The following is a 69,874-nucleotide window of genomic DNA, read 5'->3' as shown; positions in this document are numbered from 1 at the left end:
AGCGGATAGCAGATTGACTGACACAGGAGCGGATAGCAGATTGGCTGAGCAGAGGAGCGGATAGCAGATTGGTTGGCGGAGAGGAGCGGATAGAAGATTGGCTGACTGAGAGGAGCGGATAGCAAATTGGCTGACGTAGAGGAGCGGATAGCAGGGTGGCTGACACAGAAGCGGATAGCAGATTGGCTGCTGGAGAGGAGCGGATAGCAGGGTGTTGGGAGACAGGATCGGATAGCAGGGTGGTTGGCAGAGAGGAGCGTATAGCAGGGTGGCTGGCGGAGAGGAGCGGATAGCAGGGTGCCTGGCGGAGTGGAGCGGATAGCAGGGTGGCTGGCGTAGAGGAGCGGATAGCAGATTGGCTGACACAGGAGCGGATAGCAGATTGGCTGCAGGAGAGGAGCGGATAGCAGGGTGGCTGGCGGAGGGGAGCGGATAGCAGATTGGCTGACACAGGGGCGGATAGCAGATTGGCTGGAGGAGAGGAGCGGATAGCAGTGTGGCTGGCGGAGGGGAGCGGATAGCAGGGTGGCTGGTAGAGAGGAGCGGATTGCAGATTGGCTGACACAGCAGCGGATAGCAGGGTGGCTGGCAAAGAGGAGCGGATAGCAGATTGACTGACACAGGAGCGGATAGCAGATTGGCTGGCGGAGACGAGACGATAGAAGATTGGCTGGCGGAGAGGAGCGGATAGCAGGGTGGTTGGCGGAGAGGAGCGGATAGCAGGGTGGCTGGCGGAGAGGAGCGGATTGCAGGGTGTCTGGCGGAGAGGAGCAGATTGCAGATTGGCTGGCAAAGAGGAGCGGAAAGCAGATTGGCTGACACAGGAGCAGATAGAAGATTGGCTGGCGGAGAGGAGCGGATAGCAGATTGGTTGGCAGAGAGGAGCGGATAGCAGGGTGGCTGGCGGAGAGGGGTGGATAGCAGGGTGGCTGGCGGTGGAGGAGAGGATAGCAGATTGGATGGCAAAGAGGAGCGGATAGCAGATTGGGTGACACAGGAGCGGATAGCAGATTGGCTGACACAGAAGAGGATAGCAGATTGGCTGGCGGAGAGGAGCGGATAGCAGGGTGGCTGGCGGAGAGGAGTGGATAGCAGATTGGATGGCAAAGAGGAGCGGATAGCAGATTGGGTGACACAGGAGCGGATAGTAGATTGGCTGACACAGGAGGGGATAGCAGATTGCCTGACGGAGAGGAGCGGATAGCAGGGTGGCTGGCGTAGAGGTGCGGATAGCAGGGTGGTTGGCGGAGAGGAGCGGATAGCAGATTGGCTGGCGGAGAGGAGCGGATAGCAGATTGGCTGACACAGGAGCGGATAGCAGATTGGCTGACGAAGAGGAGCGGCTAGCAGGGTGGTTGGCGGAGAGGAGCGGATAGCAGTGTGGCTGGCGGAGAGGAGCGGATTGCAGGGTGGCTGGCTGAGAGGAGCGGATAGCAGATTGCCTGACTGAGAGGAGCGGATAGCAAATTGGCTGGCGGAGAGGAGCGGATAGCAGGGTGTCTGTCACAGTAGCGGATAGCAGATTGGCTGGCGGAGACGAGCGGATAGAAGATTGGCTGGCGGAGAGGAGCGGATAGCAGGGTGGTTGGCGGAGAGGAGCGGATAGCAGGGTGGCTGGCGGAGAGGAGCGGATTACAGGGTGTCTGGCGGACAGGAGCAGATTGCAGATTGGCTGGCAAAGAGGAGCAGAAAGCAGATTGGCTGACACAGGAGCAGATAGAAGACTGGCTGGCGGAGAGCAGCGGATAGCAGATTGGTTGGTAGAGAGGAGCGGATAGCAGGGTGGCTGGCGGAGAGGAGCGGTTAGCAGATTGGATGGCAAAGAGGAGCGGATAGCAGATTTGCTGGCGGAGAGGAGCTGATAGCAGGGTGGCTGGCGCAGAGGTGCGGATAGCAGGGTGGGTGGCGGAGAGGAGCGGATAGCAAATTTGCTGGCGGAGAGGAGCTGATAGCAGGGTGGCTGGCGGAGAGGAGCGGATAGCAGATTGGCTGACATAGGAGCAGATACCAGATTGGCTGGCGGAGAGGAGCGGATAGCAGGGTGGCTGGGAAAGAGGAGCGGATAGCACGGTGGCTGGCAAAGAGGAGCGGATAGCAGACTAGCTTGCAAAGAGGAGCGGATAGCAGATTGGCTGGCGGAGAGGAGCGGATAGCAGATTGGCTGGCGGAGAGGAGCGGATAGCAGATTGGCTAACACAGGAGCAGATAGCAGAATGACTGACACAGGAGCGGATAGCAGATTGGCTGAGGAGAGGAGCGGATAGCAGATTGGTTGGCGGAGAGGAGCGGATAGAAGATTGGCTGACTGAGACGAGCGGATAGCAAATTGGCTGGCGGAGAGGAGCGGATAGCAGGGTGGCTGACACAGGAGCAGATAGCAGATTGGTTGCTAGAGAGGAGCGGATAGCAGGGTGGCTGGTGGAGAGGAGCGGATAGCAGGGTGTTGGCAGACAGGATCGGATAGCAGGGTGGCTGGCAGAGAGGAGCGGATAACAGATTGGCTGACACAGGAGCGGATAGGAGATTGGCTGGCGGAGAGGAGCGGATAGCAGGCTGGGTGGCGGAGAGTAGCGGATAGCAGATTGGCTGACGGAGAGGAGCGGATAGAAGATTGGCTGACTGAGAGGAGCGGATAGCAAATTGGCTGGCGGAGAGGAGCGGATAGCAGGGTGGCTGACAGAGGAGCGGATAGCAGATTGGCTGAAGAAGAGAAGCGGCTAGCAGGGTGGTTGGTGGAGAGGAGCGGCTAGCAGGGTGGCTGGGGGAGAGGAGCGGATTGCAGATTGCCTGACTGAGAGGAGCGGATAGCAAATTGGCTGGCGCAGTGGAACGGATAGCAGATTGGCTGGCGGAGAGGAGCGGATAGCAGGGTGGTTGGCGGAGAGGAGCGGATAGCAGGGTGGCTGGCGGAGAGGAGCGGATTGCAGGGTGGCTGGCGGAGAGGAGCAGATTGCAGATTGGCTGGCAAAGAGGAGCGGATAGCAGATAGGCTGGCGGAGAGGAGCGGATAGCAGGGTATCTGGCGGAGAGGAGCGGATAGCAGATTGGGTGACACAGGAGCGGATAGCAGATTGGCTGACACAGGAGGGGATAGCAGATTGGCTGACGGAGAGGAGCGGATAGCAGATTGGTTGGCGGAGAGGAGCGGATAGCAGGGTGGCTGGCGGAGAGGAGCGGATAGCAGGGTGGCTGCCGGAGAGGAGTGGATAGCAGATTGGATGGCAAAGAGGAGCGGATAGCACATTGGGTGACACAGGAAGAAATAGCAGATTGGCTGACACAGGAGGGGATAGCAGATTGGCTGACGGAGAGGAGCGGATAGCAGATTGGTTGGCGGAGAGGAGCGGATAGCAGGGTGGCTAGCGGAGAGGAGCGGATAGCAGGGTGGCTGGCGGAGAGGAGAGGATAGCAGATTGGCTGACGGAGAGGAGGGGATAGAAGATTGGTTGGCGGAGAGGAGCGGATAGCAGGGTGGCTGGCGGAGAGGAGCGGATAGCAGGGTGGCTGGCGGAGTGGAGCGGATAGCAGATTGGTTGGCGGAGAAGAGCGGATAGCAGGGTGGCTGGCGGAGAGGAGCGGATAGCAGATTGGCTGGCGGAGAGGAGCGGATAGCATATTGGTTGGCGGAGAGGAGCGGATAGAAGATTGGCTGACTGAGAGGAGCGGATAGCAAATTGGCTGGCGGAGAGGAGCGGATTGCAGGGTGGCTGACACAGGAGAGGATAGCAGATTGGCTGCTGGAGAGGAGCGGATAGCAGGATGGCTGGTGGAGAGGAGCGGATAGCAGGGTGTTGGCAGACAGGATCGGATAGCAGGGTGGCTGGCGGAGAGGAGCGGATAGCAGATTGGCTGGAGGAGAGGAGCGGATAGCAGGGTGGGTGGCGGAGAGGAGCGGATAGCAGATTGGCTGACGGAGAGGAGCGGATAGAAGATTGGCTGACTGAGAGGAGCGGATAGCAAATTGGCTGGCGGAGAGGAGCGGATAGCACGGTGGCTGACACAGGAGCGGATAGCAATTTGGATGGCGGAGTGGAGCGAAAGGCAGATTGGCTGAAGAAGAGGAGCGGCTAGCAGGGTGGTTGGCAAAGAGGAGCGGCTAGCAGGGTGGCTGTCGGAGAGGAGCGGATTGCAGTGTGGCTTGCTGAGAGGAGCGGATAGCAAATAGGCTGGCGGAGAGGAGCGGATAGCAGGGTGTCTGTCACAGGAGCGGATAGGAGATTGGCTGGCGGAGTGGAGCGAATAGCGGATTGGCTGGCGGAGAGGAGCGGATAGCAGGGTGGCTGGCGGATAGGAGCGGATTGCAGTGTGTCTGGCGGAGAGGAGCAGATTGCAGATTGGCTGGCAGAGAGGAGCGGGTAGCAGATTGCCTGACACAGGAGGGGATAGCAGATTGGCTGACGGAGAGGAGCGGATAGCAGATTGGTTGGCGGAGAGGAGCGGATAGCAGGGTGGCTGGCGGAGAGGAGCGGATAGCAGGGTGGCTGCCGGAGGGGAGTGGATAGCAGATTGGATGGCAAAGAGGAGCGGATAGCACATTGGGTGACACAGGAGCGGATAGCAGATTTGTTGGCGGAGAGGAGCGGATAGCAGGTTGGCTGGTGGAGAGGAGCGGATAGCAGGGTGTTGGCAGACAGGATCGGATAGCAGGGTGGTTGGCGGAGAGGAGCGGATAGCAGGGTGGCTGGCGGAGAGGAGAGGATAGCAGATTGGCTGACGGAGAGGAGGGGATAGAAGATTGGTTGGCGGAGAGTAGCGGATAGCAGGGTGGCTGGCGGAGAGGAGCGGATAGCAGGGTGGCTGGCGGAGAGGAGCGGATAGCAGGGTGGCTGGCGGAGAGGAGTGGATAGCAGATTGGATGGCAAAGAGGAGCGGATAGCAGGTTGGCTGACAGAGAGGAGCGGATAGCAGATTGGCTGACGGAGAGGAGCGAATAGCAGGGTGGCTGACGGAGAGGAGCGGATAGCAGATTGGCTGACACAGGAGCGGATATCAGAGTGGCTGACGGAGAGGAGCGGATAGCAGGGTGGCTGGCGGAGAGGAGCGGATAGTAGGGTGGCTGGCGGAGAAGAGCGGATAGCAGGGTGGCTGGCGGAGAGGAGCGGATAGCAGATTGACTGTCGCAGGAGCGGATAGCAGATTGGCTGACGGAAAGGAGCGGATAGCAAGGTGGCTGGCAAAAAGGAGCGGATTGCAGATTGGCTGGCGGAGAGGAGCGGATAGCAGGGTGGCTGACGGAGAGGAGTGGATAGCAGGGTGGCTGGCTGAGAGGAGCGGATAGCAGATTGGCTGACACAGGAACGGATAGCAGGGTGGCAGGCGGAGAGGAGCGGATAGCAGAGTGGCTGGCGGAGAGGAGCGGATAGCAGATTGGCTGGCGGAGAGGAGCGGATAGCAGGGTGGCTGACACAGGAGCGGATAGCAGATTGGCTGACACAGGAGCGGATAGCAGATTGGCAGGCAGAGAGGAGCGGATAGCAGATTGGCTGGTGGAGAGGAGCGGATAGATGATTGCCTGGCAAAGAGGAGCGGATAGCAGATTGGCTGGCTGTCATAAACAGTTATTTAAGGGTTAAGGTTTTTTTCTACCTGTAAAGGGTTAACAAGCAGTACCTGTTTTTTTTTTTTCTACCTGTAAAGGGTTAACAAGCAGTACCTGTGAACACCTGACCAGAGGACCAATCAGGGACAAGAGATTTTCAAATCTCTGTGGAGGGAAGTTTTTTTTTCTTTTCTTTGTGTTAGAGAGTCTCTCTTGGGAGTTAAGGGAGTCCAGACATCTTAATCAAGTCCTCCCAGGTTTCTGCAATATATTCTTCTATTCAAGCTAGTGAGTATTAGCAAGGAACTAGTATTCTTATACTTTTATTTCTGTATTTGCAATTCTGTGTTTTGCTATAGAATTTCTTTAATTCTGTACTGTTATTGCTGTTACTGAGAAAGAAAGGTGGGGGGATTCTCTCCAGAGATTGATAAGTTTAGACCCTGTGTATTGTTCCATCTTGGTATTACAGAGACAGTTTACTTTCTTTTATTCTTTAATAAATCTTTTCTGTTAAGGACTTGTTTGATCTTTCCTTGGGTGAATTCTCAGGGAAAGGGGAGGAGGGAGGAGGAAGGCATCCCTCTGTAGTTGGATCCCAGTATCTCTCCTAGGAAAAGGGAGGGGGGAGGAAGCAGGGGGGTATGGTTTATTTCTCCTAGGTGTAAGAACTCCATGGATTTGGGGCTCTTGGGATCCCCAAGGATTTTGGGGAAGGACTGTGTCCCAATACACGTACATTATTGGGTGGTGGCAGCTTTTACCAGATCTAAACTAGTATTTTAGTTTAGCGGTGTCCATGCAGGTCCCCATATTGGAACCCAACAGCTCTAAGTGGGGGAGAAACCTATGACAGGGGTGCTGGAGGCAGTTGATGAGGGCTCAATAGAATCTATCTTAAGGTCATCCACTGAGTACCTGTGTAAGTGCAAAATGCGTGGGCGCATGTTTGTGAGGGAGGAGGGGGCTTTTGCTGTACTGTGTGAGCTGCCCTCGGCTGTGGACCCTCTACAGGTTCCAGGCTCGATAGCAGTGGAAGATGGTGAGTGGAATGTAAGAACCACTGGGAGCCAGCCCTCACAGAATGCAGAGCAGTGCTTGACATGGGATCCCAGGTGACCATCGTATTCCAGTCTTTCTACCAGCAGATGCTTGGGCATCTGCCTATACAGCCCCTGACAGCTCTTGGCCTGTGTGGCCTTAGCATGGATGAATACCCCTACCAGGGCTATGTCATAGTACACCTGGAATTCCCAGAAGAGATTGCTGGGGTAAGACAGGAGGTGGACACTGCTGCTTTAATATGCCCTGACCCCAAAGGAGCCTCTGATGCGTCTGTGCTAATAGGGACCAACTCCAGCCTCTTTAGGATACTTGCCGATTACAGCAGAGAGCAAGCAGGAGACCAATATCTGAATACCTTGGTGATACACACACGCTGTGCCGCGGCCTACAGAAAAATTGAGGACACAAGGAAAGTGATACCTGATTTGCCAGTGGGAGCACTGAGGTATGCGGGCCCGGTCCCTTTGGTGGTGGCAGCAATGTCAGAAAAGGAGGTGATTGTCAGGAGTACCTGCCTAAATAAAAAAAAATTTATTGCAAGTGTTAGTTTACTTGGACGACCTGATTGTGTTTGGAAGAACCTTGGAGGAACATGAAGAAAGACTTCTTAAAATGCTCGATAGGTTGGAGGCATATGGTTTGAAGCTTTCAATTGACAAATGCCAGTTCTGCCAAACCTCAGTAAAGTATGTCGGTCACATCGTGTCCCAAGAGGGTGTGAGTACTGATCCCGATAAAATAGAAGCACTCACTACCTGGCCACGTCCCACTAACTACAGAGAACTCAAGACCTTTCTTAGATTTAGTGGCTACTACCGCAGATTTGTGAAGAACTATGCCACAATTGTAAAACCTCTGAATGATCTTACCAGGGGATACCAGTGCAACAAGTACAAATCTAAGACCCGGAATAAGAGGAGGCCTCCAAAGCCTCCTGTGCAGAGACACTATGGCCCCTTCGAACCGTTTGGCCCACGGTGGGATGAGAGATGTGAGAGGGCTTTTCGGGAAATCATTACTCGCCTAACTCATGCTCCCATCCTAGTCTTTGCTGATCCAAGCAAACCATTTATCCTGCATACTGATGCCAGTTTGGAGGGTCTGGGAGCAGTACTGTACCAGGAGGTGGAAGGCAACCACAAACCTGTAGCCTTGGCCAGCCGAGGACTGTCTGACAGTGAAACTCGATATCCCATCCACAAGCTGGAGTTCTTGGCCTTCAAATGGGCCATCACTGAGAAATTTTGAGACTACTTGTATGGTGCTCAGTTCCAGGTGTGGACAGACAACAACCCACTGACTTATGTGTTAACGAGTGCTAAGTTGGATGCTACAGGGCAGAGATGGGTGGCAGCCTTGGCTAGCTATGAGTTCAGCATTCAATACCAATCCGGGAGAAGCAATGTAGATGCAGATGCATTGTCCAGACGTCCGCAGACACCTGAGGTTGCTGTGATACCCACAGATGGAGTGAGAGCTATTTGCAGCGTGAGTCGCAGAGAGCCGGAGGCCCATGAGAGCCTTCATGGATGTGTTGCTGAAGCTTTGGGCCTGCCCCCTGAATGCGTGCCTTCTGCTTCAGTGAACTATATTGCATTGGACCAATCTCCCTTGCCCATGCTCAATGCGGCTGACTGGCAGGAAGCCCAGCTGCAAGATACTGACATCCGTGATACACTACTTGCCAAAAGGGAGGGGCAAAGCCCGGCTGCGGTTGTCCCGCCCAACCCAGAAGGTAAGCTGCTATTGAGAGAATGGACCAAACTAAAACTGATTCAGGGAGTGCTACACCATGTGACCACAGATCCTTTACAAAAACAACGGACCCAACTAGTGCTGCCGAAAGAGTACAGAGCCCTGGCTATGAGGGCCCTGCATGATGACTTTGGACATTTAGGAATGGAGAGGACCCTGGAACTTATTCGCAGTAGGTTCTATTGGCCCCGGATGGGCGAAGATCCAGAATGATGTTGGGACAGGAATGTCTCCATGCTGATTCTGTAAGTGAGCAGTCTGTGCTTAGGGTGCTTTCCTGGCTAAATGCCAAGATTCCTGTACTATGAACAACATCAATATCTACATGGGTTTAAGGTTAATTGGGTTCCAAACATTGGCCAGAGCTGGTATGGATAAAGTAGCTGTTTTCTTTAGCTCTTGGCAAGATCACATGGACATACAGGAACCATGCTGCAAAAGCTAACCAAGTTATACCTTGAGTTTGTAAAGAGATTCATTCATGTTATTGAACATGACTTTGATAAACCATTTCTGTTATACACTGGTACGGCCTCTAGCCCAACACTAGCTGTAGTGAGACAGACCCAAGGATGGGGGGCTCTTGGGATGCAGTCAGCGATGTTTGTGACATCCCTTCCTGCATCAATTTTGCGTTGGGGGTGTGACGTTATTGATATAAACTGGGACCATATAGAACATGGGTTGCAACCAAGGTCCTGTAGTGGCACCAAATCTTAGGTAAAGGGGGTCATATAAGGTGTCTAAGACCAGATTATGGGTTGCTGGTTATAATTATGCTGTCTGTATGTCTGTATCATTTTTAGTTGAAGTTCTAAATGTTGGCTCTGTGCTGTCTGTATTTCAAGTTGGGGCAGTGCTTCTGGGGGAAGCATCCCAGACAAGCTGGTGTTAGCTCTGCATAGCCTGCTTGATGGCCCATTAAGGACCATCAGCTACACAACTGACCCATGGAGAGAAGGCAGACACACCTTGTGACTCAGCAAGGTATGCAGAGACTTGTCCATGTGACTGCAGACTCCATTTTGCGGTGATTTTCCACAGTAAGAACAAAGAGGTTCTTACACCTGGAAAAGCCTATATAAGGCTGATGCATCATCTCCATCTGGTCTTCAATCCTGCTTTTTACCTCTGGAGGGACTTTGCTACAAACTGAAGCTCTACACAAGGGACTGAGGACCCGTCCCGGCGGGGGATGTTTTCCAGAGACTTGATTTGAACCTGCAGTTTATGCCATCACTGCTGCAAGCCTGAACTAAGAACTTTGCCATTACTGTATGTAATTGATTCCATTTAACCAATTCTACCTCTCATCTCTACCTTTTTCCCTTTGTAAATAAACCTTTAGATTTTAGATTCTAAAGGATTGGCAACAGCGTGATTTGTGGGTAAGATCTGATGTGTATATTGACCTTGGTCTGGGGCTTGGTCCTTTGGGATCGAGAGAACCTTTTCCTTTTATTGGGGTGTTGGTTTTCATAACCATTTATCCCCAGGACGAGTGCACTGGTGGTGATACTGGGAGACTGGAGTGTCTAAGGAAATTGCTTGTGTGACTTGTGGTTAGCCAGTGGGGTGAGACCAAAGTCCTTTTTGTCTGGCTGGTTTGGTTTGCCCTAGAGGTGGAAAAACCCCAGCCTAGGGCTGTGACTGCCCTGTTTGAGCAATTGGTCCTGATTTGGCATTCTCAGTTGGGTCCCGCCAGAACCGCATCGTCACACCTTGACGTCTACGTCCTTCTGTTGCTGGGGCAGAACAGAGATCCCACCCTCGTCGCCACGTTGTTATATCCTTGAGGGCAGCAGTTTAGGAAGAAATCACTGGAGACACAGAGAGCTGTAAACCTTGGAGCAGCCATTTATTGCCACACACTGAACTAACCAAACCAGCCAAAACTGGCTGGGCTATCCCCTAATAGTCTAACTCAGTTGCCAGAGCAACAACAAGATTCTGTTACCACGACAACCAAATACACAACACCCCACTATTCCAGTATTTGTCTGTAACCAGCCCTGGGTGCTGGGACAAGGGAGAGGAAGGTAAGGAAAGTTTCGATGAGCCTAGGCAGCCGTGTGAGCTGATGGCTTTGTCTAACCAGTTGGGGAAGGCAAAGTTAGTGGAAAATGAGTGTCCCTATATCTTCCCTGTTCCCTGTGTGGAGGATTGTGACAGTGAAGGAAATGTGCCTGTGTCTGTCAGGGGTAATGACTTGCCTATGGAGGAAGCTACCCCAGTCTCCAAGCAGTTGTCTGTGAACAGTCCTGTGTGCTGGGACAAGGGAAAGGATATCCCAAGCTGTGTGTCTGGTGAAGGGGAAGGTTTCTCCAGCTCTTCTTTGTCTGTGGAGCAGAGAGAAGGTGCCTCTCAGCCTGTGATGGTTGAGAGCAGTGCAGTTGTCTCAGAGTTGGTTCTGGTTACAACTAACGCCCAGAAAGGGAATGGTCCTAAATTTGTGTCTGCTAGGGAGAGTGACACTGTAACTAACAAGATCCCAGAGGACAAATGACTCTGGTACTGTTGCTTAGTGTGTTGCTGGGAAAGGGTGTAGCAACTTTATCTAATCAAGTTGATACCCTAGCAAGGGCACAAAGAAACCATAAAACTGATTTGATTTTGTTGCCCACTGACAATGTGGAAACTTGTAACCAGAAGGAAATGATTCCTGAACTTGTGTGTTTTGAAACTGACAACTTGTATGTTGCCTAGTCAAGGCACCGAGAGAATTTCTCTCCTGTGTGGAGGAGTCTCTGATGTCCAATCTGGTGTTAGCTCCAACTGAAGCATTTTCTAGGCTAAGGACATCTGAGAGGCTCTTCCCTGTATGGACTTGCTGACGCTTGATGCTGTGTGAGCACCAAATGAAGGTACCCCTTCAAGCTCTTTCTTGTGTAAATTATCCGATGGGGAATAATTTGTGAGCTCAGACTGAATCTTTTCCTGCAGTTATTGAAGCTTTTCTTGCATTCCAAGTATTTATCGGTTCTCTCTCTGATGTGAAGCAAGGTTTGATCATCAATGAAACTTTTTCCAGTTGAGGCATTTATAGATACAGTGCCATGTGGATTCTGAAATGTTTAGGAAGGTATGAGCTAGAACTGAAGCTTTTCCCACCATCCAAGCATTTATGGGGTCCCTCTCTTGTGTGGATTGTCTGATGTATATTAAGATTTGAACCCTCATGGAGGCTTTCCCACAGTGCAGGGTGGGCAGAAAAGTTTTGCTACTCTGCAACATGGTCAAAGGGCCACAGCGGCCACATTTCAGGTTGGAATCTGGGATAGGGTTGGTTGGACTGCGGTCTACATGCTGCAGTGTGGACACCAGAGCCCCAGATTTGAGCCTAGGTTAGTGTAGATGCTCAAGCCCAGGGTTCTCCGACATGTGCCAGCTGCAGAGGTGAAAGTAAGCTGGCACGGTCTGGTATGGTGTACCGGCAAGAACTGGTATGCTGTGCCAGACTAGACTGGCTTCCCTGGGCCCTCTAAATCACCGCTGGAGCCCTGCCGCCCTGGGGTAGCGGTGGCAGGGCTCCGGCGGTGATTTAAAGGGCCTGGAGCTCCGCGGAGGCCAGAGCCCCGGGCCCTTTAATTTGCCCCTGAGCCCCGGGGCTCCCAGCCACCTCTGCAGCTGGTAGCTCCGGGGTGATTTGAAGGCCCTGGGACCAGGGCCGGTGCAACCATTTCGGCAACCTAGGTAGTCGCCTAGGGCACTGGGATTTGGGGGGTGCCATTTTCTTCTACAGTGACCGCAGCGGCCAGATCTTTGGGGGGAGGGCCGCCTGCAGCAAGTAAGGGGGGGGGGGGCAACATGCAGGGGAACTCCCCACCCCAGCTCACCCCTGCCCTGCCTCCTCCCCGAGCATGCCATAGCTGCGTCACTTCTCCTGCCTCCCAAGCTTGCGGCGCCAATCAGCTTAGGCACTGCAAGCCTGGGAGGCGGGAGAAGTGAAGCAGCGACGGCGTGCTCAGGGTGCTGGTGCTCGTGCTTGTGCGCAGAGCAGGGGTGAGCTGGGGCAGGGGGGCGCCTCAGGGCACAGGGGGGGGAGCTGCCGCGGGGGGGGGGGTGGACCTCAGGGCGGAGGTGCGGGGGGTTGGGGGGCAAAGTGGAAGTTTCGCTTAGGGCCCGAAACATCCTTGCACCGGCCCTGCCAGGACTCCCAGCCACAGCCAGAGCCTCAGGGTCTCTAAATATGGAAAGGCCCTGCCTCTTCTGGCTGAGGCCACACCCCCGCTCAGGACTCCATCAAGTACTTTACGTTACTGTCACCCCTGGCCAGCTGACTCCAGACCCAATGAACCTGGGCTTACATTGCAGTGTAGACAAACCCAGAGTGACATACAGGCATATCCTCATTAGAGTGCAGTGACACAACCAGTTCAGGAGAAAAAAAATTCCATGACTATCTTCAAAACTCACATCTGGAAAATGAAAGGGAAATAAACAAGGAAACACTTTTATATGCTTTATATACATAAAGTAAATGACAGGCTTAAAGGGAACTGGAAGGGAACTTTCATAACAAGACCATGTGGGAAAAACATCCAAAAAATTGAAGTATTGTTCTGAAAGGCATTAAAGTGGAAATATTGCAAATGCACTCTGGGGTGGAATTAATGAGCAGAGGTGAAAATGGGACAGTGCACCAATGAGAACTGGCTGCCGGTACCGGCCCGCACACGGCCGATGTTAAAGCGCTGCTGAGTTGCTTTAACGTCGCTGCCCTTTTTTTTCCTGGCAGGGCCACTGATGTGGGTAGCAAAAGGGGCAGCAGCTCTGGGGGGACCCTTCAAATCGCTGCCACGGTCCCAGGATTCCTGGCTACTGCTGCTGCAGCACCAGGGCTCCTGGTCCCCAGCCCCGCCCCTTCCACCAGAGGCCCCGCCCCTTCCAGTGACCAGAGGCCCCCCCCCCCACCTTGCCCAGGAGGGACCTGGGGTACCAGTAAGTCCCTCTGCTTACTTTCACTCCGTTAGTGAGTTACAGTCACACATCAGAAAGATTTTATAGCTCTCCCTCTCGTGTTTTCTTTCCTTCTCCCTTTTCTTTTCTTTCATCCAGTTCTGCACATCATTTTAGCTAGCGCTGTTTTCCATCCATTTATTTCTCTGTCTGCCCCAAATCTCTTTCATTCCCTATCACAGATCGTTCGAGCTCAGGTTCCCAGTTCTCTCCCCTTCCTCCCCCTCTGCCCCAAGTGTCTCCACTTGCTTTCACTCTTTTCGCATTAGTTCGCTGCCCACCTCACCTTTCCCCAGGTTTCTCGATTTACTCTTGTTTTACTTTATTTCCTGCCCCCCCCCTTGATTTCTTCTCTCCCTTCTGATGAAACCTGCCTCTCCCCTCCCCGCAGCCAGCTCACCTCCATCCAAATGACATGCCCTCCCCCGCCTCCCGCCCCCTCACCACAGCATCCCTTCCCCAGGGGCCTGGAGGTCACACCTGCCAGTCCCTGGGACCGGGTCTCGATCTCCCAGGCTCCCTGCTGGTGCAGAGTATCCCCCTTCTCCCCACACCTCCCAAATCACAAGTAGTTTGGTGTCTTTGCCACCCCCACAGCTGCCTGTCCCCGAGCCCACCTAGCAGTTACAGCCCCAACCCCCACATCACCTCTGTCCCTGACCCTCCATCAGTTCTCATCCTGCAGCCCCACACATGCCCCTCAGGAACCCTATGCACCTGCAGCAGCTCCAGGAGTTATTCACCCCCCCATCACTTCCCATCCCTGGGGCTGCAGGGAGGGAGGGGGAGTGTCATAGAGATTAGATATTGGGGTTGGGTAGACAGGTGTCCTCCAAGGTCATGAAGATGAGCCAGAGGCTAGGTAGATGAGAGGTCTCCAGTATCACAGACTAGGATGACTGTGATTAGAGACACCCATTTTTTCATGCCCATTGGCCTATTCCCACCATGTCTCAGTAGCACTGTCTGAGCCAGAATTCCCAGAGTCCTCCTGTGCCAGAGGACAGTGACATACGGCGGCAAAAGCCTTGGGTGGATGAGATTGGCGGAGGTAGAGAAGCCACCCCCTGTTTTCCATACTTTGGCAGGGCAGACACCTAGCAGGGCCGCCAGGGTCGTGGGCACTGCATGGCAGAAAGCCTGAAGGAAACAGGAAACTTCCAATGTCACAAAGACAAGGGTGTGTGAGACTCCAGGGCGATATCCCCCCCATGTCTCAGCAACACTGTCTGAGCCAGGATCCTGTCCAGACCCAGAACCAGGGACGGATTCGCTGCCCGGTGAAAGAGGCTGGCAGGAAAGTGAAGATCGGGGCCTCGTTATCAGCATCAAAAAATGCCACCTGCCCCCATTCACAGTCCAGAGAAACCCGGATCCTTCTGGGGACCCGGCTCAGGGGCAGGGGGGTCTCAGGGAAGGTGAGAGCCTGGAACTGACACCCCCACCACTGCACAGCCCAGATCCCCCCCTCAGGGTTATGACCGATCCAGCCCTTCCTCCTCACAGACTCTCTGGCCACCCCCACAGCCCAGCATTCCCCATCCCCCACCTCCACCCCCCAGCAATGTCTCCCCAGGGTGAATCCCTCACAGCCCAGCACACAGAGCTCAGTGTCAAATCGCTCAGGGTTGTCGGGCAGATCCTGCCGGGCGTGTCCCCATCTCACATGTCTCCGATCCTCAGACAGGGCGAGCTGGGGATGAGCCGTGTCTGGATCCAGAGTCACCGTCACTGGGGACAGAGAGAATCAGAGCGTGAGGGGCAGAGCTCAGCCCTGGGGGAGGCGGGGACCATTTCTCACACTCCCCAGCAGCCCTGGGACAGGCCTGGATCCCAGGGAGCTGCCTTGGCCCTGGGCGCCTGACACCGAGCAGAGACGTCACTGCAGTTCTCAGCCTGGGCAATGGGACCCACTTTTGTACATTCACATTTGGTGACAGAAGCTGCAGCCCCCTGCTCCTCAGCTGGCTCTAGCTCAGATGGCAGAGGCTGGAGCATAGGGGCCGACTCCGTGGGCGCTCTGAAAAATTGGGCGGCTCTCCACCCCCCCGCCCAGCTCACCTCCACCTCCGCTCCGCCTCCTCCCCTGAGCGCACCGCGTGCCCGCTTCCCCCCTAGCTCCCAGCACTTGCACCTGTTTCGCTCGGCCGGGAGGGAGGGGGCAGGAGGGGGAAGGCAGCACGCTCGGGGAAGAGGTGGGGCCGGGACGGGGATTTGGAGAAGGGGTCCAATAGGGGCAGGGAGGGGCTGAGACTTTGGGGAAGGGGTTGGAATGGGGGTGGGGTAGGGGTGGGGAAAGGGTGAAGTCAGGGTGGGGCCCGGGGGCGTGAGCACCCACCGGCACTGGGGGAAGTTGGCGCCTATGGTCTGGAGAGGAAAAGGGTCACAGAGATGAGAGCACCTGGTCTCTGATTTACAACGCCAGCCTGGGGAGCTGCTCCTCTGCCCTGAGTGCCTGGGACCCAGCAGAGATGCCCTGGCAGCTCCTCCCCCCGCTGCTGGGACCTGCTGTGAGGGCTGCAGAAACTGCCTCTCTCCCCCCTCCCCTGCTGGGGCTGCTCCTCGGAGGGTGAGAGAGGAGGAACCTGACGTTGTGCAGAGGGGAGGGAGAGGAGGGAGGCACCAGATATAAACCCAGGGGGAAGCTGCACGCTGAGCCCATCCTCCTGTCCCTGGCCTGGGCGAAGAGGAGGGGACAGGGCGTAGGGGCAGAACCACTCCAGCCCAGAGAGTGGTCAGTAGGGGCTGGCCTTGGGAAGAGAGAAGGGAGGAGGTGGCAGCGTCAGAGGGACACTGTATCTCTAGCGGAGGAAGAACTGGTGGCAGGATTGTTTGTGTGACTTCTGCGCGGGATCTCCTCTGCATTTCAGGGGGAGGGGGGGTGTCACAGTCGGTGTTGGTTTGGTTTGTGTCTTTAGCTATTTGTTTATAAAACTGTTTTCATGCATTTTTTTCTCTGAAGTGAAAGTTAATCTCTCCTGAAATCTCTCACCTGGTCTGCATGAGCCTAGGGATTGCCCTCTTTTTGTCTGAATTTCGGAGCACAATCCATGAAGCAATGCGTGGGAGAGCCCAGCCCTGGCCTAAGGAAAGGTCGGATGTTGGAGAAGAGCAATGAGGGAGACCCCCCTCTGCCAGGGTAAAGGAGAGGGATGTGTCTGCCCTAAGGGGAGAGTGCTCTCTACGCATTCCTCTCAATTTAATATTGAAAGGGCTTATGAATGTCTATGAAAACCCCAGGGTCAGAGTTAAGGGGGTTTGGATGTTGGTCACTATCTGTTTCTATTCACTGGCGTGGGCATGAACTGAGCACTAAGGTTGGTGTCAGGACTGTTTGTGCGACTTCAGCTTGGGATCTCCTTAGCAGTGAATGTTTTCTTTTTAAGTCTGGTCGGTGTTGGTTTGGTTGGAAACTTTAGCTTCAAATTAATGGAAATGTTTTCATGGAAATTTTCTCCTTTTTTAAAGATAACCTGCACCTGCAATCTTACCCTGTCTGTGTGCTCCTGTCTCTGGTTCAGATAGCAGAGTGTCTGGAGATGGAAAGGATAAAAGAGAGGTGAGATTTCATGCTGTCATATTTATAACATCCCCACTCTCAACTGACATAATTATGTCTTACTAATGAGAGCGAAGCAGAGCCACACCCACCTCTTTAATAATAACTAATCTGAAACCTTCTATTTCAGGGGTCACAAGGCCCATCAGGGTAATCTGCTGGTGGGCAGCAAGAGAGTTTGTTTGCACGGCCCCCTGCAGCTCCCAGCTGCTGTGGGTTTCACACAAGAGGCTCCTGTGCTGGAGGGACTCACCAGGATTTACGCCTTCCCTTTTGGCCCACACCAGCTGCCGTATGGGGCCAGAGCACAATGAAGGGCTGGGTCCACATTTCAGAAGTGGCCAGAAATGTTGGGTTCTAAACTGCTCTCGAGCACATGCCCTGTGCTCGAGTTGTTAGTTGGGAGAGAGAAAGTGAGATCCCCCAAGCTGTGCTATATTTTTACCTTAATGATTTTGCCAAAGCTCTCTAAATGAATCAACGTGAGATATCCTGGGGCCTGGGTCCCTGCTACATCTGCTCAATTTGACGACTTTCCATTTTGTATTAAATAGATACATAACCTAATTATTAACCAATTGGCCAGAGTCTAACTCCTCCCACAGTCTCAGAGACACACCGTGATTTCCCATCCTAGATCCCAACTCTCAGTACCTTTGAATTTCCTCAAAGTCTCCATTAAAACAATATTTTCTTGGGAGAAATCACTGAGTCTCTTCTGTAGCTCCAGAGAAATCTCCATGGGCTGCTGGAACTTCCCCGCCTCACACCTGGGGAGAGAGAATTTCATTGTTACATTTCAGTCACTAACTCGCCATCATTCCTGGCTAGCGGAAGTCCCTGCTCTGCGGGGCCTGCAGCACAAACCATGGCTGTGCCACCTTCCCCCAAAAGCCCAATTCATGTTCTTCCGCTCTGGCCTGCACACAGCAGAGGAGGAGCCAAGTCTCCAGGGCCAATTCTCTCCATGTTTCTTGTGTGCATCGTGCTATAAGATCTTTCTTTCAGGTAGTAGACTGAGACCTCAGCTGCACCCAAACCAGCTCATTCCACACAGGTCTCCAGACAGATTTCCAGTGGAAAAGACACTTGATCCCTGCTGAGCAGGGTCTGATCATTACCAGTATGTCAGGGATGAAGGGCTCGTATTGCATCTCCAGAACCCTGAGGCAGCCAGTCCCCCAGGATGACACATCTCATGGGAATACTTTAGGTCAGTCTTTCCCACTGAATGGATATTCCAGAGTCTTCTATAAAAGACTGAGACCCTCTGGGTTAAGTTGATCAGAGAAATGTGTATCCAAAAAGTGACCCTGCCCCACACATTTTGCTGTAGAGCCCTGTGGAGATGTGTTGTTAATGTTCTCTCCAAGCCCTTTCACAGCACCGTGAAGTACAAGGGGGGTGAGAGAGACACGTACCCGCTCACGGTGCTTCTGAAGTCCTAGAGAGGAAAGAAACAGAAAAACAACCTTAGTCCCACGTGCTATGACGCCATCCACTGGGCATCCCAGGGAAGGGAATTTGCAAAATATGAGGAAAAGCAGCTTGGCCTGGGGCCCAGGCTATGGATCTGCTGACTCAATGTCACCTTTATATCTACGAGTGACACTGAGATCTCCCACTGCTGCACCCCAATGCCCATGATTCAGGAGCTGTCCTGTCCCTGCGGTGGGATCTGGGATCTTTCTAACTTAGTCTCACCTGCAGGAGTTCACTCGCTGGCTTCTGACCCTTCCCCTCCAGCTCACTGATCAGCTCACTGAGGCGGGAAATCTCCTCAGAGAGTTTACTGGCATTGTCATTCTGTATCTTTACAACCTTCCTGTCCAGCTTCTCCAGCTGGGCCAGCAGGAGTTGCTCTTGTTCCTCCAGGAACTGCCACAGTTGCTGAAATTCAGACACAATCTTCTGCCTCTCATCTTGTGTCTGGTCTATTAAAAAAAAATGGCAGGCCAGGGACATAGAATCTAGGGTCCTTTCATGGAGTGCAAAATGTGCAGGAGACACAATTTCTTTGCAAACTCTAAGGTGTCTGACACTTGACTTTACCCTGTGGTTAACAGGGAGAGGATTTTCTAACACGTTCCCACTAGGGTGACCAGACCGCAAGTGTGAAAAATCGGGATGGGGGTGGGGGTTAATAGAAGCCTATACAAGACAAAGTCCCAAATATCAGGACTGTCCCTATAAAATCAGGACTTCTGTTCACCCTAGTTCTCACCAGCCCTAATATCTCTCAATGGGAAGTTTCTATGACTAACATGGGCGGGACACTGTGTTATCAGAGGTCTATGTTAATCCAGACCCAGAGCAGAGGAGGCAGGACTCAGCACTACATTGACAGAGATGCCAGGGGAGAAAAAAGAATTGAACAATTAAACAAGGCAAGAAATGCCTGCAGACTCAGGCAGACGGCGCTGCCTGGGATATAGGTCAGTTCACCTTGGGAGGAGTTTTGTGAAAGCCGCAAGGGCTAGAAATGAACTGGAATGGAAGTTTAGATTCTGCAGAACATGTTGTCCTGATCCAGGCAGAGGATTTCGCAGGGCCAGTGTATGTGTGTGCAGACATGAATCTAACATAGCAATCCCTGGTCATGGAGAAACACACACAAGTCCACTTTCTCCAAGGCCACAGAGGAGTCTGTTTCACAACAGACCTCCCACTGCAAGTCTCTGCAGGTTAATAGCACTGGGCACCTACCAGATATTCCCAGGTTTTTCCCTTTCCAATCACTTTAAATCCCAGCAGCTTTTCTCTCTCTTCCCGCAGAGTCTCCAAATAGGCCTGAACCTTTTCCTGAAGAAACATAAATGATTTGAGTGAGTTTATGTTGAGAGTTCAGAGTGTGTTTGTGGAGAGGGGTGTTTTTCCATCGCAACCCAAGATTCTGTAGGTGACTGTCAGCTCTACAGGGTCCATGATATCAGGAACCACAAGAAAATCAAACCTCATTAACAGAGACTAGGATTGTTTTCTATTCAGACAGTTTAGAATTATTTGTCCTCTTTCTACACTGAGTAAAACCAGCAAGAAGCTGGAGTCACATGGTGGTGTCATAACTATAAAGGAAAGGGAACAGCCCTCCTGTGTACAATACTATAAAATCCCTCCTGGCCAGAGACACCAAAATCCTTTTGCCTGGAAAGGGTTAAGAAGCTCAGGAAACCTGGCTGAGACCTGACCCAAAAGGACCAATAAGGGGACAAGATACTTTCAAATCTTGGTGGGGGGAGACTTTTGTTTGTGCTTTTTGTTTTGGGGGTGGTTCGCTCTTGGGACTAAGAGGGACCGGACATCAATCCAGGCTCTCCAAATCTTTCTGAACTAGTCTCTCATATTTTAGACTTGTAAGTAACAGCCAGGCAAGGCATGTTAGTTTATCTTTGTTTTCTCAACTTGTAAATGTTTGTTTTTGCTAAGAGGATTTACCTCTGTTTGCTGTAACTTTGAACCTAAGGCTAGAGGGGGTTCCTCTGGGCTCCTTGAATCTGATGACCCTGTAAAGTTATTTTCCATCTTGATTTTACAGAGATGATTTTTACCTTTCTTTCTTTAATTAAAAGGCTTCTTTTTAAGAACCCGATTGATTTTTCCTTGCTTTAAGATTCAAGGGGGTTGGATCTGCACTCACCAGGAATTGGTGGGGGGAAAGGAGGGGGAATGGTTACTTTCTCCTTGTTTTAAGATCCAGGGGTTTGGATCTGTGTCCACCAGGAACTGGGTGGAGAAGTCTCTCAAGGCTACTGGGAGGGAGATAGTCTGGGGGAAAGGTAGACAGAGTTTCCCAAATAACTCTTAAAGGATTTGGGTGGTGGCAGTAAAACCAGATCTAAGCTGCTAATTAAGCTTAGAGGTTCTCATGCAGGTCCCCACATCTGTACCCTAGAGTTCAGAGTGGGGAAGGAACCTTGACAGGTGGTGAATCAATAAACCTACATTTGACAGTTTCCGCTAACAACTTTGGCTGGTGCTTGGCCACATACACAATAACACAGTTCAGACTGCAACCCGGTCTAATCCCAATGGTATCCGCGCTCTGGGGCCCTTCTGTCTTTGGATTCCAGGTGCTGGGGGTCCGCACAGCGTTTGGCTCAGGGACCCCCCTAGTGCTGGTCGACCTCTGAGTATTAACCCCTCAGGGAGCAATACGGGAATTCAGAACCCCCGTGGGAAACCTCAGCTCCCTGCTGGGCCTGGGATTGTCATCAAGGCCTCGGCCTTGAAATGGCCACACTTCATTACAAGCAGGATCTGTCGGGGAGGCAACATGGCCCAGTAGCTGGAGCTTTGGCCTAGGCCTTAGAAGAACCGGATTCTGTTCCCAGCCACTCATTCTTCTTTGAGTGCTTGCTCATGTCCATTCCATGTAGGGTGTGCGCGCGCTGCGTGCACGTTCGTCGGAGACTTTTTACCCTAGCAACTCAGTGGGTCGGCTGGGCGCCCCCTGGAGTGGCGCCACCATGGCTGCGGATATATACCCCAGCCGACCCACCCACTCCTCAGTTCCTTCTTACCGCCCGTGTCGGTCGTTGGAACTGTGGAGTGCAGCGTAGCTGACCTCCACCTCCCTAGCATTCTCTGATAGTTCTTATTCTTGTTGTGTAAATAGTTCTCAAATTCGTTAAATTTAGATAAGATAGTTAGCTTTTAGTGGTTTAGTTACAGTTTAGTTACAGTTTAGTGAGTTAGTCGGGCTCGGGGCTTAGGCCCTACCCGCACCGGAGCCGGAGCTCATGCCCGGCTCCCCAGGATTCAAGCTGTGCTCGGCTTGCCATCGCCCGATGCCTACAGGGGATCCACATTCCTCCTGTTTGAAGTGCCTCGGGGAGTCACACTTATCGGCTAAGTGCTCAATTTGTAAGTCGTTCAAGCCTCGTACAAAGAAAGAGAGAGAGACATTAGACTTAAGCAGCTCCTCATGGAGGCAGCTCTTACCCCTCCGTCTTCTGCACCGAGCGCAACCCCTTCGGAATCAAAGAGCGCCTCTTGGGCACTGGGCCGCACCGGTGCGGCCACTACACCTCGGCACCGGACGCCTGCTTCCAAGTCAGGCCAGAACCGCTCGCTTTCACCTCAAGCGAGAAAGTCTAAGACCCCTGCCGCCCCGGCACCGCCCGCGGTGCGGCACGAGGGCACGGCTCCACCGCACCGGCCGGTCCCTGCAGCCATGGCACTGCCTGCTGAGCCATTGCCGTCGACTCCGGTCCACCAAGGGCCATCGAGTCCGGCACCTATCTCCCCGGCACCTGCCGCGGTGGAGTTGATCGTCCCATCCACGCCGGAGGTCTGTGAAGTGGCGAGGGACTTGATCGCGATCTCGGATGCGGCACCGCCGCCACCCCCGGCACCGCCGGTGCGGGTCATCCGATCAATTGGGAAACCGGCCCTGATCCATCGACCTTCAGTCAGTGCCCCCGACCGGCACCGCTCCCGATCACGGTCCCATCGGCGTTCCAGATCCCGGCACCGGTCGCGTTCGTCCCACCGCTCGCAGTACCGGCACCGCTCCTTGACAAGATGCCGGTCGGACTCGCGGCACCATTCCCGTTCCCGCTCGCCGTCTTATTAAACTCGACGTCGTTCGAGCTCCCGGCACTGATACCGGCACCGCTCCACCAGGAGCCGCTCTCGACGCCGATGCTCTCGGTCACGGTCGACCTCCCGGCACCGTCCCGGTCGCAGGTCCCGGAGCCGCTCTCGGTACCCAAGTCCCTCACGGCACCGCTCCCCGGTGCGGAAGAGCACCAGGTCGGTGGGGACGTCGGCCCACGGCCTATCTGCTCCACCATGGCCTTCTCGACACCCCTCGGCTTCGTCTCAGGCGGGTAGCCACTACTCCCAAGACCCAGAAGCAGATGTGCCGGAGGGTTTATTTCAGGACTCCCGCTCTGAATCGCAAAGAGTCCAGCAGTGGCCCTTTTGGACAGCTTGGGCTTATCACCAGGCCAAGGTGCTCCCCTAGCTCTGTCGCAGACCGTCCCTTCCGACCATCGGGCCCCTGAGGCAACCGTAAGTCGCCCTCCACCAGCTGGATGCACAGCTGGATGCACAGCTGCCTCCTACCACCACCTCACCTGAGCAGCTGGAGCAAGAGCCTCAGCAGGAGGAGCTCCTCCAGGAGGTCCTCGCCCCCGGTGTTTCATCCTCTTCCTCACCGGATGAGGCGGTGGCGGGTGCATCGTCAACGAGCCCACCCCCAGTGGACCTCGCTGCGCATCAGGACCTCCTCAGGCGAGTTGCGCTTAACATTAACCTCCAGGTGGAGGAAGTCGAGGACCCGGTCTGCAGCATTCTGTCGGCAGATGCGCCCACCAGAGTAGCTCTGCCCATTATCAAGACTATCCAGGCGAAGGCTGATACGCTGTGGCAAATGCCGGCTCCCAGCCTGTCTTTTTCCTTCCTGATCTATTTTTATAAGAACATTAAAATGGCCGTACTGGGTCAGACCAAAGCTCCATCTAGCCCAGTATCCTGTCTACCAACAGTGGCCAATGCCAGGTGCCCCAGAGGGAGTGAACCTAACAGGTAATGATCAAGTGATCTCTCTCCTGCCATCCATCTCCATCCTCTGACGAACAGAGGCTAGGGACACCATTCTTACCCATCCTGGCTAATAGCCATTAATGGACTTAGCCACCATGAATTTATCCAGTTCTCTTTTAAACGCTGTTCTAGTCCTATAGTTTCTTTTTCCTGTCCCTCTCCTTCTGCTTCTGTTCAATCAAAATCTGACTTAGCTGGCCAAGGCTGTGTGTTCTGAACACTACTGTAAGCCTGTGAGCAGAAAGCAGCTAAATGCCGTGCCCCAAGCAGCCCGATGGGGGTACAAGCTTGCTAGGTCTCGGAGCGGCTGGCAAGGCCTTGTGCTAGGCCAGAGCCAGAAGCTGCATCTTCTATCTTTGCTGTTCTCTTCTTTCCCCGTTTGTGTGCGTTCGCCTTATCTTGGACTTTATGGGATTGGACTTTAAGAAGAGACACCACAACAGTGACAGCTCCAGCCCATCTCAGCTGATCTCTCTGATTTCCCCAGGACAGCTGTTACCTTCTTCAAAACCATCCAAGAGACCGTCACAGAAGGAACTTTCCTTCTAAAAACTCTCCCAGCTAAAGAGACAGGGCACAGGGGATGCTGTTAAAGACAAGCCTTACTGACTACTTTACATTTCCATTGCTTTAACTCTGTCTCTGTTTCTCTCTGTGTTTCAGTAACACACTAGCAGGGATGTGAGAGGTGTGTTTGCCATGGCACTAAGCGGGCTGAAGTCTCTCTACCAAACCACCAGCCGTGTTTCACCCGTTCAGTGTTGGACGGTGACAGGGGCACGTTAACACCTTTCACTCTTTCGGGGCCCTTGAGCCTGTTTAAATGACCACAGAAGTTCCCGCCCCCTGTGTGAGTGGCATGGGGGACTGAGCGTCTTTTCTCCTTTCTCCCCTCGAGGATGCCAGAAGCCCCATAGACGGGGCGTGGCTCCTCCCCCTGCACACGCCATTAGTCTGGCCACAGGCTGAGACAACGCAACTGTCCCAGGGCACAACTGCAACGTGGTGAAGGTGACACCTGGGTCGGAATCTCCTTTGGTTTATTACAAACCCGGGTTTCTGCATTTCCTACAAAACTAAATCTGTTTTCTAAATGGCTTCTCTGCTCAGGCTGCGTCTACGCCCCCTTGTGTCGGTAGAACGTATGTCGCTCAGGGGTGTGAATGAGCCACCCCCAAGGGACACAGTTACACTGACCCAAGCGCCGGTGTGGGCAGGGCTATGTCGCTGGGAGAGCTTCTCCTGCCAACATGGCTACGGCTCTCGCTGGGGGTGGGGAGTCTCAGCGGCTACACTAGGGAGCTAATGGCGGGGCCACTGCACCGGTGCCAGCGTGAGCTCCCCAGAGCAGCCACCACCTCAGGGCAGGGACGATGGCCCTGACTGGGGACACAGTACGGGCCTGTCACCTCCAGGGCACTGGGTTCTCTTCTGCCCCCGGCAGGAGTGAACAAACGTCTGTATGACGTGGTGACCATTCACAGACAGGTGAGGAATGAGCTGGTGTGAGGGGAGCTGATCTCAGTCCAGTGGCAGATGGGCAGATGGCCACAGAACAATGACCAGCAGGAACATTGGAATCTATTGGCCATCAAAGCATGGAGGCCGAGGAGTGAATTGCCCACGGGACCGAACTCATCCTGTCCCCAGAGCTAGTCTCGGTAAATCGGGGTGAAGCACATTGACGGGACACCTCGGGGAAGCTTGCACAGCCATTGCTGGGGCTGCAGCTAGTCTGTGGCTGGATACACAGAGACTCATTCTCCAGTCCCTCAATTCAGCATTTGTCACGGGCAAGAAATTCAGAGTAAAATACGACACTAAAATATGATAATGATTAATGGGGAAAAACCTGTTTCTTTCTAGGTGTGAAACAGGGAAGTTCCAGCAGCTGGAGGACACGTCTCCTGATCTGGAAATCAGTCTTGGTTATTGGTGCCAAGAAAGCCGGTGCTCTGAAGGAGACTGAGGAAAATCAAAGGTACCGAGAAGGGAGCTAGGGGGGAAACGTTTCGGACTTCCAGAAGTGACGGGCTCTGACCAATTAGTGGCAATAGATGCTAACATAAAACTGAAACAAATCAGAGTGAACCAATAAATTATCATTCCTGACTCAGGGGAAAAGGCTGGGTGGGGCCATGTGCCAAGGCAACAGCAAACGGTTCATAATCTGCAGTCATTTGAATGTGATTCATTTTTCCACTAACAAGTTTCTCTGAAGTGGTGAGAAATCCAGGGTCCGGGGAAGGGAGCCGTGGCCCATTCTCCTGTCGGACAGTCCAGTTGAGGCTTAGTCCTGTTTATACATAGAGAAAAGAGTCCAATACAAACAGTTTAATCCAGCGAGAAAGTCAGTCCATTGGCGGATAGAGCCGGGAGCTGGTGGGGGGCAGAGCTGGATTTTACCTCACTGTCTGACCTCTCCCTGTCTCGATCGTTACAGTGTGGAGAGGAACAATGACAGACCCCACAGGCGGGTGCTGGTTTGGTGCTTAACCACACAGCGAAGGACCGAGAGCCCCAAATTCCCCCTGGTGTTTTGGGAGCCAAGTTTGCTGTTTGAATTCTGCAGTTCAGATGACGTCAGGCCTGGGCATTTCTCTGGCCTTAGGGGGTGCTTTGGTCACAGCTCTGATGGCCGAGTGGCGAAGGTGTTGGACTCAGAATTCAAGAGGGTTTCCCTGCGCAGGTTGAAATCCTGCTCACAGCAAGGCCTGTGTTTTAGCCACAGCCTGTCTAAGAGGCCAGGGGTGGCTGAGCCTCCCCCAAATGGCCGCCCATGCAGGGGGGAACACTGGGGATGTGGGGCGAGTCAATCCTCCGTGGGCCCATTGTCATCTTTCGAGTGGTGGACGCGAAGCTCCAGAGAAGTGGGGGCCCAGCCTGCACCCCTTTCCGCTCTGCCTCTTAACCCGATCGCCTGCGCTGCCTCCTCCCATCCCCCCTCCGCCTCTTCCCCCAAGGCCTGCGCCCCACCCCCGCTGGGCCTTTTCCCCTGAGCCCCCTCCCTCTCTCTGCCTCTTCCTGCCCCTGCTCCGCCTCCTTCCCCAAGGACCCTCCCCACCCCCCGCTCACCTAAGGCAGGAAAAAGTGATGGGGGCCTGGCCCCATGGCCCCCTGGCAGCCCCCCTTAGGGGAAAGGGGCAGGGAGGAGCAAGCAGCAGGTGAGTGGCGTCTTGGGGGAAGAGTGAGGGGCAGGTAGGGGGTCTGGGGGGAGGGGGCGGAGGGCAGTGAACAGCAAGTGGGCGGGGCCTTTCAGGAAGGTGCTTTAGTCAAAAAGAAGCTATTGTGATACACAGATGGGCTGGGATATGCACGGAGTCAGATTAGATGCTCTAATGGTCCCTTCTGGTCTTAAGGCTACTAATTTATGAAAAACTGATGTTTTATTGTGTAGCGGCTCCATCCACAGACTGAACAGTCATTGAGTGCGGTGATCCAGGGGAAACAACTCAAACACCCAACGAGGCTGGCCAGGGGCAGGACATCAGCTTTGAGGGGAGGGGTGGGTGTGGCAGTGACATCACAAAGGCCTTTTGCAGGAACTCGGCCTATTGGGCAAAGGTGGTGGGGAGGGGGTGACCTCACAGAGAGACCCCGACATCAGCCGGGCAGGACCGAGGTGCAGGGCCAGGCCTGTCTCTGAGACCCCCCCCTGGCTTTGCTGCCGCAAGTCTCCTTCGCGAGGTCTCTCCTCGGGGGCTGAGAGAGAATTAGGATTCACAGCTGTGAGCATGAGGAGGAACCTCTGTGGAGTTTTCTCCTTTCCTGCCACTGACTGTGCCGACAACAAACTTCCCTTTGACAAGGTGAGAGGCTGAGAGAGGTTTGGAACCTGTTCAGTCTGATCCACCTGGCGCAGGCAGCATTCTAGGCCCAGGAAACACTGGCTTCAGGTGGCAGAATTTGATTTCCTACCTAGGATTTGATGGTTGGAATCCCTGGGGACATTGGGGTTTGTCCTTTTTGGTTTCCCTTTTCCTCTTTCCTCCCTCCTTTCGCCTCTTCTCCTGCTTCTTTTCCCCCTTCCCCCTGCTTCCCTCCCTCTACCAAGGAGGGGTGTGTGGAGTGCGGGCAGGGGAGGGGATTGCTCTCATTGCGGGAGGTCCTCACCAAGAGGTGGGGCTGGATCTGAGAGTGATCCCCTCGGATGGTGACCTGGGCCGTCCTTTGGGACATCCGGTGAGACCCCTCAGCCTCCCGCCCCTCAGAGGGGCTCAGGGCTGATTGGCCGAGCAGGGGGCTATCGACAGCGAGGAGACTCCAATGTACAACCAATCCAATGTACGGGATTAATCTGGCTACTTCTCTCCATTAATTGCCTCTTGGCAGGTCATGATTTCCCCTAATGTTCTAGGTCTTGTAAAATACTTGCTGAATAGTTACTATGAACCACTGTTGGTCTGTAGCTCACTTGAGAGCCTGCACCCGGCTCCTCTCTGCCTCTTAACCCGATGCCCTGCTCTGCCTCCTCCCATCCCCCCTCCGCCTCTTCCCCCAAGGCCTGCGCCCCACCCCCGCTGGGCCTGTTCTCCCAAGCCCCCTCCCTCTTCCTGCCCCTGCTCTGCCTCCTTCCCCAGGGACCCCCCGCCCCTCGCTCACCTAAGGCAGGAAAAAGTGATGGGTGCCTGGCCCCATGGCCCCTGGCAGCCCCCCTTAGGGGAAAGGGGCAGAGAGGAGAAAGCAGCAGGTGAGTGGAGTCTTGGGGGAAGAGTGAGGGGCAGGTAGGGGGTCTGGGGGGAGGGGGCGGAGGGCAGTGAACAGCAAGTGGGCGGGGCCTCGGGGGACGAGGATGAGCAGGGGCGGGGCCTTTGTGGCCGGGCCATGGTCTGGGCACCGGTGGCCCCCCAACTTCTAGGGGTCACTCATCTGAAACCCAGGATGAAAGTGACATGGGCCTGAGTCTTGTTGGGGCTGAGGCTACCTCACACCTTTACCTTCGGGGCTCTACCGGGGCATAAAGCCCCCGGACACGGCCAGAGACAGGGCGAGGGGCCTCAGCACGGGAGAGAGTCAGGCCCAGAGTTAGACGAGGGGGGCAGGGAATATTCTTCATTCTGGTTAGTTACATGGCGCCCTTGCTAGAAATCCTTCCTGTATTTGCTCCAGTTGGCTCCCTGCAGAAGTGAGAGTAAGCTCGGCCATGCCCATAGCCCTGGGCCCTTTAAATCACGCCTGGAGACCCCGGCCGCAGCCGCTGCCCCGGGGGCTCCAGCAGCAGCGCTCGGGCGGCGATTTAAAGGGTGCAGGGCTCTGCTGTGGTAGCAGCAGCCGGAGTCCCGGGCCCTTTGAATGGCCCCAAGCTCTGGGGCTCCCAGCAGCCTCCGCAGCTGGTAGCTCTGGCGGTGATTTAAAGGGCCCAGGGCGCCCAGCCGCTTCTACTGCAGTCGGAGCCCTGGGCCCTTTAAATCTCGATTCAGAGGGCCTGGGGCTCTAACAGCCCCGCCTCTTCCACCTGAGGCCCCGCCCTTTCCGGTCCAGGCCCCGCCCCCCCGCTCAGGACTCCCGCGTACCGGTAAGTCCTTGAAGTGACTTTCACCCCTGACTCCCTGACTCTGTAGCGCTGCCCCGTCCCCCTGTTTGTTCCTCAGAATTAGCCGGTTCTGTCACTTCCTAGCAGCAATCCCGCCATAACACGACAGCCTGAAATCGCAGCTCTCCCCTCCCCTCGCGCTGGACTTGCTGCCAGCCGAACTGGAGAAAACGTGGGGAACGGCTCTGGCAGAGGGTGTGAAAAAGACCCAGGGAAAGGGGGAGTTTCACAGGGATTTCCTCAAGTGAGGAGAAACGTGGGGTCCCAGTTAGTGCCCAGAAACCCCTTCAGGGATCAAACCAAGCAGAGGCCCAGCTCACCCCGCTCGGGGCTCCACGGGGGAGTGAGCAGGGGGCTGCTGTGACACACACAGACTGTGGCTGAGGAGGGGGCTGCCAGGCCTCCCCCCCCCAGTCTGACACTGAGGGAGGAGGGGGGTGTTATATCCTTGGGGGCAGCCGGTTTAGGAAGAAATCACTTGAGGCCAGAGAGCAGACAGCTAACTAAACTGCCATTTTATTTACAGACACAGAGCTCACCCAACCGGCTGAAACCGGCTGGGCTATCCCCTAATAATCTAACTCAGTTGCCATAGGAACAAAAACCATGACAACCAAATACACAACATATTCCCCCCCCCCCCCCCAATAAGAACATCCCTTAAATACAACACACACTAGACTAGAGAAGGAGGGTAGACTGCCTCCATTCCCGGCTAAACCCTGGGGATTATTTTGCCCCATAACCGTGGGTTCACCCTAGCTAAAGATCCAGCCGATGAGGAGGCCTTCTGTCTCTAGGTGGATTACGGTGAACTTCTGGTGTTGTTGCACCCGAAAGTACCATGGGCTCAGGGTCCGCAGCACAAACGGGTGAGGAGGTGGTATCAGCTCGTGCTGGGCAAAGGGGCATCTCAGCCGCCGGCACTAATGGAGGAGAACAGTCAGGAACAGGTGATTCATGATTCGGTGTCTCACCAGAAGAGGTGAAGTCAGACCTGTCAACTGCAGATGTGTCCTGAGGACTGGCATGACCTGGCAACAGCTGATCTACATGTCGCCGCCAGGTAAGATTCTCTGCAGTCCGGACTGTGTAGGAAACAGGTCCTGTTTGAGTGATGACTGTGTCTGGGACCCATTTAGCTCTGGAAGTATAATTCTGAGCCAAAACTGGCTGCCCTGGGCTAAAGGTTCGGTCTTTTAGATATTTTGGTGGACTGTCAGGTTTAATGTTCAGTGTCACAGTGATTCCCTTCATACTTCCCAAATCATCTCCAAAAACAGCAGCATGTTTCCTTAGTATAGGGGTTAGACTGGTTTCTTCTTTAGTCATCCGGTGCACTTCTGCCCAGTTCAGTTGAATCTTTCCATGCCAAGACCTACCCCTTAAGGCTGGGTAGTTACCTCTCACCACAAACAGTGGCAATTTAGCCGCCTGTCCATTGAGCTCCACCTTAACATCAATACTGCCCAACAGGGGCACAGCTTCTCCCGTATACGTCTTCAGAACAGTTTTTGTTGCCTTAAGCGGAAGATGCTGTAGCTTTTCTTTAGACACAGTCTCGGAGACCAGCGAGACGGCTGCACCGGTGTCCAGTTCCATGCGTATAGGTTTGCCATCCAACAACGGGGTTACCCAGTATTCATGTGAGCCCCCTGCCAAAGACAAAACATGCAGTGGCACTTCCTCTTGCGCTGAGGTGTCACCTTGATCATCCTGGGTCTGCTCTAGGGTATTCAGGGTTCTGACTCTGCACAGTTTTGTGGGTCGGTTCTTGTGACACTTTTTGCACCCTAGGGGATGCACCGATGGATTGTGCCTCCCTTGTAGCCAGTTCCATGGAGGCAGCAATATCAACAGCCTTCTGTAAGGTAAGCTGAGCCTCTGTCAGTAGGCGCTTCCCACAGTATAGCTTCACTGTAGAGGCCACACACTAACCTGTCACGCAGGGCCTCATTTAACATCTCTTTAAATTCACAGTGTTCTGCTAGCTTTTTTAAAATGGCTACAAATTGTACAACGGTTTCATCTTCCTTTTGGTCTCTTTGGTGGAACCTAGATCTTTCAGCAATTACCAGTGGTTTGGGGAAAAAATGGGACCCCAGGATTTCCACAATGTCACTGTAAGATTTAGTCTCAGGCTTAACAGGGTGTAGTAAGCTGCGTAGCAGGGAGTAGGTTTTAGCCCCTACAACACTTAAGAATAGTGGCACCTTCTTCGCTTCTGTAATGTCATTTGCAATAACAAAAAGCTCAAAACGCTCAGTATACACATGCCACTGCTCTATATTCTCATCAAAAGGTTCCAGTGGCCTGGTCAGAGTAGCCATGATTTTTAGTTTCACTTTCACAGTCAGTGTAAACAAGCAGTATTTTTCTTTGTTTGTTCTTTACCTTGACTTCTACTTCCTTCTGTTACTGGAGCAGCACCGGAATCCCATCCATCGTCGCCACTTGTTATATCCTTGGGGGCAGCCGGTTTAGGAAGAAATCACTTGAGGCCAGAGAGCAGACAGCTAACAAAACTACCATTTTATTTACAAACAGAGAGCTCACTCAGCCGGCCGAAGCTGGCCGAGCTATCCCCTAATAATCTAACTCAGTTGCCATAGGAACAAAAACCATGACAACCAAATACACAACAGGGGGCAGCTGGACAGACCTGCAGTAACCACATGGATTGTGAGGTTTGCTCCACTCCTGTCGTCAGTGGTGCCGATGTTACTCCCTGAGCCTGCTGGGCTCCACCTCGAACTCTCTGCTTCTCTCTCATCCCTGCAGCGACTGTGACCAGGGGTCGGCAGCCTTTGGCTCCGGCCCATCAGGGTTAGCCGCTGGCAGGCCGGGGCGGTTTGTTTACCTGGAGTGTCCGCAGGCACAGAGCCCTGCCGCTCCCAGTGGCCGCAGTTCCCTATTCCCAGTCAATGGGAGCTGCAGGAAGCAGCAGCCAGCACATCCCTCGGCCTATGCTGCTTCCCGCAGCCCCCATTGGCCTGGAACAGTGAACGGCTCCATGCCTGCGGATGCTCCAGGTAAACACACCGTCTCGGCCCGCCAGCGGCTTACCCTGAGCGACCCCTGATTGGGACTCTGGATCCAGACACGGCTCCTCCCCAACTGGGCCTGTCCGAGGATCGGAAAAGTGTCAGATGGGGACACACCTGGCAGAATCGGTCCAACAAGCCCGAGAGATTTGTCTCTAGGCCTGTGTGCTGGGTGATCTGCCGGTCCCGCACCTTCGGCATCCACCGCCGAATTGCCGCCGAAACCGCGGGACTGGCGGAGCTCCCGCAGAAACGCCGCCGAAGGCAGCCTGACTGCCGCCCTCACGGCGACCGCCAGGCCACCCCTCCTCCCCCGCCCCGGCTTGCCGCCCCAGGCACGCGATTGCTGCTCTGATCCCTGGAGCCGCCCCTGCATGGGGACAATCCGCTGGTCTTCTGCAGTCTCTGGTGTTCACCTCACTGGGGCCTGGGAAGACTCCCATCTGTCACTCTAGCAGAACCTCTTCTACCCCCTTAGCTCCTGGCCTCTATGAGCCTGGAGGGTCAATTTTTCAGGGGGTCACTCAGGCCATGGTGAAGCCAGGTGCCTGTGGGAGCAAACAGGACTGGGTCAATGTGTTAGGAGGCCATTGACCCTCCACACAGAGCTGTGGGAAATATAAAAATAAAGACAAAACCTCGCTTCTTAACTTTGCATAAAACAGATTCCAGTTAGGTCACATTTACACTCATGAGCGTATTTCTGGAAAGCGTTATGGGTGCAACGTCGCAGCACTAATGAAATTTAGCCTTCGAAAGGTGTGGTGGGGGAGAAGGATGCTCCAGCCTCTCAGAATGTTTGTCGAAGTGGTTAGAGGCTCACCCAGAAAAAGGGTGTTTGAGTTGCAGACTAAATGCACCTTGTCATAGGTCTCACCCCCACTTGGAGCTGTTGGGTTCACAAGATGGGGACCTATGGATGGATCCTTCTAAACTTAAATCCTAGTTTAGATCTACTACGCTGCCACCAGTCAGTTTTCTAAGTGTCTGACACACTGCCTGTTCCCCCAACTTTCCCTGGGGAACACAGATTCAATCTCCCTGAATCTTTACACACAGGAAAGCAGCCCACTTCCCCCCTCCCTCTCTCCTAGCCACTCTGGAGAGATATACACCGAGTCAAATCCTTGACTCAACACAAAGAGGGACTTACTTCCCCCTCCCCTTCCCTAGTCCTGGAGAGAGATACCTTGATTCAAACTCCTTGAATCAAGCCCAGGAGGAACTCACTCTTCCCCCCTCCCCTTCCCCTGAATTTCCACAAGAGAAGGAATTAACCAAGTCCAAAGAAAAGAAAAGAATTTATTAAAGAAAAAGCAAAGTAACTGTCTCTGTAACCAAGATAGAACAATACACAAAGTTTAACCTGTAAACCTGGAGAGAATTCCCCCGCCCCCTTTCCTTCTCAATAAAAGCAAAGTAACGGCAAACAGGAATAAAGCATTTCCTTCAGCAACACACAATTGCAAATGTAGAAATCAAATTATAAGACTAATCCGCCTTTCTAATTAATACTCACTATTAGATAGTAGAAACTACTCCAGGAGAACTTGGAGACATGACTGGCCTCTCTTAGATCCAAAGAGAGAACTCTAACAAAGAACACAGACAAGGGCTTCCCTCCACAGAGATTTGAAAATCTCTTGTCCCTGATTGGTCCTCTGGTCAGGTGTTCACAGGTACTGCATGTTAACCCTTTACAGGTAGAAAAAAACCTTAACCCTTAACTAACTGTTTATGACACACCTTTTTTTCCTGTGCTCCACCAATGGCACCTTATGATGGGATGCTCTGTTCACCACGGGCTGGTGCTGCCTCCTGACTATCCTGAGGATGAGCTGTGTGTGGCCAATGCCCCTGCTTGTGGTCACACGCTGTATCTCTGCCTGTCACTCTCAGGCTGCAGCCCCTCTCTCACTCCAGAAGCTGCCGCTACCTCTTCGTGGACCTGGCCCTTTGGACAGGGCACTCTATTGTTTTCCCCTTCTGGGGCAGAGTCCTTCAAACTCTCTCCCATTCGAGAGGGATCCTGTGCCCTGATCCTTTGACTCCTGCCGTTGCCCAGGCAGGCTTCCAGCTCTCTGTCCCTCTCATGCCACTTCCCCAGTGGTGGGAGAGGAACCCAGGCCGGCCGTGTACTCCAGGGGCCAGCCCAGCGACTCTAGAACACACAGCCAAGGCCTGTTCAGTCTCCAGGGTGTGCAGGATTCACAGTGCCTGGAGGGGAGCTGGCTGAATACAGCGCACAGCTGTGTGTGAGGCACAGGTCCTGGGGGTGGCTCCAGATTGTCTGTTGTTCTTCCTAATGAAACTCTTCTGCCCATCTGAGTGGGCAGCAACAAGGGCCGGGTTCAGTCTGTAGGGGTTCTATTTCAATAACACAATGTAAAACCAGCTCGACCCCCACCCCGTGACCTGGGACAATTACATATCACCCCCCTAAGGGGCAAGACTTCCCCGCTCACAAGCACAGAGTCTGAGTGTAGCAAAATCCTTTTAATAAAGGAGGGACACAATGTGGCATCATGTTGGGGAAACACCACAAACAGGATTCATAACACAAACCATGAGCAAAAGACGCACCCCCAAGTAAGTTTGGCAGTGTCCTTTCCCCCTCAGGGTCTAAAAGTCCAGCAACCCAACAGTCTCCCCCAACCGCAGTTTCTGTCCTTGGTCAGTGCAGCCTCCAGAGTTCAGAAGTTCCTCTGCAGAGTTTACCTCCCAGCCTGGGTGGAAGCAGGAGAAGGTATGGGGGGGGAGGGGGTTGTGCATATTACCTGGTCCACTGCTCAGGTTGACAGCTGATTGTCACGCCTCCCCATGGCGTTCTCCTGCAATCTTCAGCACCAGCTGCGCCTCTCCATCAGCCACCCTGCTATCCGCTCCTCTCCGCCAGCCACCCTGCTATCGGCTCCTCTCCGCCAGCCACCCTGCTATCCGTTCCTCACCGCCAGCCACCCTGCTATCCGCTCCTCTCTGCCAGCCACCCTGCTATCCGCTCCTCTCCGCCAGCCAATCTGCTATCCGCTCCTCTCCGCCAGCCAATCTGCTATCCGCTCCTCTCTGCCAGCCACCCTGCTATCCGCTCCTCTCCGCCAGCCACCCTGCTATCCGCTCCCCTCCGCCAGCCACCCTGCTATCCGCTCCTCTGAAACAGCCAATCTGCTATCCGCTCCTCCCCACCAGCCAATCTGCCATCCGCTCCTCTCCACCAGCCGCTCTGCTATCCGCTCCGTTCCGCCATCCACCCTGCTATCCGCTCCTTTCCGCCAGCCACCCTGCTATCCGTTCCTCTCAGCCAGCCACCCTGCTATCCGCTCATCTCCGCCAGCCACCCTGCTATCGGCTCCTCTCTGCCAGCAACCCTGCTATCCGCTCCTCTTTGACAGCCACCCTGCTATCCTCTTCTCTCCACCAGGCACCTTGCTATCCGAACCTCTCCTCCAAACACCCTGCTATCCGCTCCTTTCTGCCAACCACCCTGCTATCCGCTCCTTTCCACCAGCCACCCTGCTATCCGCCCCTCTCCACCAGCCAATCTGCTATCCGCTCCTGTGTCACCTAATCTGCTATCCGCCCCTCCCCGCCAGCCAATCTGCTATCCGCTCCTCTCTGCCAGCCATCCTGCTATCCGCTCCTCTCCCCCAGCCAATCTGCTATCCGCTCCTGTGTCAGACACCCTGCTAACCACTCCTCTCCGCCAACCACCCTGCTATCCGCTCCTCTCCGCCAACCACGCTGCTATCCGCTCCTCTCCGTCAGCCAATCTGCTATCCGCTCCCCTTTGCCAGCCATCCTGCTATCCGCTCCTCTCCGCCAGCCACCCTGCTATCCGCTACTCTCCGCCTACCACCCTGCTATCCGCTCCCCTCCGCCAGCCAATCTGCTATCCGCTCCTGTGTCAGCCAATCTGCTATCCGCTCCTCTCCGCCAGCCACCCTGCTATCCGCTCCCCTCTGCCAGCCAATCTGCTATCAGCTCCTGTGTCTGCCAATCTGCTATCCGCTCCTCTCCGCCAGCCATCCTGCTATCCGCTCCTGTGTCAGCCAATCTGCTATCCTTTCCTCTCCGCCAACCACCCTGCTATCCGCTCCTCTCTGCCAACCACCCTGCTATCCGCTCCTCTCCGCCAGCCACCCTGCTATCCGCTCCTCTCCACGAGCCAATCTGCTATCCGCTCCTGTGTCAGCCACCCTGCTATCCGCTCCTCTCCCCCAGCCACCCTGCTATCCACTCCTCTCCGCCAGCCAATCTGCTATCCGCTCCTGTGTCAGCCAATCTGCTATCTGCTCCTCTCCGCCAGCCACCCTGCTATCCGCACCTCTCCGCCAACCACCCTGCTATCCGCTCCTGTGTCAGCCAATGTGCTATCCGCTCCTGTGTCAGCCAATCTGCAATCCGCTCCTCTTTGCCATCCAATCTGCTATCTGCTACTCTCCGCCAGCCACCCTGCAATCCGCTCCCCTCCTGCCAGTCACCCTGCTATCTGCTTCTCTCATCAGACAATCTGCCATCCGCCCCTGTGTCAGCCACCCTCCTATCCGCTCCTCTCCGCCATCCAATCTGCTATCCGCTCCTGTGTCAGCCAATCTGCTATCCGCTCCTGTGTCAGCCAATCTGCTATCCGCTCCTCTTTGCCAACCACCCTGCTATCCGGTCCTCTCCGCCAACTACCCTGCTATCCGCTCCTCTCCGCAAGCCACCCTGCTATCCGCTCCTCTCCACCAGCCACCCTGCTATCCGGTCCTCTCCAAAAGCCAATCTGCTATCCGCTCCTGTGTCTGCCACCCTGCTATCCGCTCCTCTCTGCCAGCCATCCTGCTATCCGCTCCTGTGTCAGCCAATCTGCTATCCGCTCTTCTCCGTCAGCCACCCTGCTATCCGCTCCTCTCTGCCAACCACCCTGCTGTCCGCTCCTCTCTGCCAACCACCATGTTATCCGCTCCTCTCCACCAGCCAATGTGCTATCCGCTCCTGTGTCAGCAACCCTGCTATCCGCTCCTCACCGTCAGCCACCCTGCTATCCGCTCCTCTCAGTCAGCCACTCTGCTATCCGCTCTTCTCCGTCAGCCACCCTGCTATCCGCTCCTCTCTGCCAGCCACTCTGCTATCCGCTCCCTGTGTCAGCCTCTCTGCTATCCGCTCCTCTCCGTCAGCCACCCTGCTATCCGCTCCTCTCCGCCAGCAACCCTGCTATCCGCTCTTCTCCGTCAGCCACCCTGCTATCCGCTCCTCTCTGCCAGCCACTCTGCTATCCGCTCCTCTGTGTCAGCCTCTCTGCTATCCGCTCCTCTCCGCCAGCCACTCTGCTATCCGCTCCTCTCCGCCAGCCACCCTACTATTTGCTCCTCTGTGTCAGCCACCCTGCTATCCGCTCCTATGTGTCAGCCACCCTGCTATCCGCTCCTCTGTGTCAGCCACTCTGCTATCCGCAACTCTCCGCAAGCCACTCTGCTATCCGCTCCACTCAGTCAGCCACCCTGCTATCCGCTCCTCTGCGTCAGCCACCCTGCTATCCGCTCCTCTGAGTCAGCCACTCTGCTATCCGTTCCTCTCCGCCAGCCACCCTGCTGTCCACCCCTCTCCGTCAGCCACCCTGCTATCCGATCCTCTCCGTCAGCCACCCTGCTATCCGCTCCTCTCCGCCAGCCACCCTGCTATCCGCTCTTCTCCGTCAGCCACCCTGCTATCCGCTCCTCTCTGCCAGCCACCCTGCTATCCGCTCCTCTGTGTCAGCCTCTCTGCTATCCGCTCCTCTCCGCCAGCCACCCTGCTATCCGCTCCTCTCCGCCAGCCACCCTGCTATCCGCTCCTTTGTGTCAGCCACCCTGCTATCCGCTCCTCTCTGCCAGCCACCCTGCTATCCGCTCCTCTGTGTCAGCCACTCTGCTATCCGCTCCTCTCCGCCAGCCACTCTGCTATCCGCTCCTCTCCGTCAGCCACCCTGCTATCCTCTCCTCTCCGCCAGCCACTCTGCTATCCGCTCCTCTCCACCAGCCACTCTGCTATCCGCTCCTCTTTGCCAGCCACCCTGCTATCCTCTCCTCTCCACCAGGCACCCTGCTATCCGAACCTCTCCTCCAACCACCATGCTGTCCGCTCCTTTCTGCCAACCACCCTGCTATCCGCCCCTCTCCCCCAGCCAATCTGCTATCCGCTCCTGTTTCAGCCACCCTGCTATCCGCTCCTCTCCGACAGCCACCCTGCTATCCGCTCCTCTCCGCCAGCCAATCTGCTATCCGCTCCTGTGTCAGCCAATCTGCTATCCGCTCCTCTCCGCCAGCCACCCTGCTATCCGCTATTCTCCGCCATCCACCATGCTATCCGCTCCTCTCCGCCAGCCACCCTGCTATCCGCTCCTCTCCGCCAGCCAATCTGCTATCCGCTCCTGTGTCAGCCAATCTGCTATCCGCTCCTCTTTGCCTGCCACCCTGCTATCCGCTCCTCTCCGCCAGCCACCCTGCTATCCGCTCCTCTCCGCCAACCACCCTGCTATCCGCTCCCCTCCGCCAGTCAATCCGAAATCCGCTACTGTGTCAGCCAATCTGCTATCCGCTCCTCTCCGCCAGCCATCCTGCTATCCGCTCCTGTGTCAGCCAATCTGCTATCCGTTCCTCTCCGCCAACCTCCCTACTATCCGCTCCTCTCTGCCAACCACCCTGCTATCCGCTCCTCTCCACCAGCCAATCTTCTATCCGCTCCTGTGTCTGCCACCCTGCTATCCGCTCCTCTCTGCCAGCCATCCTGCTATCCGCTCCTGTGTCAGCCAATCTGCTATCCGCTCCTCTCCACCAGCCAATGTGCTATCCGCTCCTCTCAGTCAGCCACCCTGCTATCCGCTCCTCTGTGTCAGGCACCCTGCTATCCGCTCCTCTCCCCCAGCCACCCTGCTATCCGCTCTTATCCGTCAGCCACCCTGCTATCCGCTTCTCTCTGCCAGCCACCCTGCTATCCCTTCCTCTGTGTCAGCCTCTCTGCTATCCGCTCCTCTCTGCCAGCCACTCTGCTATCCGCTCCTCTCCGCCAGCCACCCTACTATCCGCTCCTCTGTGTCAGCCACCCTGCTATCCGCTCCTCTTTGTCAGCCACCCTCCTATCCGCTCCTCTGTGTCAGCCACTCTTCTATCCTCTCCTCTCCGCCAGCCACTCTGCTATCCGCTCCTCTCCGTCAGTCACCCTGCTCTCCGCTCCTCTCCGCCAACCACCCTGCTATCCGCTCCTCTCCGCCAGCCACCCTACTATCCGCTCCTCTTTGTCAGCCACCCTGGTATCCGCTCCTCTGTGTCAGCCACTCTGCTATCCTCTCATCTGTGTCAGCCACCGTGCAATCCGCTCCTCTCCGCCAGCCACCCTGCTACCGCTCCTCTCCGCCAGCCACCCTGCTATTCGCTCCTCTCCACCAGCCAATCTGCTATCCTCTCCTGTGTCTGACACCCTGCTATCCACTCCTCTCCGCCACCCGCCCTACTATCCGCTCCTCTCTGCCACCCATCCTGCTATCCTCTCCTGTGTCAGTCAATCTGCTATCCGCTCCTCTGTGCCAACCACCCTGCTATCCGCTCCTCTCCACAAGCCAATGTGCTATCCGCTCCTGTGTCAGCCACCCTGCTATCCGCTCCTCACCGTGAGCCACCCTGCTATCCGCTCCTCTCAGTCAGCCACCCTGCTATCCGCTCCTTTGTGTCAGGCACCCTGCTATCCGCTCCTCTGCGTCAGCCTCTCTGCTATCCACTCCTCTCCGTCAGCCACTCTGCTATCCGCTCCTCTCTGCCAGCCATCCTACTACCCGCTCCTCTGTGTTAGCCTCTCTGCTATCCGCTCCTGTCCGCCAGCCACTCTGCTATCCGCTCCTGTCCGCCAGCCACCCTACTATCCGCTCCTCTGTGTCAGCCACCCTGCTATCCGCTCCTCTGTGTCAGCCACCCTGCTATCCGCTCCTCTGTGTCAGCCACCCTGCTATCCGCTCCTCTGTGTCAGCCACTCTGCTATCCGATCCTCTCCGCCAGCCACTCTGCTATCCGCTCCTCTCCGTCAGCCACCCTGCTATCCGCTCCTCTCTGCCAGCAACCCTACTATCCGCTCCTCTCAGTCATCCACTCTGGTATCCGCTCCTCTGTGTCAGCCGATCTGCTATCCGCTCCTCTTTGCCAGCCACCCTGCTATCCGCTCCTCTACGCCAGCCACCCTGTTAACCGCTCCTCTCCGCCAACCACCATGCTATCCGCTCCCCTCCGCCAGCCAATCTGCTATCCGCTCCTGTGTCAGCCAATCTGCTATCCGCTCCTCTCCGCCAACCACCCTGCTATCCGCTCCTATCTGCCAACCACCCTGCTATCCGCTCCTCTCCACCAGTCAATCTGCTATCCGCTCCTGTGTCTGCCACCCTGCTATCCGCTCCTCTCCGCCAGCCGCCCTACTATCCGCTCCCCTCTGCCACCCATCCTGCTATCCGCTGCTGTGTCAGCCACTCTGCTATCCGTTCCTCTCCGCCAGCCACTCTGCTATCCGCTCCTCTAGGTCAGCCACCCTGCTATTCGCTCCTCTCCGCCAGCCACCCTGCTATCCGCTCCTCTCCGTCATCCACTCTGGTATCCGCTCCTCTGTTTCAGCCACCGTGCTATCCGCTCCTCTCCGCCAGCCACTCTGCTATCCGCTCCTCTCCGTCACCCACATTGCTATCCGCTCCTCTCCGTCAGCCACCCTGCTATCCGCTCCTCTCCGCCAGCCACTCTGCTATCCGCTCCTTTCCGCCAGCCACCCTGCTATCCGCTCCTCTGCGTCAGCCTCTCTGCTTTCCGCTCCTCTGTGTCAGCCACTCTGCTATCCACTCCTCTGTGTCAGCCACCCTGCTATCCGCTCCTCTGCGTCAGCCACCCTGCTATCCGCTCCTCTCCGTCAGCCACCCTGCTATCCGCTCCTCTCCGTCAGCCACTCTGCTATGCGCTCCACTCCGTCAGCCACCCTGCTATCCGCTCCTCTCCGCAAGCCACCCTGCTATTCGCTCCTCTTTGCCAGCCACCCTGCTATCCTTTCCTCTCCGCCAGGCACCCTGCTATACGAACCTCTCCTCCACCCACCCTGCTATCCGCTCCTTTCTGCCAACCACCCTGCTATCCGCTCCTGTGTCACCCAATCTGCTATCCACCCCTCTCCGCCAGCCAATCTGCTATCCGCTACTCTCTGCCAGCCATCCTGCTATCCGCTTCTCTCCCCCAGCCAATCTGCTATCTGCTCCTCTGTCAGCCACCCTGCTATCCGCTCCTCTCCACCAGCCACCCTGCTATCCGCCCCTCTCCACCAGCCAATCTGCTATCCGCTCCTGTGTCACCCAATCTGCTATCCACCCCTCTCCGCCAGCCAATCTGCTATCCGCTACTCTCTGCCAGCCATCCTGCTATCCGCTTCTCTCCCCCAGCCAATCTGCTATCCGCTCCTCTGTCAGCCACCCTGCTATCCGCTCCTCTCCGCCAGCCACCCTGCTATCCGCTCCTCTCCGCCAGCCAATCTGCTATCCGCTCCTCTCCGCCAACCACCCTGCTGTCCGCTCTTATCCATCAGCCACCCTGCTATCCGCTTCTCTCTGCCAACCACCCTGCTATCCGCTCCTCTGTGTCAGCCTCTCTGCTATCCGCTCCTCTCCGCCAGCCACTCTGCTATCCGCTCCTCTCCGCCAGCCACCCTACTATCCGCTCCTCTGTGTCAGCCACTCTTCTATCCGCTCCTCTCCGCCAGCCACTCTGCTATCCGCTCCTCTCCGTCAGTCACCCTGCTCTCCGCTCCTCTCCGCCAACCAGCCTGCTATCCGCTCCTCTCCGCCAGCCACCCTACTATCCGCTCCTCTTTGTCAGCCACCCTGCTATCCGCTCCTCTGTGTCAGCCACTCTGCTATCCTCTCATCTGTGTCAGCCACCGTGCAATCCGCTCCTCTCCGCCAGCCACTCTGCTATCCGCTCCTCTCCGCCAGCCACTCTGCTATCCGCTCCTCTCCGCTAGCCACTCTGCTATTCGCTCCTCTCCGTCAGCCACCCTGCTGTCCGCTCCTCTCCGCCAGCCACTCTGCCGTCCGCTCCTCTCCGCCAGCCACCCTGCTATCCGCTCCTCTGCGTCAGCCTCTCTGCTATGCGCTCCTCTCCGTCAGCCACTCTGCTATCCGCACCTTTGTGTCAGCCACCCTGATATCCGCTCCTCTGCGTCAGCCACCCTGCTATCCGCTCCTCTCCGCCAGCCACCCTGCTATCCGCTCCTCTGTCAGCCACTCTGCTATGCGCTCCACTCCGTCAGCCACCCTGCTATCCGCTCCTCTGCGTCAGCCACCCTGCTATCCGCTCCTCTGCGTCAGCCAATCTTCTATCCGCTCCTCTCCGCCAGCCACCCTGGAATCCGCTCCTCTCCGCCCACCACCCTGCTATCCGCTCCTCTCCGCCCACCACCCTGCTATCCGTTCCACTCCGCCAACCACCCTGCTATGCGCTCCTGTGTCAGCCAATCTGCTATCCGCTCCTCTCCGCCAGCCAATCTGCTATCCGCTCCTCTCCGCCAGCCAATCTGCTATCCGCACCTCTCCGCCATCCACCCTGCTATCCGCTCCTGTGTCAGCCAATCTGCTATCCGCTCCTCTTTGCCAGCCAATCTGCTATCTGCTCCTCTCCACCAGCCACCCTGCTATCCGCTCCTTTCCACCAGCCAATCTGCTATCCGCTCCTGTGTCAGCCACCCTGCTATCCGCTACTCTCCCCCAGCCACCCTGCTATCCGCTCCTCTCCCACAGCCAATGTGTTATCCGCTCCTCTCCATCAGCCAATGTGCTATCCGCTCCTCTCCGCCAGCCAATCTGCTATCCGCTCCTCTCTGCCAGCCAATCTGCTATCCGCTCCTGTGTCAGCCAATCTTCTATCCGCTCCTCTTTGCCAGCCACCCTGCTATCCGCTCCTCTCCGCCAGCCACCCTGCTATCCTCTCCTCTCCGCCAGCCAATGTGCTATCCGCTCCTGTGTCAGCCAATCTGCTATCCGCTCCTGTGTAACCCAATCTGCTATCCGCTCCTCTTTGCCATCCAATCTGCTATCTGCTACTCTCCACCAGCCACCCTTCAATCCGCTCCTCTCCGCCAGCCACCGTGCTATTTGCTTCTCTCCTCAGCCAATCTGCCATCCGCCCCTGTGTCAGCCACCCTGCTATCCGCTCCTCTCCGCCAGCCAATCTGCTATCCGCTCCTCTCCGCCAGCCAATCTGCTATCCGCTCCTGTGTCAGACAATCTGCTATCCGCTCCTGTGTCAGCCAATCTGCTATACGCTCCTCTCCGCCAGCCACCCTGCTATCCGCTCCTCTCCGCCAACCACCCTGCTATCAGCTCCTCTCCGCCAGCCACCCTGCTATCCGCTCCTCTCCACCAGCCAATCTGCTATCCGCTCCTGTGTCAGCCAACCTGCTATCCGCTCCTCACCGTCAGCCACCCTGCTATCCTCTTCTCTCAGTCAGCCACCCTGCTATCCGCTTCTCTCAGTCAGCCACTCTGCTATTCGCTCCTCTCAGTCAGCCACCCTGCTATCCGCTCCTCTGTGTCAGGCAACCTGGTATACGCTCCTCTGCGTCAGCCACTCTGATATCCGCTCCGCTGTGTCAGCCACCCTGCTATCCGCTCCTCTCCGTCAGCCACCCAGCTATCCGCTCCTCTCCATCAGCCACCCTGCTATCCGCTCTTCTCCGTTATCCACCCTGCTATCCGCTCCACTCTGGCAGCCACCCTGCTATCCGCTCCTCTGTGTCAGCCTCTCTGCTATCCGCTCCTCTCCGCCAGCCACTCTGCTATCCGCTCCTCTCCGCCATCCACCATGCTATCCGCTCCTCTCCGCCAGCTACCCTGCTATCCGCTCCTCTCCGTCATCCACTCTGTTATCCTCTCCTCTGTGTCAGCCACTGTGCTATCCTCTCCTCTGTGTCAGCCACCCTACTATCCGCTCCTCTCCGCCAGCCACTCTGCTATCCTCTCCTCTGCGTCAGCCACTCTGCTATCCGCTCCTCTCCGCTAGCCACTCTGCTATCTGTTCCTCTCCATCAGCCACCCTGCTATCCGCTCCTCTCCGTCATCCACCCTGCTATCCGCTCCTCTTCGCCAGCCACTGTGCTATCCGCTCCTCTGCGTCAGCCTCTCTGATATCCGCTCCTCTCCGTCAGTCACTCTGCTATCCGCTCCTCTGTGTCAGCCACCCTTCTATCCGCTCCTCTCCGCCAGCCACTCTTCTATCCGCTCCTCTCCGCCAGCCACCCTGCTATCCGCTCCGCTCAACGGACCAATCTGCTATCCGCTCCTCTCCACTAGCCACCCTGCTATCCGCTCCTCTGTGTCAGCCACCCTGCTATCCGCTCCTCTTTGCCAGACAATCTTCTATCCGCTCCTCTCCGCCAGCCACCCTGCAATCCGCTCCTCTCCGCCAGCCATCCTGCTATCCGCTCCTCTCCGCCAACCACCCTGCTATCCGTTCCACTCCGACAACCACCCTGCTATGCGCTCCTGTGTCAGCCACCCTGCTATCCGCTCCTCTCCGCCAGCCAATCTGCTATCCGCTCCTGTGTCAGCCAATCTGCTATCCGCTCCTCTTTGACAACCACCCTGCTATCCGCTCCTCTCCGCCAGCCACCTTGCTATCCGCTCCTCTCCGCCAACCACCCTGCTATCCGCTCCCCTCCGCCAGCCAATCTGCTATCCGCTCCTGTGTCAGCCAATCTGCTATCAGCTCTTCTCCGCAAGCCACCCTGCTATCCGCTCCTCTCCGCCAGCCAATGTGCTATCTGCTCCTCTCCGTCAGCCACCCTGCAATCCGCTCCTCTCTACTAGCCACCCTGCTATCCGCTCCTGTGTCAATCAATCTGCTATCCACTCCAGTGTCAGCCAATCTTCTATCCGCTCCTCTCCACCAGCCAATCTGCTATCCGCTCCTGTATCAGCCACCCTGCTATCCGCTCATCTCCTCCAGCCAATCTGCTATCCGCTCCTGTGTCAGCCACCCTGCTATCTGCTCCTCTCCACCAGCCACCCTGCTATCCGCTCCTCTCCACCAGCCAATCTGCTATCCGCTCCTGTGTCAGCCAATCTGCTATACGCTCCTCTTCGCCAGCCACCCTGCTATCCGCTCCTCTCCGCCAGCCACCCTGCTATCCGCTCCTCTCCGCCAACCAATCTGCTATCCGCTCCTCTCTGCCAGCCAATCTGCTATCCGCTCCTGTGTCAGCCAATCTGCTATCTGCTCCTCTCCGCCAGCCACCTTGCAATCCGCTCCTCTCCACCAGCCACCCTGCTAAACGCTCCTGTGTCAATCTGCTATCCGCTCCTGTGTCAGACACCATGCTATACTCTACTCTCCGCCAGCCACCCTTCTATCCGATCCTCTCCACCAGCCAATCTCCTATCCGCTCCAGTGTCAGCCATTCTGCTATCCGCTACTCTCTGCCAACCACCCTGCGATCCGCTCATCTCCACCAGCCAATCTGCTATCCGCTCCCCTCTGCCAACCACACTGCTATCCGCTCCTCTCCGCCAGCCAATTTGCTATCCGCTCCTCTCCGCCAGCCAATCTGCTATCCGCTCCTCTCCGCCAGCCACCCTGCTATCCGCTCCTCTCCGCCAGCCACCCTGCTATCCGCTCCTCTTCACCAGCCACCCTGCTATCCTCTCCTGTGTCAGTCAATCTGCTATCCGCTCCAGTGTCAGCCAATCTGCTATCCGCTCCTCTCCGCCAGCCAATCTGCTATCGGCTCCTGTGTCAGCCAATCTGCTATCTGCTCCTGTGTAACCCTATCTGCTATCCGCTCCTCTTTGCCATCCAATCTGCTATCCCCAATTCTCCGCCAGCCACCCTGCTATCCGCTCCTCTCCACCAGCCAATTTGCTATCCGCTCCCTCTCCGCCAGCCAATCTGCTATCCGCTCCTCTCCGCCCGCCACCCTGCTATACGCTCCTCTCCGCCAGCCACCCTGCTATCCGCTTCTCTCCGCCAGCCACCCTGCTGTCCTCTCCTGTGTCAGTGAATCTGCTATCCGCTCCTGTGTCAGCCAATCTGCTATCCGCTCCTCTCCGCCAGCCACCCTGCTATACGCTCCTCTCCGCCACCCAATCTGCTATCCGCTCCTGTGTCAGCCAATCTGCTATCTGCTCCTCTCCGCCAGCCACCCTGCAATCCTCTCCTCTCCACCAGCCACCCTGCTATCCGCTCCTGTGTCAATCTGCTATCCGCTCCTGTGTCAGACACCCTGCTATCCGCTCCTCTCCGCCAGCCACTCTGCTATCCGCTCCTCTCCGCCAGCCATCCTGCTCTCCGCTCCAGTGTCAGCCAATCTGCTATCTTCTCCTCTCTGCCAACCACCCTGCTATCCGCTCATCTCCGCCAGCCAATCTGCTATCCACTCCCCTCCGCCAACCACACTGCTATCCGCTCCTCTCCGGCAGCCAATTTGCTATCCGCTCCTCTCCGCCAGCCAATCTGCGATCCGCTCCTCTCCACCAACCACCCTGCTATCCGCTCCTCTCCGCCAGCCACCCTGCTATCCTCTCCTGTGTCAGTGAATCTGCTATCCGCTCCTGTGTCAGACAATCTGCTATCCGCTCCTCTCCGCCAACCAGATTTGCTATCCGCTCCTCTCAGTCAGCCAATATTCTATTCGCTCCTCTCCGTCAGCCAATCTGCTATCCGCTCCCGTCTGCCAACCACCCTGCTATCCGCTCCTCTCCACCAGCCACCCTGCTATCCGCTCCTCTCAACCACCCAATCTGCTATCCGCTCCTGTGTCAGCCACCCTACTATCCGTTCCTCTCTGCCAGTCACCCTGCTATCCGCTCGTCTCCACCAGCCAATCTGCTATCTGCTCCTATGTCAGTCAATCTGCTATCCGCTCTTCTCCGTCAACCACCCTGCTATCCGCTCCTCTCCGCAAGGCACCCTGCTATCCATTTCTATCTGCCAGCCAACCTGCTATCCGCTCCTCTTCTCATCCAATCTGCTATCCGCTCCTCTCCACCAGCCAATCTGCAATCCGCTCCTCTTTGCCAGCCAGTCTGCTATCCGATCCTCTAACAACCCTGCTATCCGTTCCTCTCCGCCAGCCACCCTGCTATCCGCTCCTCTCCGCCAGCCACCCTGCTATCTGCTCCTCTCCGCCAGCCATTCTGCTATCCGCTCCTGTGTCAGCTAATCTGCTCTCCGCTCCTCTTTGCCAGCCACCCTGCTATCCGCTCCTCTCCGCCAGCAACCCTGCTATCCGCTCCTCTCCGCCAACCACCCTTCTATCCGCTCCTCTCTGCCATCCAATGTGCTATCCGCTCCTCTACCTCAGCCAATCTGCTATCCGCTCCTGTGTCAGCCAATCTGCTATCCGCTCCTGTTTAACCCAATCTGCTATCCGCTCCTCTTTGCCATCCAATCTGCTATCCGCTCCTCTCCGCCAGCCACCCTGAAATCCGCTCCTCTTTGCCAACCACCCTGCTATCCGCTCCTCTCCACCAGCCAATTTGCTATCCACTCCTCTCAGTCAGCAAATCTTCTATCCGCTCCTGTGTCAGCCAAACTGCAATCCGCTCCTCTCTGCCAGCCAATCTGCTATCCGCTCCTCTCCGCCAGCCAATCAGCTTTCCGCTGCTGTGTCAGCCAATCTGCTATCCGCTCCTCTCCGCCAGCAACCCTGCTATCCGCTCCTCTCCGCCAGCGACACTGCTATACGCTCCTGTGTCATCCAATCTGCTATCCGCTCCTGTGTCAGCCACCCTGCTATCCGCTCCTCTCCGCAAGCCACCCTGCTATCCGCTCCTCTCCGCCAGCCACCCTGCTATCCGCTCCTCTCCGCCAGCCACCCTGTTATCCGCTCCTCTCTGCCAGCCACCCTGCTATCTGCTCCTGTGTCAGCCAATCCGCTATATGCTCTTCTCCGCCAGCCAAACTGCTATATGCTCCTCTCCGCCAGCCAATCTGCTATCCGCTCCTCTGCGCCAGCCAATCTGCTATCCGCTCCTGTGTCAGCCAATCTGCTATCCGCTCCTCTTTGCCATCCAATCTGCTATCCGCTACTCTCCGCCAGCCACCCTGCTATCCGCTCCTCTACTCCAACCAATCTGCTATCCGCTCCTCTCCGCCAGTCAATCTGCTATCCGCTCCTGTGTCTTCCAATCTACTATCCGCTCCTCTTTCCCAGCCAATCTGCTATCCGCTCCTCTCCGCCAGCCACCCTGCAATCCGCTCATCTCGCCCAGCCACCCTGCTATCCGCAGCTCTCTTCAAGCCAATCTGCTATCCGCTCCTCTCCGCCAGCCACACAGCAATCCGCTCCTCTCCGCCAGCCATCCTGCAATCCACTCCTCTCCGCCAGCCACCCTGCTATCTGCTCCTCTCCTCCAGCCAATCTGCTATCCGCTCCTCTCCTCCAGCCAATCTGCTATCTGCTCCTCTCCTCAGCCAATCTGCCATCCGCCCCTGTGTCAGCCACCCTGCTATCCGCTCGTCTCCGCCAGCCAATCTGCTATCCGCTCGTCTCCGCCAGCCAATCTGCTATCCTTTCCTGTGTCAGCCAATCTGCTATCTGCTTCTCTCCGCCAACCACCCTGCTATCCGCTTCTGCCGCCAGCCACCCTGCTATCCGCTCCTCTCCGCCAGCCACCCTGCTATCAGCTCCTCTCCGTCAGCCAATGTGCTATCCGCTCCTCTCCGTCAGCCAATCTGCTATCCGTTCCTGTGTCAGCCAATCTGCTATCTGCTTCTCTCCGCCAACCACCCTGCTATCCGCTCCTGCCGCCAGCCACCCTGCTATCCGCTCCTATACGCAAGCCACACTGCTATCCACTCCTCTCCGCCAGCAACCCTGCTATCCGCTCCTCTCAACCAGCCACCCTGCTATCCGCTCCTCTCCGCCAGACAATGTGCTATCCGCTCCTGTCCGTCAGCCAATCTGCTATCCGCTCCTCTCCACCAACCACCCTGCTATCCGCTCCTCTCCGCCAGCCACCCTGCTATCCTCTCCTCTCCACCAGCCAATCTGCTATCCGCTCCTGTGTCAGCCACCCTTCTATCCGCTCCTCTCCTCCAGCCACCATGCTATCCGCTCGTCTCCACCAGCCAATCTGCTATCTGCTCCTATGTCAGTCAATCTGCTATCCGCTCCTCTCCGCCAGCCACCCTGCTATCCTCTCCTCTCCACCAGCCAATCTGCTATCCGCTCCTGTGTCAGCCACCCTACTATCCGTTCCTCTCTGCCAGTCACCCTGCTATCCGCTCGTCTCCACCAGCCAATCTGCTATCTGCTCCTATGTCAGTCAATCTGCTATCCGCTCCTCTCCGTCAACCACCCTGCTATCCGCTCCTCTCCGCAAGGCACCCTGCTATCCGTTTCTATCTGCCAGCCAACCTGCTATCCGCTCCTCTTCTCATCCAATCTGCTATCCGCTCCTCTCCGCCAGCCAATCTGCTATCCGCTCCTCTTTGCCAGCCAGTCTGCTATCCGATCCTCTAACAACCCTGCTATCCGTTCCTCTCCGCCAGCCACCCTGCTATCCGCTCCTCTCCGCCAGCCACCCTGCTATCTGCTCCTCTCCGCCAGCCATTCTGCTATCCGCTCCTGTGTCAGCTAATCTGCTCTCCGCTCCTCTTTGCCAGCCACCCTGCTATCCGCTCCTCTCCGCCAGCAACCCTGCTATCCGCTCCTCTCCGCCAACCACCCTTCTATCCGCTCCTCTCTGCCATCCAATGTGCTATCCGCTCCTCTACCTCAGCCAATCTGCTATCCGCTCCTGTGTCAGCCAATCTGCTATCCGCTCCTGTTTAACCCAATCTGCTATCCGCTCCTCTTTGCCATCCAATCTGCTATCCGCTCCTCTCCGCCAGCCACCCTGCAATCCGCTCCTCTTTGCCAACCACCCTGCTATCCGCTCCTCTCCACCAGCCAATTTGCTATCCACTCCTCTCAGTCAGCAAATCTTCTATCCGCACCTGTGTCAGCCAAACTGCAATCCGCTCCTCTGCCAGCCAATCTGCTATCCGCTCCTCTCCGCCAGCCAATCAGCTTTCCGCTGCTGTGTCAGCCAATCTGCTATCCGCTCCTCTCCGCCAGCAACCCTGCTATACGCTCCTCTCCGCCAGCCACACTGCTATACGCTCCTGTGTCATCCAATCTGCTATCCGTTCCTCTTTGCCAGCCACCCTGCTATCCGCTCCTCTCCGCCAGCCAATCTGCTATCCGCTCCTCTCAGCCAGCCAATCTGCTATCAGCTCCTCTCCGCCAGCCAATCTGCTATCCGCTCCTCTTTGCCAGCCAGTCTGCTATCCGCTCCTCTCCGCCAACCACCCTGCTATCCGCTCCTCTCTGCCAACCACCCTGCTATCCTCTCCTCTCCGCCAGCCACCCTACTATCAGCTCCTCTCCACCAGACAATCTGCTATCCGCTCCTGTGTCAGCCAATCTGCTATCCGCTCCCCTTTGACAGCCACACTGCTATCCGCTCCTCTCCGCCAGCCAACCTGCTATCCTCTCCTCTCCGCCAGCCAATCTGCTATCCGCTCCTGTGTCAGCCAATATGCTATATGCTCCTCTCTGCCAGCCACCCTGCTATCCGCTCCTCTGCACCAGCCAATCTGCTATCCTGTCCTGTGTCAGCCAATCTGCTATCCGCCCCTCTCCTCCAGCCACCCTGCTATCCGCTCCTCTCCGCCATCCACCCTGCTATCCGCTCCTTCCGCCAGCCAATGTGCTATCCGCTCCTCTCCGCCAGCCACCCTGCTATCAGCTCCTGTGTCAGCCAATATGCTATCCGCTCCTGTGTAACCCAATCTACTATCTGCTCCTCTTTGCCATCCAATCTGCTATCCGCTACTCTCCGCCAGCTACCCTGCTATCTGCTCCTCTCCACCAGCCAATCTGCTATCCGCTCCTGTGTCAGCCAATCTGCTATCCGCTCCTCTCCTCCAGCCACCCTGCAATCCGCTCCTCTCCGCCAGCCACCCTGCAATCTGCGCCTCTCCGCCAGCCACCCTGCTATCCGCTCCTCTCCGCCAGCGAATCTGCTATCCGCTCCTCTCCTAAGCCAATCTACCATCCGCCCCTGTGTCAGCCACCCTGCTATCCGCTCCTCTCTGCAAGCCACCCTGCTATCCACTCCTCTCCGCCAGCAACCCTGCTATCCGTTCCTCTCCGCCAGCCACCCTGCTATCGGCTCCTCTCCGCCAGCCAATGTGCTATCCGCTCCTCTCCGTCAGCCAATCTGCTACCTGCTCCTCTTTGCCAGCCAGTCTGCTATCCGCTCCTCTCCACCAGCCACCCTGCTATCCTCTCCTTTCCGCCAGCCACCCTGCTATGCGCTCCTCTCCGTCAGCCAATCTGCTATCCGCTCCTGTGTCAATCTGCTATCCGCTCCTGTGTCAGCCACCCTGCTATCCGCTCCTCTCCGCAAGCCACCCTGCTATCCGCTCCTCTCCGCCAGCCACCCTGCTATCCGCTCCTCTCTGCCATCCACCCTGCTATCCGCTCCTCTCTGCCAGCCACCCTGCTATCTGCTCCTGTGTCAGCCAATCCACTATATGCTCTTCTCCGCCAGCCAAACTGCTATATGCTCCTCTCCGCCAGCCAATCTGCTATCCGCTCCTCTACGCCAGCCAATCTCCTATCCGCTCCTGTGTCAGCCAATCTGCTATCCGCTCCTCTTTGCCATCCAATCTGCTATCCGCTACTCTCCGCCAGCCACCCTGCTATCCGCTCCTCTACTCCAACCAATCTGCTATCCGCTCCTCTCCGCCAGCCAATCTGCTATCCGCTCCTGTGTCTTCCAATCTACTATCCGCTCCTCTTTCCCAGCCAATCTGCTATCCGCTCCTCTCCGCCAGCCACCCTGCAATCCGCTCATCTCGGCCAGCCACCCTGCTATCCGCTGCTCTCCTCAAGCCAATCTGCAATACGCTCCTCTCCGCCAGCCACCCTGCAATCCACTCCTCTCCGCCAGCCACCCTGCTATCCGCTCCTCTCCGCCATCCACCCTGCTATCTGCTCCTCTCCTCCAGCCAATCTGCTATCCGCTCCTCTCCTCCAGCCAATCTGCTATCTGCTCCTCTCCTCAGCCAATCTGCCATCCGCCCCTGTGTCAGCCACCCTGCTATCCGCTCGTCTCCGCCAGCCAATCTGCTATCCGCTCGTCTCCGCCAGCCAATCTGCTATCCTTTCCTGTGTCAGCCAATCTGCTATCTGCTTTTCTCTTCGCCAACCACCCTGCTATCCGCTCCTGCCGCCAGCCACCCTGCTATCCGCTCTTCTCCGCAAGCCACCCTGCTATCCACTCCTCTCCGCCAGCCACCCTGCTATCCGCTCCTCTCCGCCAGCCACCCTGCTATCAGCTCCTCTCCGTCAGCCAATGTGCTATCCGCTCCTCTCCGTCAGCCAATCTGCTATCCGTTCCTGTGTCATCCAATCTGCTATCTGCTTCTCTCCGCCAACCACCCTGCTATCCGCTCCTGCCGCCAGCCACCCTGCTATCCGCTCCTATACGCAAGCCACCCTGCTATCCACTCCTCTCCGCCAGCCACCCTGCTATCCGCTCCTCTCAACCAGCCACCCTGCTATCCGCTCCTCTCCGCCAGACAATGTGCTATCCGCTCCTGTCCATCAGCCAATCTGCTATCCGCTCCTCTCCGCCAGTCACCCTCCTATCCGCTCCCGTGTCAGCCAATCTGCTATCCGCCCCTGTGTCAGCCACCCTGCTATCCGCTCCTCTCCGTCAGCCACCCTACTATCCGCTCCTCTCTGCCAGCCAATCTGCTATCCGCTCCTCCCCGTCAACCAATCTGCTATCCGCTCCTCCCCGTCAACGAATCTGCTATCCGCTCCTCTCCGTCAGCCACACTGCTATCCGCTCCTCTCCATCAGCCAATCTGCTATCCTCTCCTCTCTGTCAGCCAATCTGCTGTCCGCTCCTCTCCACCAGCAAATCAGTTATTCGCTGCTCTCCACCATCCACCCTGTTATCCGCTCCTCTCCGCCAGTTAATCTGCTATCCGCTCCTCTCCGTCAGCCAATCTGCTATGCGCTCCAGTGTCAGCCACCCTGCTATCCTCTCCTCTCCGTCAGCCACCCTGCTATCCGCTCCTCTCTGTCAGCCACCCTGCTATCCGCTCCTCTCCGTCAGCCAACCTGCTATCCACTCCTCTCCGCCAGTCAATCTGCTATTCTCTTCTCTCCGCCAGCCACCCTGCTATCCGCTCCTCTCCGTCAGCCACCCTGCTATCCGCTCCTCTCCGTCAGCCAATCTGCTATCCACCCCTCTCCTTCAGCCACCCTGCTATCCGCTCCTGTGTCAGCCAATCTGCTATCCGCTCCTGTGTCAGCCAATCTGCTATCCGCTCCTCTTTGCCAGCCACCCTGCTATCCGCTCCTCTCCGTCAGCCACCCTGCTATCCGATCCTCTCCGCCAGCCAGTTTGCTATCCTCTCCTATTTACCAGCCAATCTGCTATCCGCTCCTCTCCGCCAGCCACCCTGCTATCCGCTCCTCTCCGTCAGCCACCCTGCTATCAGCTCCTGTGTCAGCCAATCTGGTATCCGCTCCTCTCCGTCAGCCAATCTGCTATCCGCTCCTGTGTCAGCCAATCTGCTATCCGCTCCTCTCCGTCAGCCAATCTGCTATCCCCTCCTCTCTGTCAGCCACCCTGCTATCCACTCCTCTCCGCCACCCACCCTGCTTTCCCCCTTTGTCAGCCAATCTGCTATCCTCTCCTCTCCGTCAGCCAATCAGCTATCCGCTCCTGTGTGAGCCAATCTGCTATCCCCTCCTCTCCGTCAGCCAATCTGCTATCCGCTCCTCTCCGTCAGCCACCCTGCTATCCGCTCCTGTGTCAGCCAATCTGCTATCCCCTCCTCTCCGTCAGCCAACCTGCTCTCCGCTCCTCTTCGCCAGTCAATCTGCTATCCGCTCCTCTCCGTCAGCCACCCTGCTATCCGCTCCTCTCCGTCAGCCAATCTGCTATCCACTCCAGTGTCAGCCAATCTCCTATCTGCTCCTTTGTCAGCCAATCTGCTATCCCCTCATCTCCGTCAGCCAATCTGCTTTCCGCTCCTCTCCGTCCGCCACCCTGCTATCCGCTCCTGTGTCAGCCAATCTGCTATCCGCTCCTGTGCCAGCCAAACTGGTATTCGCTCCCCTCCGGCAGCCACCCTATTAGCCGCTCCTCTCCGTCAGCCCCCCTGCTATTCTCTCCTTTCCGTCAGCAACCCTGCTATCCGCTCCTCTCCGCCACCCAATCTGCTATCCGCTCCTCTCCGTCAGCCAATCTGCTATCCGCTCCTGTGTCAGCCAATCTGCTATCCGCTCCTGTTTGACAGCTAAACTGCTATCCGCTCCTCTTTGACAGCCACCCTGCTATCCGCTCCTCTCCGTCAGCCACCCTGCTCCTCTCCGCCAGCCAATCTGCTATCCGTGACTTTCCGTCAGTCAATCTGCTATCCGCTCCTCTCCGCCAGTCAATCTGCTATCCGCTCCTGTCCACCAGCTACCCTGCTATCCGCTCCTCCTCGCCAGCCATCCTGCTATCCGCTACTCTCCTACAGCCACCCTGCTATCTACTCCTCTCCATCAGGCACCCTGCTATCCGCTCCTGTGTCAGCCAATCTGCTATCCGCTCTGCTCCGTCAGCCAATCTGCTATCCGCTCCTGTGTCAGCCAATCTGCTATCCGCTCCTCTCCGTCAGCCAATCTGCTATCCCCTCCTCTCTGTCAACCACCCTGCTATCCACTCCTCTCCGCCACCCACCCTGCTTTCCCCCTTTGTCAGCCAGTCTGCTATCCTCTCCTCTCCGTCAGCCAATCAGCTATCCGCTCCTGTGTCAGCCAATCTGCTATCCCCTCCTCTCCGTCAGCCAATCTGCTATCCGCTCCTCTCCGTCAGCCACCCTGCTATCCGCTCCTGTGTCAGCCAATCTGCTATCCCCTCCTCTCCGTCAGCCAATCTGCTATCCGCTCCTCTCCGTCAGCCACCCGGCTATCCGCTCCTCTCCGTCAGCCAATCTGCTATCCGCTCTTCTCCGTCAGCCAACCTGCTCTCCGCTCCTCTTCGCCAGTCAATCTGCTATCCGCTCCTCTCCGTCAGCCACCCTGCTATCCGCTCCTCTCCGTCAGCCAATCTGCTATCGACTCCTCTTGGTCAACCACCCTGCTATCCGCTCCTCTCCGTCAGCCAATCTGCTATCCACTCCAGTGTCAGCCAATCTCCTATCTGCTCCTTTGTCAGCCAATCTGCTATCCCCTCATCTCCGTCAGCCAATCTGCTTTCCGCTCCTCTCCGTCCGCCACCCTGCTATCCGCTCCTGTGTCAGCCAATCTGCTATCCGCTCCTGTGTCAGCCAAACTGGTATTCGCTCCCCTCCGGCAGCCACCCTATTTGCCGCTCCTCTCCGTCAGCCCCCCTGCTATTCTCTCCTTTCCGTCAGCAACCCTGCTATCCGCTCCTCTCCGTCAGCCAATCTGCTATCCGCTCCTGTGTCAGCCAATCTGCTATCCGCTCCTGTTTGACAGCTAAACTGCTATTCGCTCCTCTTTGACAGCCACCCTGCTATCCGCTCCTCTCCGTCAGCCACCCTGCTCCTCTCCGCCAGCCAATCTGCTATCCGTGACTTTCCGTCAGTCAATCTGCTATCCGCTCCTCTCCGCCAGTCAATCTGCTATCCGCTCCTGTCCACCAGCTACCCTGCTATCCGCTCCTCTCCGCCAGCCATCCTGCTATCCGCTACTCTCCTTCAGCCACCCTGCTATCTGCTCCTCTCCATCAGGCACCCTGCTATCCGCTCCTGTGTCAGCCAATCTGCTATCCGCTCCTCTCCGTCAGCCAATCTGCTATCCGCTCCTCTCCGTCAGGCACCATGCTATCCTCTTCTGTGTCAGGCAATCTGCTATCCGCTCCTGTGTCAGCCAATCTGCTATCTGCTCCCCTCCGCTAGCCAGCCTGTGATCCTGTCGTCTCCGTCAGCCCCCCGGCTATCCGCTCCTCTCCGCCAGCCAATCTGCTATCCGCTCCTCTCCGTCAGACAATCTGCTCTCCTCTCCTGTGTCAGCCAATCTGCTATCCGCTCCTCTTTGCCAGCCAATCTGCGATCCGCTCCTCTTTGCCAGCCAATCTGCTCTCCGCTCCTCTTTCCCAGCCAATCTCCTATCCTCTCCTCTTTGCCATCCAATCTTCTATCTGCTCCTGTGTCAGCCAATCTGCTATCCGCTCCTGTGTCAGCCAATCTGCTATCCGCTCCTCTTTGCCAGCCAATCTGCGATCCGCTCCTCTTTGCGAACCAATCTGCTATCCGCTCCTCTCTGCCAGCAAATCTGCTATCAGCTCCTGCGTCAGTCAATCTGCTATCCGCTCCTCCCCGTCAACCAATCTGCTATCCGCTCCTCTCCGTCAGCCACACTGCTATCCGCTCCTCTCCGCCAGCCACCCTGCTATCCGCTCCTCTCCACCAGCCACCCTGCTATCCGCTCATCTCCGCCAAACACCCTTCTATCCGCTCCTCTCCACCAGCCAATCTTCTATCCGCTCCTGTGTCAGCGAATCTGCTATCCACTCCTCTCCACCAGCCACCCTGCTATCCACTCCTCTCCTCCAGCCACCCTGCTATCCGCTCCTCACGCCATCCAATGTGCTATCCGCTCTTCTCCGTCAGCCAATCTGCTATCCGCTCCTGTGTCAACCAATCTGCTATCCGCTCCTGTGTAACCCAATGTGCTATCCGCTCCTCTTTGCCATCCAATCTGCTATCCGCTCCTCTCCGCCAGCCACCCTGCAATCCGCTCCTCTCCTCCAACCACCCTGCTATCCGCTCCTCTCCACCAGCCAATTTGATATCAGCTCCTCTCCGCCAGCCAATTTGCTATCCGCTCCTCTCAGTCAGCCAATCTTCTATCCGCTCCTCTCCGTCAGCCAATCTGCTATCCGCTCCTCTCCGCCAACCACCCTGCTATCCGCTGCTGTCTGCCAACCACCCTGCTATCCGCTCCTCTCCACCAGCCACCCTGCTATCCACTCCTCTCCACCAGCCAATCTGCTATCCGCTCCTTTGTCAGCCACCCTACTATCCGTTCCTCTCTGCCAGCCACCCTGCTTCCGCTCGTCTCCACCAGCCAATCTGCTATCTGCTCCAATGTCAGTCAATCTGCTATCCGCTCCTCTCCGCCAACCACCCTGCTATCCACTCCTCTCCGCCAGGCACCCTGCCATCCGTTTCTCTCTGCCAGCCACCCTGCTATCCTCTCCTCTACTCATCCAATCTGCTATCCGGTCCTCTCCGCCAGCCAATCTGCTATCCGCTCCTCTTTGCCAGCCAGTCTGCTATCCGCTCCTCTAACAACCCTGCTATTCGCTCCTCTCTGCCAACCACCCTGATATCCGCTCCTCTCCGCCAGCCACCCTGCTATCCTCTCCTCTCCACCAGCCAATCTGCTATCCGCTCCTTGGTCAGCCACCCTGGTATCTGCTCCTCTCCGCCAGCCATCCTGCTATCCGCTCCTCTCCGCCAGCCAATCTGCTATCCGCTCCTGTGTCAGCCAATCTGCTATCCGTTCCTCTTTGTCAGGCACCCTGCTATCCGCTCCTCTCCACCAACCACCCTTCTATCCGCCTCTCTCCACCAGCCAATCTGCTATCCGCTCCTGTGTCAGCCAATCTGCTATCCGCTCCTCTCCGCCAACCACCCTGCTATCCGCTCCTCTCCGCCAGCCAATCTGCTATCCGCTCCTCTCCGCCAACCACCCTGCTGTCCTCTCCTCTCCGCCAGCCACCCTGCTATCCGCTCCTCTCCTCAAGCCACCCTGCTATCCGCTCCTCTCCGCCAGCCATCCTGCTATCCTCTCCTCCCGCCATCCAATGTGCTATCCGCTCTTCTCCGTCAGCCAATCTGCTATCCGCTCCTGTGTCAGCCAATTTGCTATCCGCTCCTGTGTCAGCCAATCTCCTATCCGTTCCTCTTTGCCAGGCACCCTGCTATCCGCTCCTCTCCGCCAGCCACCCTTCTATCCGCTCCTCTCCGCCAACCACCCTGCTATCCGCTCCTCTCCACCAGCCAATATGCTATTCTCAACTCTCCGCCAGCCACCCTGCTATCCGCTCACTCTGCCAGCCAATCTGCTATCCGCTCCTCTCCGCCATCCAATCTACTATCCTCTGCTATGTCAGCCAATCTGCTATCCGCTCCTCTCCGCCAGCCAATCTCCTATCCGCTCCTCTTTGCCAGCCAGTCTGCTATCCGCTCCTCTCCGCCAACCACCCTGCTATCCGCTCCTCTCTGCCAACCACCCTGCTTTCCGCTCCTCTCCGCCAGCCACCCTGCTATCCGCTCCTCTCCGCCAGCCAATCTGCTGTCCGCTCCTGTGTCAGCCAATCTGCTATCCGCTCCCCTTTGACTGCCACACTGCTATCCGCTCCTCTCCGCCAGCCAATCTGCTGTCCGCAACTGTGTCAGCCAATCTGCTATCCGCTCCTTTCCTCCAGCCACCCTGCTATCCGCTCCTCTCCGCGAGCCACCCTGCTATCCGCTCCTCACCGTCAGACACCCTACTATCCGCTCCTCTCCTCCAGGCACCCTGCTATCCGCTCGTCCCGCCAGCCAATGTGCTATCCGCTCCTCTCCGGCAGCCACCCTGCTCTCCGCTCCTCTCCACCAGCCAATCTGCCATCCGCTCCTCTCCGTTAGCCACCCTGCTATCCGCTCCTCTCCTCCAGCCACCCTGCTATCCGCTTCTTTCCGCCAGCCACCCTGCTATCCGCTCCTCTCCACCAGCCAATCTGCTATCCGCTCCTCTCCGTCAGCCACCCTGCTATATGCTCCTCTCCGTCAGCCACCCTGCTATTCGCTCCTGTGTCAGACAATCTGCTATCCGCTCCTGTGTCAGCCAACATTCTATTCGCTCCCCTCCGCCAGCCACTCTGTTATCCGCTCCTCTCCGCCAGTTTATTTGCTATCCGCTACTGTCCGTCAGCCAATCTGCAATCCGCTCCTCTCCGTCAACCAATCTGCTAACCGCTCCTGTGTCAGCCAATCTGCTATCTGCTCCCCTCTGCTAGCCAACCTGTTATCCTGTCCTCTCCGTCAGCCCCCCTGCTATCCGCTCCTCTACGTCAGCCCCCCTGCTATCCGCTCCTGTGTCAGCCAATCTGGTATCCGCTCCTCTCCCCCAGCCAATCTGCTATCCGCTCCTCTCCGTCAGCCAATCTGCTATCCGCTCCTGTGTCAGCCAATCTGCTATCCGCTCCTCTCCGTCAGCCAATCTGCTATCCCCTCCTCTCTGTCAGCCACCCTGCTATCCACTCCTCTCCGCCAGCCACCCTGCTTTCCCCCTTTGTCAGCCAATCTGCTATCCTCACCTCTCCGTCAGCCAATCAGCTATCCGCTCCTGTGTCAGCCAATCTGCTATCCCCTCCTCTCCGTCAGCCAATCTGCTATCCGCTCCTCTCCGTCAGCCACCCTGCTATCCGTTCCTGTGTCAGCCAATCTGCTATCCCCTCCTCTCCGTCAGCCAATCTGCTATCCGCTCCTCTCCGTCAGGCACCATGCTATCCTCTTCAGTGTCAGGCAATCTGCTATCCGCTCCTGTGTCAGCCAATCTGCTATCTGCTCCCCTCCGCTAGCCGGCCTGTGATCCTGTCCTCTCCGTCAGCCCCCCTGCTATCCGCTCCTCTCCGTCAGACACCCAACTATCCGCTCCTCTCCGCCAGCCAATCTGCTATCTGCTCCTCTCCGTCAGACAATCTGCTATCCTCTCCTGTGTCAGCCAATCTGCTCTCCGCTCCTCTTTCCCAGCCAATCTCCTATCCTCTCCTCTTTGCCATTCAATCTTCTATCTGCTCCTGTGTCAGCCAATCTGCAATCCGCTCCTCTTTGCCAGCCAATCTGCGATCCACTCCTCTTTGCGAGCCAATCTGCTATCCGCTCCTCTCTGCCAGCAAATCTGCTATCAGCTCCTGCGTCAGTCAATCTGCTATCCGCTCCTCCCCGTCAACCAATCTGCTATCCGCTCCTCTCCGTCAGCCACACTGCTATCCGCTCCTCTCCGCCAGCCAACCTGCTATCCACTCCTCTCCGCCAACCACCCTTCTATCCGCTCCTCTCCACCAGCCAATCTGCTATCCGCTCCTCTTTGCCAGCCAATCTGCTATCCGCTCCTCTTTGCCAGCCAATCTGCTATCCGCTCCTCTCCTCCAGCCACCCTGCAATCCTCTCCTCTCCGCCAGCCAATCTGACATCCGCCCCTGTGTCGGCAACCCTGCTATCCGCTCTTCTCCGCCAGCCAATCTGCTATCCGCTCGTCTCCGCCAGCCAATCTGCTATCCGCTCCTGTGTCAGCCAATCTGCTATACGCTCCTCTCCGCAAGCCACCCTGCTATCCGCTCCTCTCTGCCAGCCATTCTGCTATCCACTCCTCTCTGCCAACCACCCTGCTATCCGCTCCTCTCCGCCAGCCACCCTGCTATCCGCTCCTCTCCGCAAGCCACCCTGCTATCCGCTCCTCTCCGCCAGCCACCCTGCTACCGCTCCTCTCCATCAGCCAATCTGCTATCCTCTCCTGTGTCAGGCAATCTGCTATCCGCTCCTCTTTGCCATCCAATCTGCTATCCGCGCCTCTACGGCAGCCACCCTGCTATCCGCTCCTCTCCGCCAGACACCCTGCTATCCGCTCCTCTTTGCAAGCCACCCTCCTATCCTCTCCTCTCCTCCAGCCACCCTGCTATCCGCTCCTGTGTCAGCCAATCTGCTATCTGCTCCTCTTTGCCAGCCACCCTGCTATCCGCTCCTCTCCGCCAGCCACCCTGCTATCCGCTCCTCTCCTCATCCAATCTGCTATCCGGTCCTCTCCGCCAGCCAATCTGCTATCCGCTCTTCTGTCAGCCAATCTGCTATCCGCTCCTCTGTCAGCCAATCTGCTCTCCGCTCCTCTTTCCCAGCCAATCTGCGATCCGCTCCTCTTTGCCAGCCAATCTGCTATCCGCTCCTCTCCGTCAGCCAATCTGCTATCCGCCCCTCTTTGCCAGCCACCCTGCTATTCTCTCCTCTCCGTCAGCTACCCTGTTATCTGCTACTCTCCGCCAGCCAATCTGCTATCCGCTCCTCTCCATCAGCCAATCTTCTATCCGCGCCTGTGTCAACCAATCTGCTATCCGCTCCTCTCCGTCAGCCAACCTGCTATCCGCTCCTCTCTTCCAGCCACCCTGCTATCCGCTCCTCTTCGACAGCCACCCTGCTATCCGCTACTCTCCACCAGCCAATCTGCTATCCGCTCCGCTCCGTCAGCCACCCTTCTATCCGCTTCTCTCCTACAGCCACCCTGCTATCCGCTTCTCTCCGCCAGCAAACCTGCTATCCGCTCCTCTCCGTCAGCCACCCTGCTATCCGCTCTTCTCAGTCAGCCACCCTGCTATCCGCTCTTCTCAGTCAGCCACCCTGCTATCGCTCCTCTCCGTCAGCCACCCTGCTATCCGCTCCTGTGTCAGCCAATCTGCTATCCGCTCCTGTGTCAGCCAATCTGGTATTTGCTCCCCTCCGCCAGCCACCCTGTTATCCGCTCCTCTCCGTCAGCCAATCTGCAATCCGCTCCTCTCCGTCAGCCAATCTGCTAGCCGCTGCTGTGTCAGCCAATCTGTTATCTGCTCCCCTCCGCTAGCCAACCTGTTATCCTGTCCTCTCCGTCTGCCACCCTGCTATCCGCTCTTCTCAGTCAGCCACCCTACTATCCGCTCCTCTCCGTCAGCCACCCTGCTATCCGCTCCTGTGTCAGCCAATCTGCTATCCGCTCATGTGTCAGCCAATCTGGTATTTGCTCCCCTCCGCCAGCCACCCTGTTATCCGCTCCTCTCCGTCAGCCAATCTGCAATCCGCTCCTCTCCGTCAGCCAATCTGCTAGCCGCTGCTGTGTCAGCCAATCTGTTATCTGCTGCCCTCCGCTACCCAACCTGTTATCCTGTCCTCTCCATCTGCCCCCCTGCTATCCGCTCCTCTCCGTAGGCCACCCTGCTATCCTCTCCTCTCCGCCAGCCAATCTGCTATCCGCTTCTCTCCGTCAGACAATCTGCTATCCGCACTTGTGTCAGCCAATCTGCTCTCCGCTCCTGTTTCCCATCCAATCTCCTATCCTCTCCTCTTTGCCAGCCAATCTGCTATCCGCTCCTCTTTGCCAGCCTATCTGCGATCCGCTCCTCTTTGCCAGCCAATCTGCGATCGAGCCCTCTTTGCCAGCCACCCTGCTATCCGCTCCTCTCTGCCAGCAAATCTGCTATCCGCTCCTGCGTCAGTCAATCTGCTATCTGATCCTCTCCGCCAGTCACCCTCCTATCCGCCCCTGTGTCAGCCACCCTGCTATCCGCTCCTATCCGTCAGCCACCCTGCTATCCGCTCCTCTCCGCCAGCCAATCTGCTATCCGCTCCTCCCCGTCAACCAATCTGCTATCCGCTCCTCTCCGTCAGCCACACTGCTATCCGCTCCTCTCTGTCAGCCAATCTGCTATCCGCTCCTCTCTGCCAGCAAATCAGTTATCCGCTCCTCTCCACCAGCCACCCTGTTATCCGCTCCCCTCCGCCAGTTAATCTGCTATCCGCTCCTCTCCGTCAGCCAATCTGCTATGCGCTCCAGTGTCAGCCACCCTGCTATCCGCTCCTCTCCGTCAGCCACCCTGCTATCCGCTCCTCTCCGTCAGCCACCCTGCTATCCGCTCCTCTCCATCAGCCAACCTGCTATCCACTCCTCTCCGCCAGTCAATCTGCTATTCTCTTCTCTCCGTCAGCCAATCTGCTATCCGCTCCTGTTTGACAGCTAAACTGCTATCCGCTCTTCTTTGACAGCCACCCTGCTATCCGCTCCTCTCCGCCAGCCACCCTGCTATCCGCTACTCTCCGTCAGCCACCCTGCTATCTGCTCTTCTCCATCAGGCACCCTGCTATCCGCTCCTGTGTCAGCCAATCTGCTATCCGCTCCTCTCCGTCAGCCAATCTGCTATCCGCTCCTCTCCGTCAGGCACCATGCTATCCTCTTCTTTGTCAGGCAATCTGCTATCCGCTCCTGTGTCAGCCAATCTGCTATCTGCTCCCCTCCGCTAGCCAGCCTGTGATCCTGTTGTCTCCGTCAGCCCCCCTGCTATCCGCTCCTCTCCGTCAGACACCCTGCTATCCGCTCCTCTCCGCCAGCCAATCTGCTATCAGCTCCTCTCTGTCAGACAATCTGCTATCCTCTCCTGTGTCAGCCAATCTGCTCTCCGCTCCTCTTTCCCAGCCAATCTCCTATCCTCTCCTCTTTGCCAGCCAATCTTCTATCTGCTCCTGTGTCAGCCAATCTGCAATCGGCTCCTGTGTCAGCCAATCTGCTATCCGCTCCTCTTTGCCAGCCAATCTGCGATCCGCTCCTCTTTGCCAGCCAATCTGCTATCCGCTCCTCTCCGCCAGTCACCCTCCTATGCGCTCCCGTGTCAGCCAATCTGCTGTCCGCTCCTGTTTCAGCCACCCTGCTATCAGCTCCTCTCCGTCAGCCGCCATGCTATCCGCTCCTCTCCGCCAGCCAATCTGCTATCCGCTCCTCCCCGTCAACCAATCTGCTATCCGCTCCTCTCCGTCAGCCAATCTGCTATCCGCTCCTCTCCGCCAGCATATCTGTTATCCGCTCCTCTCCACCAGCCACCCTGTTATCCGCTCCTCTCTGCCAGTTAATCTGCTATCCTCTCCTCTCCGTCAGCCAATCTGCTATGCGCTCCCGTGTCAGCCATCCTGCTATCCGCTCCTCTCCGTCAGCCACCCTGCTATATGCTCCTCTCCGTCAGCCAGCCTGCTATCCACTCCTCTCCGCCAGTCACCCTGCTATCCACTTCTCTCCGCCAGCCACCCTGCTATCCGCTCCTCTCCGTCAGCCACACTGCTATCCGCTCCTCTCCGTCAGCCAATCTGCTATCCATTCCTCTCCGTCAGCCACCCTGCTATCCACTCCTGTGTAAGCCAATCTGCTATCCGCTCCTCTTTGACAGCCACACTGCTATCCGCTCATCTCCATCAGCCACCCTGCTATCCGCTCCTCTCCGTCAGTCAATCTGCTATCCGCTCCTCTCCGTCAGCCACCCTGCTATCCGCTCCTGTGTCAGCCAATATGGTATCCGCTCCTGTGTCAGTCAATCTGCTATCCGCTCCTCTTTGCCAGCCACCCTTCTATCCGCTCCTCTCCGCCAGCCAATCTGCTATCCGCTCCTCTCCGCCAGCCACCCTGCTATCCGCTCCTGTGTCAGCCACTCAGGCTATCCGCTCCTGTGTCAGCCACCCTGCTATCCGCTCCTCCCAGCCAGACAATCTGCTATCCGCTCCTCTGCGTCAGCCAATCTGCTATCCGCTCCTCTGCGCCAGCCAATATGCTATCCGCTCCTCTCCGTCAGCCAATCTGCTATCCGCTCCTCGCCGTCAGTCAATCTGCTATCCGCTCCTCTCCGTCAGCCACCCTGCTATCCGCTCCTGTGTCAGCCAATATGGTATCCGCTCCTGTGTCAGTCAATCTGCTATCCGCTCCTCTACGTCAGCCACCCTGCTATCCGCTCATCTCTGACAGCCACCCTGCTATCCGCTCCTCTCCGCCAGCCAATCTGTTATCCGCTCCTCTCCGCCAGCCACTCTGCTATCCGCTCCTTTGTCAGCCACTCAGGCTATCCGCTCCTGTGTCAGCCACCCTGCTATCCGCTCCTCCCCGCCAGCCAATCTGCTATCTGCTCCTCTGCGTCAGCCAATCTGCTATCCGCTCCTCTGCGCCAGCCAATCTGCTATCCGCTCCTCTCCGTCAGCCAATCTGCAATCCGCTCCTCTCCGTCAGCCACCCTTCTATCCGCTCCTGTGTCAACCAATCTGCTATCCGCTCCTGTGTCAGCCAATCTGCTATCCGCTCCTCTCCGTCAGCTAATCTGCTATCCGAACCTGTGTCAGCCAATCTGCTATCCGCTCTTCTCCGTCAGCCAATCTGCTATCTGCTCCTCTCCGTCAGCCAATCTGCTATCCGCTCCTCTCCGCCAGCAACCCTGCTATCCGCTCCTCTCCGCCAGCGACACTGCTATACGCTAGATTGGCTAGTGGAGAGTTGCAGAGAGCTGATTGGCTGGCGGAGAGGAGCGGATAGCGGAGTGCTTGGCGGAGAGGAGCGGATAGCAGGGTGGCTAGATGAGAGGAGCGGATAGTAGGGTCGCTGGTGGAGAGGAGTGAATAGTAGGGTGGCTGGCAGACAGGAGCAGATAGCAGATTGGCTGGCGGAGAGGAGCGGATAGCAGAGTGGTTTGCAGACAGGAGCGGATAGCGGGGTGGTTGGCGGAGAGGAGCGTATAGCGGGGTGGTTGGTGGAGAGTAGCGGATAGCAGAATGGCTGGTGGAGAGGAGCAGAGAGCAGATTGAGCAGATTGAAGATTGGATGGCAGAAAGGAGCGAATAGCAGGGTGGCTGGCAGACAGGAGCGTATAGCAGATTGGCTGGCGGAGAGGAGTGGATAGCAGTGTGGCTGGCGGAGAGGAGCGGATAGCAGATTCGCTGTCAAAGAGTAGCGGATAGCAGGGTGGCTGGCGGAGTGGAGCGGATAGCAGATTGGCTGTCAAAGAGGAGCGGATAGCAGGGTGGCTGGCGGAGTGGAGCGGATAGCAGATTGGCTGACACAGGAGCAGATAGCAGGGTGGCTGGCGGAGAGGAGCGGATAGCGGGGTGGTTGGCGGAGAGGAGCGGATAGCAGGTTGGATGGTGGAGAGGAGCGGATACCAGATTGGCTGGCGGAGAGGAGCGGATAGCAGTTTGGCAGACGGAGAGGAGCGGATAGCAGATTGGCTGACATAGGAGCGGATAGCGGATTGGCTGGCGGAGTGGAGCGAATAGCAGGCTGGCTGGCGGAGAGGAGCGGATAGCAGGGTGGCTTTCGGAGAGGAGCGGATAGCAGATTGTCTGAAACAGGAGCGGATAGCAGGTTGGCTGGCGGAGACAAGCGGATACCAGGGTTGTTGGCGGAGAGGAGCGGATAGCAGATTGACTGGCGGAGAGGAGCGGATAGCAGGGTGCCTGGCAGAGAGGAGCGGATAGCAGATTGGCTGACACAGGAGCGGATAGCAGGGTGGCTGGCACAGACGAGCGGATAGCAGGGTGGCTGACTCAGGAGCGGATAGCAGAGTGGCTGGGGGAGAGTAGCGGATAGCAGGGTAGCTGGCGGAGAGGAGTGGATAGCAGGGTAACTGGCGGAGAGGATCGGATAGCAGGGTGGCTGGCGGAGTGGAGCGGATAGCAGATTGGCTGACACAGGAGCGGATAGCAGATTGGCTGACGGAGAGGAGCATATAGCAGATTGGCTGGCGGAGACGAGCGGATAGCAGGGTGGCTGGCGGAGAGGAGCGGATAGCTGGGTGGCTGGCAGAGAGGAGCGGATAGCAGGGTGGCTGGCGGAGAGGATCGGATAGCAGATTAGCTGGCGGAGAGGAGCGGATAGCAGGGTGGCTGGCAGAGAGGAGCGGATAGCAGTGGGGTTGGCGGAGAGGAGCGGATAGCAGATTGGCTGGCAGAGAGGAGCGGATAGCAGGGTGGCTGGCAGAGAGGAGCCGATAGCAGATTGGCTGGCAAAGAGGAGAGGACAGCGGATTGGCTGACACCAGAGCGGATAGCAGATTGGCTGGCGCAGAGGAACGGATAGCAGGGTGGGTGACACAGGAGCGGATAGCAGATTGGCTGGCAGAGAGGAGCGGATAGCAGATTGGCTGCCAGAGAGGAGCGGAGAGCAAATTGGCTGGCGGAGAGGAGCGGACAGCAGGGTGGGTGACACAGTAGCGGATAGGACACTGGCTGGCGGAGAGGAGCGGATAGCAGGGTGGCTGGCGGGGAGTAGCGGACAGCAGGGTGGCTGGCGAAGAGGAGCTGATAGCAGGGTGGCTGGCAGAGAGAAGTGGATAGCAGGGTGGCTGGCATAGAGGAGCGGATAGCACATTGGCTGACACAGGAGCGGATAGCAGGGAGGCTGACGGAGAGGAGCGGATAGCAGGGTGGCTGACGGAGAAGAGAGTATAGCAGGGTGGCTGGCGGATAGGAGCGGATAGCATATTGGCTGACACAGGAGCGGATAGCAGATTGGCTGATGGAGAGAAGCGGATAGCAGGGTGGCTGACGGAGAGGAGCGGATAGCAGATTGGCTGACACAGGAGCGGATAGCAGATTGGTTGGCAAAGAGGAGCGGATAGCGGATTGGCTGGCAAAGAGGAGCGGCCAGCAGTTTGGCTGGCAAAGAGGAGCAGATAGCAGATTGGCTGAAGGAGAGGATAGGATAGCAGCTTGTCTGAAGGAGAGAAGCGGATAACAGGGTGGCTGGCGGAGAGGAGCGAATAGCAGATTGGCTGACACAGGAGCGGATAGCAGATTGGCTGGCGGAGAGGAGCGGATAGCAGATTGGCTGGCGGAGAGGAGCGTATAGCAGATTGGCTGACACAGGAGCGGATACCAGGGTGGCTGGTAGAGAGGAGCGGATAGCAGATTGGCTGACGGAGAGGAGCGGATAGCAGCTTGTCTGATGGAGAGAAGCGGATAACAGGGTGGCTGGCGGAGAGGAGCGAATAGCAGATTGGCTGACACAGGAGCGGATAGCAGATTGGCTGGCGGAGAGGAGCGGATAGCAGATTGGCTGGCGGAGAGGAGCGTATAACAGATTGGCTGACACAGGGGCGGATAGCAGGGTTCCTGACTGAGAGGAGCGGATAGCAGATTGGCTGGCGCAGAGGACCGGATAGCAGATTGGCTGACGGAGAGGAGCGGATAGCAGATTGGCTGGCAAAGAGGAGCGGATAGCAGATTGGCTGACACAGGAGCGGATAGAAGATTGGCTGGCAAAGAGGAGCGGATAGCAGATTGGCTGACACAGGAGCGGATAGCTGATTGGCTTTCAGAGAGGAGTGGATAGCAGATTGGCTGACGGAGAGGAGAGGATAGCAGATTGGCTGACACAGGAGCGGATAGCAGATTGGCTGACGGAGAGGAGCGGATAACAGGGTGGTTGGCGGAGAGGAGAGGATAGCAGATTCGCTGACACAGCAGCGGATAGCAGATTGGCTGACACAGGAGCGGATAGCAGGGTGACTGACGGAGAGCAGCGGATAGAAGTGTGGCTGACGGAGAAGAGCGGATAGCAGGGTGGCTGGAGGAGAGGAGCGTATAGCAGATTGGCTGACACAGGAGCGGATAGCAGATTTCTTACAGAGAGGAGTGGATAGCAGATTGGTTGGCGCAGAGTAGCGGATACCAGATTGGCTGACGGAGAGGTGCGGATAGCAGATTGGCTGACACAGGAGCGGATAGAAGATTGGCTGACACAGGAGCGGATAGCTGATTGGCTGACGGAGGGGAGCGGATAGCAGGGTGGCTGGCGGAGAGGAGCGGATAGCATATTGGCTGATGGAGTTGACCGGATAGCAGGGTGGCTGACGGAGAGGAGCGGATAGCAGATTGGCTGACACAGGAGCGGATAGCAGATTGGCTGGCAAAGAGGAGCGGATAGCAGATTGGCTGGCGGAGAGGAGCGGATCGCAGAATGGCTGGCAAAGAGGAGCGGATCGCATATAGGCTGACGGAGAGGAGCGGATAGCAGATTAGCAGACACAGGAGCGGATAGCAGATTGGCTGACACAGGAGCGGATAGCAGTTTGGCTGATGTAAAGGAGCGGATAGCAGGGTGGCTGACGGAGAGGAGTGGATAGCAGGGTGGCTGGCGGAGAGGAGCGGATAGCAGATTGACTGGCGGAGAGGAGAGGATAGCAGATTGGCTGGCAGAGAGGAGCGGATAGCAGGGTGGCTGACGGAGAGGAGAGGATAAAAGGGTGGCTGGCGGAGAGGAGCGGATAGCAGATTGGCTGAAGGAGAGGAGCGGATAGCAGATTGGCTGAAGGAGAGGAGCGGATAGCAGATTGGCAGATACAGGAGCGGATAGCAGATTGGCTGGCAAAGAGGAGCGGACAGCAGTTTGGCTGACTGAGAGGAGCGGATAGCAGGGTGGCTGACGGAGAGGAACGGTTAGCAGGGTGGCTGACACAGGAGCGGATAGCAGATTGGCTGACGGAGGGGAGCGGATAGCAGATTGGCTGACGGAGAGGATCGGATAGCAGATTAACTGGCAAAGAGGAGCGGATCGCAGATTGGCTGGCAAAGAGGAGCGGATCGCAGATTGGCTGACACAGGAGCGGATAACAGATTGGCAGAGACAGGAGTGGATAGCAGATTGGCTAGCAGAGAGGAGCGGATAGCAGGGTGGCTGACGGAGAGGAGCGGATAGCAGATTGGCTGGCGGAGAGGAGGGGATCGCAGATTGCCTGGCAAAGAGTAGCAGATAGCAGATTGGCAGGGACAGTAGCGGATAGCAGATTGCCTGACGGAGAGGAGCGGATAGCAGATTGGCTGGCGGAGAGGAGCAGATAGCAGGGTGGATGACGGAGAGGAGCGGATAGCAGATTGGCTGACACAGGAGCGGATAGCAGTTTGACTGATGTAGAGGAGCGGATAACAGGGTGGCTGGCGGAGAGGAGAGGACAGCAGATTTGCTGACACAGCAGAGGATAGCAGATTGGCTGACACAGTAGCGGATAGCAGGATGGCTGACGGAGAGCAGCGGATAGAAGGGTGGCTGACGTAGAGGAGCGGATAGCAGATTGTTTGACGGGGAGGAGAGGATAGCAGATTGGCTGGCGGAGAGGAGCGTATAGCAGGGTGGTTGACACAGGACCGGATAGCAAATTGGCTGACACAGGAGCAGATAGCAGGGTGGCTGACGGAGAGGAGCGGATAGCAGGGTGGCTGACGGACAGGAGCGGATAGCAGGGTGGCTGACACAGGAGCGGATAGCAGATTGGCTGACACAGGAGAGGA

General features: G+C 56.8%; 1 protein-coding gene and 1 non-coding gene across 2 annotated transcripts; one reads left to right on the top strand and one right to left on the bottom strand.

Moving 5' to 3' along the window:
• Nucleotides 1-14,205: 14,205 nt before the first annotated feature.
• On the bottom strand, nt 14,206-22,247 carry LOC123378759 (tripartite motif-containing protein 15-like). Its single transcript, XM_045032889.1, has 8 exons — nt 22,130-22,247; nt 21,597-21,755; nt 19,584-19,604; nt 18,582-18,811; nt 18,299-18,321; nt 17,532-17,647; nt 16,810-16,851; nt 14,206-15,049 (listed from the first exon to the last, which is right to left on the bottom strand). The coding sequence occupies exons 1-8, from the start codon at nt 22,245-22,247 to the stop codon at nt 14,535-14,537; spliced, it is 1,224 nt and encodes a 407-aa protein (XP_044888824.1). The 3' UTR covers nt 14,206-14,534.
• Nucleotides 22,248-26,054: 3,807 nt separating this feature from the next.
• On the top strand, nt 26,055-26,136 carry TRNAL-CAG. The gene has a single exon. It is a non-coding gene; the product is annotated as a tRNA-Leu (tRNA).
• Nucleotides 26,137-69,874: the final 43,738 nt, after the last annotated feature.

Source organism: Mauremys mutica, chromosome 10, assembly GCF_020497125.1.
Source record: "Mauremys mutica isolate MM-2020 ecotype Southern chromosome 10, ASM2049712v1, whole genome shotgun sequence".
NCBI classification, from domain to species: Eukaryota; Metazoa; Chordata; order Testudines; family Geoemydidae; genus Mauremys; species Mauremys mutica.
The sequence above is the reverse complement of the archived record's forward strand: the minus strand, read 5'-3'. Positions and strand labels throughout refer to the sequence as shown.

Coding starts and splice junctions, on each gene's coding strand:
- LOC123378759 (XM_045032889.1), bottom strand. CDS start 22,247: ATGACCCGCACCGGCGGTGCCGGGGGTGGCGGCGGTGCCGCATCCGAG. Junction 18,812..19,583: donor GAAAAACCTGGGAATATCTG/GTAGGTGCCCAG, acceptor TTTTTTTAATAG/ACCAGACACAAGATGAGAGG. Junction 18,322..18,581: donor CAGCGAGTGAACTCCTGCAG/GTGAGACTAAGT, acceptor TTTCCTCTCTAG/GACTTCAGAAGCACCGTGAG.